This window comes from Ptychodera flava, chromosome 7 (genome assembly GCF_041260155.1).
Source record: "Ptychodera flava strain L36383 chromosome 7, AS_Pfla_20210202, whole genome shotgun sequence".
Classification (NCBI taxonomy): Eukaryota; Metazoa; Hemichordata; class Enteropneusta; family Ptychoderidae; genus Ptychodera; species Ptychodera flava.
The window spans coordinates 25,707,123-25,779,211 of NC_091934.1; the positions used below are offsets into that span (position 1 = coordinate 25,707,123).

The 72,089-nt window shown below is 38.5% G+C and overlaps 4 protein-coding genes across 5 annotated transcripts; 3 read left to right on the forward strand and 1 right to left on the reverse strand.

Moving 5' to 3' along the window:
* Nucleotides 1–8,230: 8,230 nt before the first annotated feature.
* On the forward strand, nucleotides 8,231–9,922 carry LOC139136403 (uncharacterized). The gene has a single exon (XM_070704127.1). It carries the CDS (start codon nucleotides 8,231–8,233, stop codon nucleotides 9,920–9,922), a length of 1,692 nt encoding a protein of 563 aa, XP_070560228.1.
* Nucleotides 9,923–18,561: 8,639 nt separating this feature from the next.
* LOC139137119 (leucine-rich repeat-containing protein 47-like) lies at nucleotides 18,562–24,382 on the reverse strand. 2 transcript variants are annotated; one of them, XM_070705078.1, is made up of 5 exons: nucleotides 23,036–24,051; nucleotides 21,744–21,860; nucleotides 20,953–21,071; nucleotides 20,368–20,470; nucleotides 18,562–19,366 (listed from the first exon to the last, which is right to left on the reverse strand). In XM_070705078.1, exons 1-5 carry the CDS (start codon nucleotides 23,138–23,140, stop codon nucleotides 19,172–19,174), a joined length of 639 nt encoding a protein of 212 aa, XP_070561179.1. In that variant the 5' UTR covers nucleotides 23,141–24,051; the 3' UTR covers nucleotides 18,562–19,171. The 2 variants fall into 2 exon arrangements, with proteins under 2 accessions (XP_070561179.1, XP_070561180.1); XM_070705079.1 differs by lacking the exon at nucleotides 23,036–24,051 and adding an exon at nucleotides 24,245–24,382 and having other exon boundaries at nucleotides 19,018–19,366.
* Nucleotides 24,276–43,285, forward strand: LOC139137116 (28S rRNA (cytosine-C(5))-methyltransferase-like). The gene is made up of 15 exons (XM_070705076.1): nucleotides 24,276–24,465; nucleotides 26,685–26,733; nucleotides 27,998–28,164; nucleotides 29,677–30,047; nucleotides 30,884–31,026; nucleotides 33,233–33,318; nucleotides 34,053–34,146; nucleotides 34,582–34,687; nucleotides 35,660–35,749; nucleotides 36,539–36,626; nucleotides 37,169–37,309; nucleotides 40,480–40,619; nucleotides 41,262–41,350; nucleotides 42,403–42,525; nucleotides 43,190–43,285. Exons 1-14 carry the CDS (start codon nucleotides 24,360–24,362, stop codon nucleotides 42,425–42,427), a joined length of 1,695 nt encoding a protein of 564 aa, XP_070561177.1. The 5' UTR covers nucleotides 24,276–24,359; the 3' UTR covers nucleotides 42,428–42,525; nucleotides 43,190–43,285.
* An 849-nt stretch (nucleotides 43,286–44,134) lies between these two features.
* On the forward strand, nucleotides 44,135–45,337 carry LOC139137120 (uncharacterized). Its single transcript, XM_070705080.1, has 2 exons — nucleotides 44,135–44,266; nucleotides 44,912–45,337. Exons 1-2 carry the CDS (start codon nucleotides 44,206–44,208, stop codon nucleotides 45,139–45,141), a joined length of 291 nt encoding a protein of 96 aa, XP_070561181.1. The 5' UTR covers nucleotides 44,135–44,205; the 3' UTR covers nucleotides 45,142–45,337.
* The last annotated feature ends 26,752 nt before the right edge of the window (nucleotides 45,338–72,089 follow it).

Consider the following 72,089-nt stretch of genomic DNA (forward strand, 5'->3'; position numbering starts at 1 on the left):
ATCGATTGCATCCTGTCGGCTTGAACCCTCGGATCCTGCGTGTGAAATCCTACAGGCGTCTCTGCAGAGACTATCGCTGTCACAATACTTGCATGCCGCGATCGGTCGTTGCCCGTTGTTGTTCTGATAGCAGCGACCGTACCAGTCAGTGCTCTCCTGCATGTCAGTGACAACAGGTCACCTTTATGATGGATGCGGTCCAGACCGGACTGTGTAAACATACAAACCCAAATGAGAGAGAGAGAGAGAGAGAGAGAGAGAGAGAGAGAGAGAGAGAGAGAGAGAGAGAGAGAGAGCATGAAACAAGAAGGCCAGAAAATCCATTGTTATCAGAAAATCGTTCTGCAGTTGAGAAACGCGAGGAAAAACATTCTTGAATGTTGATATCCTGTCTGAAACAAAAAAAATTCCTTATCTGCATCATGAATCGCCCATTTATCACGTGTGTTGTATTTGACACGGACGCGCAACCTCTCCCCCCACTACCGTGTGTATGGCGATCGTTGTAGTTTAGAGATTTATTATCTGCCACATTGCACAAAATGCAACTCCCCTTGAGTTTAATGTTCCGCTTTCTCGCAACATTAAGTACATGTTTTCGAGTACAGACGAGCTGAATACACACAAAGACCTGTGCTTTGTGTTGGTCATTTTTCACGACGCATTTCCGGAGCACAGACCTGGGCAGCAACGGTCACCGGCCCCACGATTGTTCTTCGATTTCAAAACCCGGGGCCTCATTGGGATCGAATATAATGAGTCACTGTTGAAGCTGCAAATATTTGTGGGTATTTCGCGACCTACTTTACTCCACACCCAGTTGAAAGTACGAGTTCAAGGACCTAGTTTGCCATCCTGATGCACCTCCCACCTTCACTGTTTGGCCTCACAGGCGAGGCTTAACGTTGATGGCGCTGTCTTCTTTAAACGGAATGTTTACTATACAACACACACGATGACCGTACTTACTTTTACTCCTTTATTTGCTGAGCAAAATGGCATCTGAACGTAAATATTTCCATGAATACTATCAAATTTGTCAAATGCAAATCGATTGAGGTTGAATTTAAGGTGTACATCAATGATTTGTTGGATGGGTGGCGCGCGGAAACAAAGCGACCTATATATAGTGTACAGTCTTGTTTAAAAAAAGGTGAATCAGTCAAGTTCCATGACGTCACCGTCCTTGACAGTGCCGATTGAACCCTGGCGTGAACCTGAATGTACTATTCAAAAACGAGGCGATACGCATGCCTTTTCACACGTAATCCACATCAAATTTAGGACACAGCGGCCTTGCAGTCGAATCACCAAGTTCATGGACACTAAATTCCTGACCGTTAAAAAAAAAAATAAAAAATTCCTGACCGTTGCTGGCCCTGTCCTGTGAACTTTGTTTCATAACCGTTTGGTTGAAGGTCTCACTGTTCTAGATATTCAAGAAATAGTTTGAGCCAAGATATGCACAACTGCATATTATTGTCAAATCTCTCAATGAGAGAACACAGTAAGACAGCTTCTTCTCTTTTTTGTAGTATTTTTGTAAATATTTTATAAAAGAAAACTAGTAGGCAGTCTGCGATAGAGTGGCTGGTATAACAGTGTGGCTTGCCTATGTTAATGTTTACAGAAGAAATTCATGCAAGTAAAATTGCCGCCTAAATACCGACCAGCCTGTCAGGAAACATTCTTTCAACACCATATACTCACAAGCTTAATATTGACAATGTACAGTGACTAGACTCATATCGTTCTTGTCGAGAAAGTCGGATGCAGATGAATGCAGAATGCGTCTCGAGGCATAGAAATTCGGGCTAGTGTGCTCTAAAAAGTCATAGCAAGGCTACAGTTTGTGAGGACACAAATGAACAATTACATTGGCCCTACACGTTTCAACGTTTGCTATTGAAATGTACCGTTTCGTTTCCCGCTTTGGAAGTCCATCTGCCAGAGAGTGGCCGCCATTTTTAACTTTCAATGACGGTACCAAAACTCTGACGCAAATCACCGTTGAAGTTCACGGACACTAAATTCCTGACGTTGCTGGCCCTGTCCTTTGTTTCATAAGCACTTCGGTTGAAGGTCTCGGTGCTCTAAATGTTCATTTGAAAGTACAGTAGCCTAAGCCCATATCGGCACAGCAGTTTGAAATGTACTATTTTGAAATGTCTGCCTGTGTGCCAAATTATGCCTGACTCCGATCGGTCAGTGAGCTGTCATTTTTGGTATTTAAAAAAACGTTTGTCTACGATAGGTTGCTCACATAACTGTGTGGCTTACCAACATAAATATTTTCAGAACAAAAGTGTATCTTTGCTGCCTAAATCAGATTAAACGTGTGACGACTGACTTGAATCGGAACATTCCCTGACCACAGTCCCAGACGAGATACGAGCTCGATGTTAACAATGAATGTATGATGGGGCTTATCTCGTTCTTGTCGAGAAAGTCAGATGTAGATGAACGGAGAGGAAAGACATTCGGACTGGTACACTCAAAAATGCACTTAAACTACTGCCTGTGAGGACGCAATGGAGAGACGTTTATAGATTTTTTTTTTTAAGTTTCATTTCCCGCTTTGGAATAAGTCAATAACCCTGAGAATAGACGCCACCTTTTCATTTTCAATATCCGTACAAGATTTAATAATTTGCTTCTCCAATCCACGACGCCCTTGTTGCAACTCTTGATTACATAATGGGAGCAAGCAAGGTTTCCCTTCATAAACCATGCGGAAAAGCTTAACCCACGGCGCTATCATCATGATCGGCCAAGCCCCCCATAAAACAAACAATCCAAGACCGACCTTGCACTCTCGTCTTAGGATAGAGCGAGGCAATTTTAGAAAGCAAGGTGGTTCAGCTTTATTCACAAACACTGTATGAATCGATGGGGGTGGGTGAGATAACAACAAAATAAAAAAAAATACACAAACAAAGAAGGGTTGATCACACACAAGGCCAGATTAAACATGCTTCAATCTTAGCACCCTCAGTCACACTGTACATACGTATATAGAATAATGCTTTTATAATATGTTACATACATACATTCATAGATACATAGACATACATACATACATACATACATACATACATACATACATACATACATACATACATACATACATACATACATACATACATACATACATACATACATACATACATACATACATACATACATACATACATACATACATACATACATACATACATACATACACACACACATACATACATACATACATACATACATACATACATACATACATACATACATACATACATACATATATGCACGCACATGCACATATCTATAATGTATGTTTACCGCATCATCTCTCTCTCTCTCTCTCTCTCTCTCTCTCTCTCTCTCTCTCTCTCTCTCTCAGCACTGAACATCTTCACAGAAACTTAGTCTCTTGTAGAGTTAAAGATAAAAAGGAAGACAATATAAAAGAAGGAAGGTCAATGTATGTCAGCAACAACATCTATTTACTCCGTCAGAGCAAAAATTAACTATGAGCAGCGAAACAATCAATAACTGAAATATAGAACCTTAACGTAGCAAATATTTCATAACACACATCTCCTCCAGAATCAACTTCGGAGGAGTCCTAAATTTTCTAAAGACTATCGCATAAAACATGATCTTTGACACAAAATACATAAAGGGCTTTTTGTAGCATTTTACAGCTTTTCCTGGAAGCCATTTTAATCCCAATTGTCTTCATTGCGAACACAGCTGTCTTGGTATCTCTTCGCTTTTTATTGTGTATCATCGAGGTAGTGATATAGAATAAACTGAAATGGGCCAAAGTCGGTCTTTTGTCATCCTCTTTGTTTCAAGAAAAGGCAAAATACCAATGTCTTAACCCGTCTTGAATTCCAGAAACGCAGATGCATAATGTGATTATTTTCAGATGACAGATATAACCTTACTGTACTACCTACGCGTTGAGGTCGCAGTTCTCTGAGTGCAGGGGACGAGTGTAGGAGCGCCCTCACGATACGGACTGTTCACAGCTCAAACACATGCTTTACGGACATATCTTTCAGCTATACTTTGAAGATGCCGTACGATATATAAGTGATTTTTAAATGCGACGAAATTGAAAAAAATATTACTAAAGAGAGGGATTATGTCATTTTGTTAATAAGACTGCCTGACATCGCTGTTCTCTCGAGCGCGCGCGTATATTGCGATATTTGCGAGACGATGCCCCTGGGGGTGGGTGGGGGTAACACAGTAAAGGTTTCCTACTCTACTATCTATCTATACGTCCACGCACAGTGTATGTATTGCTGTTGGGGCTTGCAAGTGAAATTGTACCTTCTTTCCTCGGGGTGTACACAACAGGTCGGCAGCACGACTCGAGATTAATAGCCGTTTATTTCTGATCACCAAACAGCGCCGTCACAGCATAATGATAATAATAATAATTAATTTTTCTAAAGCGATTTCCATCGATAAAATATTAAACCGCTTTACAATAAAATACAAGATGAAAATACAATAATAATAAAAGTACCATAAAAATGCTCTGGTTAAAATACAACAAGTACATTAAAATACTCCGTTAAAAATACAAACCCTACAATGCAACATGATACGAACATCAAAACGATGACTTAATCATAATACTTTCTGAAGAGATATGTTTTCAGAGATGTTTTAAAAGAGGCAACAGATGGTGACAATCTAATTTCTTTTGGTAAGGCATTCCATAAAGTGGGAGCAGCATTAGAAAAAGAACGATAACCAAAGTGTTTCTGTTCCCAGTTCACCGGCTCCAAAATTGGTGTGAACGCTGAGCGTGTAAACCGTTTAGGAACGTAAACCGTGATAAGATCAGAAAGAATAGCAGGTGTTTGATCGTGCAAAATTTTATACACAAAAAGAAGAATTTTGAAATTAATTCTAGCATGGGTAGGCAACCAGTGAAGCTCACGTCTCACTGGTGTGATGTGTTCATGCATTTTTGTGCGTGTAACTAGACGAGCAGCAGAATTTTGAAGTAACCGAAGTTTACAGAGGTATTTGTCTTCGACACCGAACAGCAAGTTGTTGCAGTAATCGAGACGTGATGTTACAAAAGCGTGCACAAGTCTTTCAGTGTTTGTACGATCTAAAACATTTCTAATACGACCAATTCTATGTAGAGCGAACGATGCACACTGACATAATTTCAAAATTTGAGTACTCATATCTGCACAGCAATTTAAATAAACACCAAGATCACGGACAGATTTAGACGTAGTAACATCAGTGGTCCCTACTCGAAGAGATGACAGATCAACTGATTTCTTAAACTTTGAACAGAAGTGGATCACTTCTGTCTTAGCATCATTCAAAACCAAACGATTTTCAATCATCCATCGACGAATATCATCGATACAATGTTCAACTATGAATGATGAGTCGACAGCACGCTCACATGTCAGATACAACTGAGTATCATCTGCAAATAACATCAAAGACACCAAAGAAAGCACGGGAAGAAATACACCAGGCTTACTACTGACATAAGCTTAATATTTCACTTATCCGGAGATTCCCGTTGGCCAATAATTCTGAGAAAAGGCTGTCGACAAAATATCACTAACAAGATCACGTGTAACCATCGAGTACTTCAGAATATGAACGTGATCGTGACAAGGAAAAAGAATTTTTGCGGTCTGAGGGAGCGGTCGACGAAATCCACGCTTACATGCAAAGAATGTTTGCCTTAGCATTTGAAACGCTACAAAGACTGGAATTCTTTGTAAAGTCCGGTGACGCAGGGTGGAGTTCACCGCCCATGCTGACCGGTGAAAATACCATAATAGCGAACACACTGATTGAATTTAGATAATTACTACAGAACGAGTGTGACCTTTTCTGTAGGAAGCCAAGAGAATAAAAATAAAATGGTGGTGACGTTATTTGAATAAAAATAAAACGGCGGTGACGTTATCGCCAGTTCCAATGTCGATTATATATCAGAGATTTCAATGTCTATGGGTGAAACGCTTTCCAGAAATGTGCATCAATTACCAATACTTGACTCTAGAGGGCGAAATTCTCATGCTAGTATATTCGGCCGTTCGACGCTCACGCCTAGCCTGAGCGACAGAACTGTGACTTGAGTTGCCTCATTTCGCGACTCCGCGTACAGTTGATGGCAAGTTTAGTAAAATGTTTACATAGATTTCAGCTTGAGGCGTATCTTCATCCGAAATACCGTAGCTATAGTAATCAGGAGGTTTGGCAAATGTGTGTAAAGGTGCTAGCTGTCGGTAAATTTCAATGTATTTTGTATAACACGGAACAAGGTGAGAACGAATTTCATTTCTCACTTGTGTGTCTTACAAAACGATATAAGAAAGAAATTTCTCCCATCTTACTGTCATGAATTCCCATCAATGATAAACATTTTCATCACTATTAAAGTCTTAAAACTCATGTACTTTATTTTATCTGTCAAAATTTATTTTCTATGGTTTCAAAGTAGGAGAATAATTTAATCGTTAAAAGACAGGTAAATTTTTCTGAATTTTTCTTTTTTGTATAACTTGAGTTGCCTGCTATTTGTACAACCCTACAACCATTCTCATTTATGTTCTGTATGTAACTTTAAATGTATTGGAGGCTGAAGGCCTGGCAATGTATGTGTATATGCATGTATGTATGTATATATATATATATATATATATATATATATATATATATATATATATATATATATATATATATATATATATATATCGAAGTATATAGATGTCCTCGTGGGAAATTACAGTGCTCGGTGCGGAAAGCAGAGCGTTATAAATAATAAGACAAATTACTTCAAGTACAAAGTAATAATATCTGTTACTTAAGTTTCATGCATCCTGCAATCTTCGGACAGAAGTGAAAGGATTCTCAATAACACTCTCATTTATATGTATGGGACGTACCATTGCATTTGTAGGCGGTGTTAAAGTTTGATAAATAATATTTGTATTGGTGGCGACATTTCGAAACCAACTCAAAGCGTTTGTTTAACAGTGTAGATTTGTCAGCATTGATAATGTGCAGCTTTTCTGATATACAAAGATTACATCGCTTGCTTATGTTAGAGTAACTTGATACTTTGTCAAAAATTGACTACGAAATATTAAGACTTGGTCCTTACTTTTTAAGTTCCATACAAACTTTGATAACTCTGTACTGTTTTTGTATTTCTCGTTACCGAACGATTGCATGTGGTTAGTGAAGTGCGTCTTGAAGGTGTTATCAGTGAGGCCAATGTAAAACTTCTCCGTGTTTTCCTCCGTTGATACCTTGGCCTTGTTAACCACGCCTCTGACTTGACAGTTACCTTTCAAGGGAAATTCCGACTTGACCCGGCAATTAAAATCAGCTGGTTGATCCTTACACTGATCTCCGGTGATTACCCTCTTATTATGCGATTTGATTATACTTGCATTATTCTTCATACAACTATAACTCACTTTAATTGTATTCCCATTGAAGATCTTGTGAAGTTTAGACCCCTTTGGAAAGTGTTTGCCAACAAGTTGAAGAAATTTCTTGCCGATATTAGTTTCCAAACAAAAACAGGAAACGTCAAATCACGTGTTTCAACCAATCCCTTTCAGAAAGAACGTGGAAACTATGGGCAAGAAAAAATCGCTTCTCAGCCTTTTGGCTGAGATTATGTGTATAAATGAACACTGTGCTATAAAAGTATGTTCTTTTGAACAAGCTTCAACGAAGGTGCTCGCCGTTCACTAAGAATTCAATATAGACGCCCACGAACGCGAACTTTACCTCACAATGCGAATAAATCAAATGTACACATGCGAATCTATGTGGTTCAGTTCTGAATCTAGATCAATGAAACGTCTAGATGAGCCTGTATTTCTTTTGCATGGTTGACAAACGGGCTTTGCACCACACAAATCGATACAAAAACTCCGTGAATAACGCTTGTCTTTGGTACGACACTGACAATCAACACAGAAAGAATCGAGGCCTCTTTTGTTTTGTCTTGAGAAGACAACTTTAGAAATTTACGTCAATAACATCGATTTTCCATTTTCTAAACAACAGGGATCGTCTAGCTTTGGCGTTGCGTTGCACAAAAATGAGTAGAAATGGCCAGCGAGGCTCCCTTACCATCGTACGGGCTTTGTAAAACAACCTGCGCCCGCTTGAACGCCGTTAGTCTTCGGAAATCATCCCACCCGTAAGGTCCGGCACGATGGGAAACAGTCTGCTGGTGTCGCCATCTCTGCCTAAGGTTGAAGTCCGCGAAAACGGTGGTGAAGACGCGCCGATATTGCAGCCTTGGAGAAGGCCGCGCCTCAAGGCAGACTGGTTGGTCGTGAAAGATGAAATTCTCGCCGAAGAGCTCCTGGAAATGAAGATTAATGAGGTTGAAATTGGGAGATACAGCTATGAAATGCGGGCTGCCAAGGACGGCTTGGACGAAATGACGGACATGCTGAGAGCCGAACAGGAACTGCTTCTCAAAAAACTGCGTCGTCAAGAGCTGAAAGACTTCTTCTTCAAGTTGCACTGGCTGGACAAGCAGGACAAGACGTCAGCCAAATCCAAGAGGAAACGGTGGGTTCGCGCCTTAACGGAGGACGAGAAAGTGGTCCACAACTGGGACCCCGAAAAGTCCGAGACCCTTGAGGACCTTGTCTCGAAGCTGAAGCAAGAGCACAGGCGTTTGAGAGACGAACCACTGCAGGGGGACGACTCCGAGGACAGCGACGAGTCGGACTTCGAATGGCCGACCGAGCAAGAAGATCTGTTGAAGGCGCGAGAGAACATTCGCCGAACGCGAGAAAGAAAACACAGGGATACAGCCAGGCAGTTTCTGGATGGCGACGTGACCTTAGAGGAAGCCTGTCGACGAGAGGTTCGGCTGAAACAGCGAGCGATCTCCAGAGCCGAGGAGGAGAAAGCACTCTCCGATGTTTTGATGAGGAAAAGTATGAATGATCATGTCAAGGACCTGCTGGATTTGGTCGATCCTAATGATTTGTACTCGCCGTCGAGATCTAGAAGCCAAACCGGGTCAGTTTCAGAACAGGACTCACAAAAGGCTTCCTCTCCTGTCGAGGAATCGACCAACCAATCTCGGTCTTCACCAGAATCACGCAAAGCGTCTGGATCTAATGTGAGGGAACTGCCAGACGAGTCTAACGATTCTCTGTCTAGACCTAAAAGCAAAGACGGGTCTGTGTCAGATAGAGGGTCTAACAACGCGTCCCCTCCTGTCGGGGAATCAGCCGACAAACCTGCTTATGGGAAGGGGTCACGGAACAGCCCGGCATCTAGGTCTTCACCAGAATCACGCACAGCCTCTGGATCTAATGTGAGGAAATCGTCGGTCGAATCTACTGAGCAGCGTTCTCCATCAAGACCTAAAAGCAAAGACCGCTCGGTATCAGATAGAGGGTCAAACAATGAGTCCCCTCTTGTCAGGGAATCGGACGACAACCCTATATCTGGGAAGGGGTCACGGAACAGCTCGGCATCTAGGTCTACACCAGAATCACGCAAAGCCTCTGGATCTAATGCGAGGAAATCGTCTATCAAATCTAACGAGCCGCGTTCTCCCTCTAGCCCCAAAAGCAAATCCGGGTCTGTGTCAGATAGAAAATCAAACAACAAGACCCCTCTTGCAAGGGAAGCTGCCGACAAACCTGTATCAGGGAAGGGGTCACGAAACAGCTCGGCATCCACAAAGCAATCGGATAGAGACTCGCGCTCTTCTTCCGTTCGCGAAGCCCGCGAAGCTCGCACTAACTCGGCCAATAAACCCAAGGAGGCCATTTCAACCAAGGGATCTCGCAAAACTCCGCGGCCTCGACCAAGAAATTCGACATCGAACCAATTTCTGGTGCAGAACGGGCAAAGATCTTGCTCTACCGGACAATGAACCTGCCACAAATGAAAATGAAATCGAACTGCATCCTGAACGCGAATCGGACCGGGAATCGGACGGTGACGGGGGCGTAGATTCCGACGCTGATTCGCAGAAGCCCTCCGAAAAATCCACCGACTTCCCGCACAGGGTGGTCCATAGCGCCAGACTCAAAGAGATTCGGAAGAGGTATTTGGAAGGAGATCTTTCCAAAATGGAAGCCGCGATCGTCGAGAACGAAGTCGATAGAGAGTTTGTGAAACAAGAAATCTTATGCAGGATTTGAAGAATACGTAATGTTAACAGTTGGTTTTATTGTGACGTCAAACGATTTAACAGAAGATGTGTAAAATCTTTTTTACATGAGTTTCTGTAATATTATTTTATGTGAAAAACAGACGATCGTTATCTGCAACCAGAGACCCTAGTCTACGATGTGATCCTGAACTGTTGATTCGGCTAGTACATGCCGTAGAAAAGGCGGGCTAGACGATTAGGTATGAAGACATTATATTACGAGGACTGACGAGGAGTCCTGATAAAATTGGCATTAGGCGTAAAGATATTGATTTATTTTGGGGATATAATTTATATAAATATAACTGTTTCAATATATTTGGTGAGTCTATGGTGAGTAGTTTTAACTACATGTAGATGAACGAAGGTTCTTCGTCTCTTGCATGGTGGACCATGGCACGGACGGTACCGAGAGTATCGGAAGACAAAATATGAAGGCACTTTCTCATCGCTTGTGTGGTGCGCCACCAGCGACAAATTATAGAAACGCGAAGCTGGGCACGAGAAATGAGAAAACCGAGAGCAACAAATACACACTTTGTCTTTTGTTGGTAGGGAATGAATGAAAGTCCAGCCAACTCTTTATGAGGTTCACTCAAGATGGAGTGCGAGTCACTTTACCTTTTATTGTCAGTTGGGAGTTGCACACATTAGTCGACAGTCGTGATCAATTACATTTTTAATAGCTGTTCAATATCTAGCATACTGCTCTGGAAGCCATGCTATGAGTGCAGTAAAAGGGTACGGTCGGATGGCGCGTTACATGCGATGCACAGGGTTTACTCTCGACTGCACAAGTGAGTGCGCATATTTCGAGCCATTTTTTGTGCCATTTTCTTTGAAAGTTACTGATAGAGCTAAAATCGCTCATAAATCAGCAAGCAAATACGTCCATGTAAGGTGATCGAAGCGCATAGTTATAATGACCTGTGAATTTACTGTTGTTTCTGCCGTTTTGTCGTCTGAGACTGTCCCCTAATTCTGTACGTGTCGGCGAGAGAGAAAATATCGAAACGAAATTCTGAAACAGTATCTGTTGCATGCAGTTGTTTGCCAGAAATGCTGACAAAAATTCTGACAGGTAGATATTTCCTTAAGGGCAGGTGATGTCTGTCATAATTTGTTGAAATAAAATCAGCATGTACTGACAATTTCGGCGAGTCCCAAAACCCGGACCGAGACGAGTCGAGACGAGACCAAAAGACCTCCTATCTTACTGATAGAAAAGTTACGGTTTTTTTGCACATAGGCAGCATCTGTATCAATGCCACGGGAAAAAAGGACGTTGTTCCACTTCTGTCTTAGTTAGTCAAAGAAGTGATATCCCACTCCTACAATCGACTTATGCTTGTTCATTTTCGTACATTCTAGTCAGTGGTTACATAGCCCTCCGAATCTGAATCTTAATCTGAGGCTGCCTCAAATTCCACACACATAACATACATGAATGTACTATCGGTAATCACAGTCCCTCCATCAAACCGTGCGGTAATGTAGAAAAATGGTGCAGAGCCACTGTAATAAAATTAAACATATGAGCTCTCAGTTTACTTTCCTATAATGTTTATAAATGGTGAATCTAATTTCTAAAACATAGGGCCAAAGTCCCTGAAGCTACTATAGACATGGATACAAAATTAAGTATTTCCTGACTGTATGAAATTATCTCACTAAGGTCATCCTAGGGACATGTAAACCAAATATTAAAGCTGTCTGACCAGCGGTTTTAAAAAAACAAGAGCGACACAGTTACAGTGCAGAGCTCTGCTGTGTTATGTAGAGAATAACCTTTTGTGACACATGTATTGATCAAGAAGGTGGATATCTTTGATAGCTCATTTCAGGATGGCCTGACCAAAAATGGAAAAAATTCCGTAATAATACAGATTTGCATATTTCATCAGACTATATTAGTCTATAATAGCAAATAAACGAGAGTTAATTGCATTCTAATTAGAGTAAACAAGACTTGTTTAAATCAAGATTTACGTCATAAAAAACAGCATATCTGTCAGGTTTTAAAGAATCCTGAGCTGGTTATCTTTTAATATCAGTATTTTAATCCTATTAACAAAGCACATTTTAACTTTCAAATTAACATCGTAAGTTCTGTTGAATAAGTTGAGCCTGTAGGTAATCAGAGAAAGCACACAGAAGAGACAAATGTTTGAAACTTAAGAAGTTCAAGGTCATCAAAAGCATTATAATGGATCATGTTACACCTTCATTGCACTGTTTACACAGATTGCATAATTGCTATAAATAGCACATGAGGAATCTTACAGCCCCGCTTTACCATAAAAACCCTATCACTTTGACCACTCTTTTAATTGACCACTCTATTTTTTCCTCAAAAAATAATCTTATTTTATCCTTTCCAAGTCAACCATAAATGGAAATTAGAACTTTCTCTATCTCTATTTATTTGACCACCCTATCATGACAAACTATTATGAGCAATTTCTTTTAGATAACATAAATGGTGGTTCAGAATGTATCAAAGTTGGGATTCAGGAAAGTTGCCTTTACATGTTTTAATCCTCAATTCACTATGAACTGTCAAAAAAGTTGAACTTTCTGATAATTCCACACCAAAATTATTTTGGCTTTGATGATTTCCTAATTAATTCAATTATTTAAAATCATATTAATTATTTTTTTCTGGGTGAATTGATAGGGTTTATACAGTACAAGAATTACATACAATGTAAGTCAAACTTTGACCAAAAATGACAAAAAAATTCCTTAAAAATACAAATTTGCATATTTCATCACAATTTTAACAAATCTAAGTTGGGTTATCCCTAGGGACCTGTATACCAAATAACAAAGCTGTCTGACCAGCGGTTATGAAGAAGAAGATTTTTAACCAAAAACACCATTTTTGGCATTAATTTGCCTATTTTCAACAATATCAAAAAATTAAAAAAAATAGTTTCTCAAAATCATATTTTTCATCTACACAACAAATATCAAATCAGTAAGTACTGCGGTTCTCAAGATATTTGAGTGGACGGACGCCTCACAAACGGACATACATACATACATACATACATACATACATACATACATACAGACTGACGACGGACGCCGGACGGCTACCCATCCCAATAGCTTCTATAGACTATAGTCTATAGTAGCTAAAAATGATTACTTAAATCTCCTCTATGTATGTTTCTAATACAAGGTTACCTATTTTCAATTCACAGTAGATATATCATAGTAGAATCTGAATCTGGCGCTTATCGCTCAGGCCAAAATGCAGACGCAGTTCGCATGTTTCGAGCTCGCCTTGAACTCAAGTTGAAAAACCTCAACAATCTTTTTCAGTTGTTCCAATCTTTGTGCTATATCTTGCTTTGTGCATCAATCTTTGACAATCTCAATAAACTGCAAGCTTTCTGTAGTGTTGTATATATGATGTATTTACAACGCCTGGCCTGAGGGGTCATTATGGTCTCGATTCGACTCGTCTCGGTCCGGGTTTTGGGACTCGCCGACAATTTCTCCCTGTGTAATCAGTTACTGTACCGTTATACGTATATTTGCCGCTTATGCTTACAGCTACAGCACGCACAACTATCAACAGAAATGCGCAAAAATCAAACGGAGAAGTCTAGTGACATTTACAGTGACGTATGCTCCTGTTTTTACTTGATAGTGACTAGCGATTCTACGGTTTGTAAAATGACGCGGTTATGAATAAAGTAAATGGTGAAATACAGAAGTGGTTGTCAATAGCAAATGCCATCCAGTGCAAGAAAATGAAAAAAATTACGTGTGAGGAGGGTTAAACCTCAATTCATTTAAATTTCTATGCAACAGAGTAGCGGTTGCAATAATATTATTGTGTATCAGAAAGTAATATATGAAAGGAATTACGTTTAGCAAGTGTCATATTTTGTGACTCATCACCCTGAGAAAAGCTTCCTGAAAAAAATAGTTAGTGCCTTTGTACAACATTCATAGATGATATCATTTGACTTATTCATTTCAATAAAGTCACAGAACTACGGAGCTTTTCATAAAAACCGGGCATTTAGTCTGAGTCCTGCATCTTTAAAGATAACATTTCTATCACCTCTCGAATGTGTCTCGATGACAGATTTCCGGACTCTCAAACTTTAACAATACAATTTGGGTCTGCCACTTGAGGAGACCCACTTTGCAGCACATAGAAAAAAGTTAAATTTTCAGCTTTATATTATTTGTGAAAATCGAAAATATATCTTTCCCCATAAAGTTAACGCAGGGATGGCGGCCATTTTGAATTTCAAGTGTTGGTACATATTGGTTAATTTGTTTCTCTGGTACCAAATTTTTGTACGGAGACCTCTAATTCTGTGCCGTTTTTGTTTCGAAAGGGAATGGTTTAAAACTTTCCTTTAGATAAGTTTAGGCAAAAGTTTGAGTGTTTCACGTCCGAGGTGCTTACTGCCTTAATTTTATGCACATATTTGGGACGATTCAGAATTTACTTCCAGGGGGAGGGTGGAGGATTTTCTATTTTCTCGGTGATTTTTTTCCATGGCCCCCCCTAGTAAATTATAGAAAAAATCTATGCCCCCCCTCATCTTTCCTGGGTTTTTTTCCATGGCCCCCCCCTAATATATACATGCATGCTTACACGGTACATTATAGACATATCTAGTCTAACAAGTTGCAGGAACTGTAGGGCCTAGTGGACATTAATCGATGATATAACAATCATTTCAGGGTTATGTGACTATAAAAAGAATGATTTGCAGGGACTGCAAGTGGCACACTTTTGGAAAGGGTAGCAATAAACATATCTGGTTGTAAATTTCTAAAGAAAAGTTAATTACTAAATATGAATACTTTTTTCGTTATGTCTCACTGATACATATGATGCACACAAAGACAAGCAAAGATGTCAGTTAGAAATGGTGAACAGAAAATCAGGGAGCAGATAATTGGCAAAGTGATATATATCTTGAAGTTTAATGGTACATCATTTGCAGATATCCAGATATTTCTGGAAAGTGAGATGTACATGTACATGCACACGTTCAGCATACATTTTCATTTGATGATGCTGAATATTTGCAGACTCACGGTGAAAGTTTTAAACATTAGGAATTAAAATTGGTGAAAGCCAACTTGTTTTTAATTTTCTCTTTTTTTTCTAATTTGGTTATCATAAAACCAAGTAGCTGCCACTGAAAGCAAAAATGCTGAGGAATATTTTAGAACATTTCTTGGACAAAACACCTTATCCAAAACATGAATTCACATGTTATTCTGCTCATTCCATTCACAATCCAATGTTCATATTAAATGCAGACAACCCTGTGCAAGTCAAAATTCACATTTTGTCAGCAGTATTTTTCAAAATTGACAGAGCATGCATATTTCAAATTTTTTTAACAAACTTTAATTTTAAAATAGTCATGATGCGCATGTTTCAGATGACACGAAACAATAAATGTTAATTTGATTTTTTTGCCTTTTCTGCCAGCCGCCACTGTGAAATCTTTGATTATACATATCAGAATGAATGGGACACATAAGTATTAGCATCAATACACAATGTGTAAGCCTATCCATATTTCTCCTAGCCTCATACACATTGAGATCACTTCTTGGACTACAGCAAATTCTTGTGTACACAATATTTCAACAATCCGACACCATAGCATTGGCGCAGTGCCACATGATCTTCTGGATGCGCATACAGGATTATTGGAAAATCAACCCTTGTAAATTTTTCACCATATATTTTTGACAGTAATACATAATATTTTTATTTTCAACATTAAAAAACTATTCGCTGAAAAGCACCTTGAAGATGAGACGGCCATAAATTTATTTTCAAAAAGTTTATAGTAGATGTAAGCACTGTAAAAAGTTATGTAGAACATTTAAAAAATTTAGAAAGGGTAAAATTGATGAGAATGAAACATAGAAAAAAGGAGCAGAAAAGAAGAGTAGCAGTAGCAGTAGTTTACTCAAAGGATGAAGTGGGTGTATATTTGGGGTAAAAAACCTCAATTTTGTATTAATGATAAAAATTTATTTAAGTCAAAATCTAGACAGTATTTTCTGAAATGTAATATTTCACTTGAAAGGAGAGTATTCATGTAGAAAAAACAACTATTTTATTTGGCATTATCCATCCTCATTTTAAAATTGTAGGGGTTTAAAGATTGACACTCTAATAATCATGATCAGCAAAATTAAAATGCCTCTTATTCAAAATGCCTCTTATTAAAAATGTAAGAGCTTTATTGCCAAACAAAACCAATTGATAGTTGTTGTGTTATATAGCATTTAAAAAACATAATGTGAAATTTCAGAAAATTTGACCCAGCCGGAGTGGAGTTAAATTCTTTGGAAATTTTGAAATTGGGAGGCAAAAGAAGCCAAGAAATCGGGTGATTTGCATACATTTGCATAAATTAACACTTCTTTATCATGCAACTTTCAACTGCTTTACAAGCTACAAGGTAAACCCAACCTTAAAAAGACATTTGCTGTAATTTTTAGCATTTGTTCAATGTGCATCTCTGTGTATCAGCATTTGTTTGTTATTCTATCACTACATAGAACACCCAATGCTGTATTTAGTAACATACCAGTGTGAACATAAATGACCATTGTTATTGTTGATAAATGAATTCTAGTCTGGACTTGATCTGAGATCTCTTTTCAACAAAAACAACCCTGACTGTTCACTGTATGGTTTGTATTGACATGCTAAATACTGGACATTTCATAACGCTTCAGGGAGGAGAACAAGATACTGCTATAGATGCATAAAACAAACCACTGTGAATATTACCGAATTTGGCAGCTAAAGGAGTTTAACTAAACATGTTGAGTTATCTGTCACCAAGGTAGCGTCTATGGTTCTCTTTTGTAGAGATCAGAAATTCTGGGCAAATATTGAATTGATGTTTTTTTCCTTGGCCCCCCCCCCCTAAAAGATTGTGGTATTTTTGTCTGGCCCCCCCTAAATTTTCTTGGGAAAAATGGGTGGCCCCCCTGAAAATCCTCCCCCCCCCTGGAAGTAAATTCTGAATCGTCCCTATTGTAGTTTGCAAAATCGATGTCCTGACGCGGAGCTCTGCTACTTGCCGCGTTGGTATCATGATAAGAACGCAGTGTCTATTACTAATGAATGATGTATTCATATAGTGAGGATGGATTTCATAACAGGATATTAAGCGTTTCATAAAACCTCTCCAATTTACAGCAAGGTGGGTGGCCTGTCAGAACCAGCAGTTCAATGATGAGCATATTATATTTATTTCTGGAATATACCAAAAATGATGTTGTCATTCTATTCAATCCACAGTTAAGGTCAAAGTTATCAAACACTCACCAAGAACATTTAACAATGTTATTCACTTCACTTGTCAAGCAGTATCATGTCAACTACACTGTACAGTTATATTTCAAGACATTGAAAATACGGCAACTACTGTGCCCTGGGACACAATAATGTAACAATCACCTGTATTGTGATTGGTCCACGAATTCATCAATTTGGTCATTTTGATGCATTGTGCACGATATTAAGCAAGTAGATATTCTCCATTGATGATTGGTCATTATCATTTTATTTGCATATTCAAATAGTGCTCATTAATAAACATTGCTTCATATATATATATTTATTATTATCGGGTGATTAAGCATTACGTGCATTTGAAAGGAAAATACTGATACTGTCATAATTATCTTATGAGAAAAAAAAGTTTTACACCTTCTTGGTATTTCAGTTTGCAAATTTATTGACTCAGCAGATAAAATGTTTATTAGTCAGTGATGGCAGTGACAGTGAACCAACCCTGACAGATATATTGTGTCTCGCAATAAAAAAATCACCGAATGAAACTTAGGGTGGGAGATTTCCGAAAAATAAAGATTTCCAGCCAACGAAAATGAAATCGGCTAGAGAAGGCTTGACCAAAAAAAGGCGGGAGAGTGGAAAACAATAATGTATAATGGATCAGGTAAAAGAATATAATGCTACCTCATCCATCTCAATCTTCCAGAACCCCCCCAGCCCCCTCCTAGAATACCAAATAGTCAATCCTTTAGTTAGATTTCCTCTTCCTGTACTTGGCATGTAAAACTGTACGCATGGTCAGAAATATGACATTTTAACACTCCTTGGTATCATTGAGGGAGATTGGGTGTATGGGTCAAAGGTCAACCTCCAAATCTTTATTCTCCAACATTGGTTAAAGCTTCCACTCTCCCAAACATTCAGTCTTGTAAAGTGTGTGTCATTCAATTGTTTATCTGGTAAGTATTTGTACTATGACTAGTCTAACTAAAATCTAGGCTCTCACTGGCATATTGAGCTCCTGAGAAGTGAAGCTGCATTTCATAAACTACGATAGAATTCATTGTCAAAGTATTGTACATTAAATGTGAAATATTCAAGATGACTATCACTGTACATACACTACAGTCAGTATTTTTACCAAATTTGGAGAAGACAGGTGAGTGATTTTGACAGCAATGCAACATTTCTTGTGTCTCCTCGACTTACTTGGCCATGTAGGTGCAAGTATAACTAGCAAAATTCTAGTAAAATTACTAGGAACACTCACTGGCTAATCATACTTCACAAAAACACTGACAAGGTGAGTGGACAAACACAAGGTCAGATGATAGGTACAGTTCAATTTCATGACTAATTTACATTTTCAAGCAGCTTGATATAAAAGAAACTCTTCCTTCTCCGCCACTGTCTCTGACCAGCGTGACCTTCTACGCAAAGACACTATGTTCACTATGAGCAAGCCATAGGCATTATATGTATCAGAGCGAACTTCAATTATCTGCAAAGGAAGAAAATTGTACACTCATCGGACTGTACAGCATTTCAAGCATTCCGAATGACGCTGATCGATTCTAAATCAAGGTCAGTTCGGGATGGGTACACCACTTTCAAGTTACCGCCATCATCCAAGACCTTCACTTGCTGTACTGTCAGTTCCCTCTTGGACTTCGCGGAGTCTGCCTCTGTGCCCTCCGACCCCTCATCGCCGGCGACCTCTGACCTTCCACTTCGGACTTGATGATGTCGAGCATCTGCCTGAGCAGGGCGTCAAGCACTTTCTTGCAGACGTCTTGGCTAGTGGAACTTGTCACTTCGATGAAAATGTTCTTCGTGCTCTTAGAGATCTACGAAAGGGAAAAGTTTGAAAATATAGCTTCAAGGTGGTCAACATAGCAGGAAGACTTCCATTTATAATACTTTTGTGCAGGGAAAGTGTTAAAAAGGCTGACTCAGCAGTATTTTTACCTTTGTTTGGCAAACTACACTATCGCAACGAGACACAGAAAGTCTGTCAAGATTTTACCATGGATATTCTGCAAAAGTGGCACCTGTTATGAATGCACTTTTGCATCAAATATAAAATGTTGGAGGCCAGATTACTGAAAAAAAACCCCAGCTTTTCAGAGGGACTATCTCCACTTCTGATATCTTCATGTCTTAAGAGTATCTCTAAAAATGGTTAAAGTTAACAAACAAATAAGACTAAGGAATATAAAAGGCTTGCTTCTCATCCTGGGTATCTTACACAGACAGTGTAGTGACAACATGTTTCTTAAATTTATTTCATTTTGTTTTGTTTTGTTTTGTTTAGTAGTGAATGTGAAAAAAAAGGTTGATGTGGTTTATCTATGTTGATCAGAGAATGAAAAAGCGTGGAGTATTCCTGATTTAAATAGTGGGAGAAAATTACAGTGACACGTATCCTTTTCAGTAACCCTACCCTCCCTTACCCTTTCACCACAATGGTTTGGCCATAACCAATTGTTACAAATGGTGATTGTGGACCTGTTTACAAAGAATCTGGGGTGAACTGGTCAGAAATAATTTTTTTTTATGGATTGCAAGAGAAGATTGCAAATAATCAGATGTTCATCAGTGTTTTTGTTAAGGCCAGTACCCCGGTAAATGTTACCGGGGTTCCCCAGTCATTTTTACCAGGGTTCCCCTAGGTATATCAATGCAATGAGATTAGGGGACAGTAGCAAAGTTACCAGGGTTCCCAAATCATTTACCGATATTCCCAAACCTTAACAAAAACACTGTTCATACTTGACATATCATATGTACAGACAATACTACTGGAAATATCACTCAAGCCCACATGTAAAAAGGTCAGGCCACTTACTTTGGTTGGATCACAGTTGGTGATTGGTGGAAAACTGATCACTTGACCATCTTTGTCCAATAGGCATGGATATTTCGGACAGCCCCTGACAAGCTCCAGGTACCTACACAGCACAAAAATTGTAGCACATTTCTCACAAGATTCTCATTTTAAAATACAGAACATGAAATTTTTTACCCTGGGTGATTGATCCACAAATATATATGAGGAAAAGAAAATATGTAAGATATTACGCTCCTCCGAATTGAAAGACTTAAACATTTGCTTAAACTTTTCCATAGGAAACTTTACACCATTCCATTGTGAAATCAAGGATAAAAATCTGGGATAACTCTGCCAATTTGGTACTGGAGAAACAAATTACCTAATATTTACCAACACTTGATATTCAAAATGGCTGGCAATCCTTTATAAACTCTGTGGGGAAGATAACATTTTCAATTTTCACAAAAATAAGTCGGCGAAAACTTTATTTACGCCATGGGCTCCAAATAAACCCTCCAAGTGGTAGACCATAAAGCAATGTAAACGTTTGAGAGTCTGAATATCTGTCCCCAAGGTGGATAATAACGAATATTCCCTTACTTATGAATGCCACTGACAGTGTTTCTCTTCTTTTCTTTACGGAGTGTTTCAGCTTCCTCCCAGAGTTGTTTGACCAACGACTCAGCTGTGATCTCCTTCTTCTTGCCCAAAGGTGTCAGCTGAGAGGATAAAAGAAAATTTCACATCAGCACGATTTTTATGACAAATGGTGGTACAATTGTTATGAATAGCCAGCCCTCTTTTCTGCCAGTAAGGTGAACATCATTTTAATTCACGGTCTGAAAAAGATGATACTTGTATGTTTGTCATCGTTTTCTCGCAACTTTCATGTTTCTACCTAGTCAAGTTTGTAAAGCATGTTCCGTATCAAATAATGGACATGACTAAGTTTTTGAAGACACTTACAAATATACATAATATGGTATATGTTTTCTCAGTGAATGTTAACCATGGTGATTTCTTTATTGACTAAAATGGCTTTGTAGCATTGGAGTTGTAAGATGCTCCAAAGATGAAAAGATAGTGACAGTCAGAGAAAGAACAGGTCCAGTATTCTGCAGATGCATCGCAGTGTTCTCCCCAGAGCTATTATAGAGTGGTGGCCGCCACTCTATAATTTTTGGTAAACAATAGAAACTCATTACCATAACAATTACATTTATTGTTATGCAAATTAGCCACCACTCTATCAGAAAATCCTGGGGAGATCACTGCATCAAAATGTTAGGTCCTCACAATTCCTAATTCAGCTCTGACTGAAACTCTTGGCAACTTTTTTATGAAATGAAAACAACTACCTGATGAGAGGAAATAGGAATTCATACACTTACTAGAACTTGAGTCGGGGGCAGTGCATCATAATAGAGTGGTCCCTTTACCAAGGACAGATCATGAGTCGCTATGGTTGCCGCTGTCCTCTTCTGACCCAGTGTGTCGTGTAATTTTGTCTGAAAATACACACGCAATAGAAAGATAAGTAATTGATTGAAATGAACAATGATGTATGCATACTTCAGGACAGGTCACCACTTTTAATTTGGTACCTGATATCTTTTCAATCAAAAAGTTAACCTTCAGGAGACTTAGATTATAATTATTAGTTGCTCCCCAAGTCAATCTCATGATAAGCAATATTTCTGGAGGAAAAGGGGTATACGTAGAGTACAGTGATTTCAAAATCATGGGATCAGAGACCTAGCTCATAAATTTTTTTAAAACATATTGATGTGCTATTTCTGAGGCTTGACACACCAGACCTGGCACAGAATTTGTGTAGGGCTGGCATTGTGCCAAAGTCCATAGTCCTGCAGCCTAGTTGGTGGCAATGATACACTGTTTTAACGGTTTATTGCATTGGATCAGCCAACCAGTCTGCAGGATAACTGAATTATTGGATGCAGGTCCCAGCAGCCATCTCATAATGCAAAGTATGAAACTGAAATTTGAATTTCTCATATTCAAACTTGATCTTGGTTCAAAATTGAAATGAATTTATATCAAAAACTGTTGGAGTTAGATAAACACTAACGCTGTTTCCACCAAAATTACACATTCCATAAATAGAGCTGATCGCAAATGACGTAATTTTTTCTCTCATTAATATAAGAAAAAATTTGTCCGCATTTTCAGTATTAACGATGAAAATAAAACATGCTAGTGTTAAAATGGCTACTAAAAGTCACACTAATTCGAGCATATGAATTTATGGCTCTTGGCAAGAAGCTGCAACAACAGCTGCGCATACTTGTAGGATGGTTTGAATCTTAAAGGCCAAGGACTTGATCCCCAGGATCAAGTTTGATCTAATCTTTAAGAGTATTATGGAGGTGTCATAGCCTTTTGTTTTTCATCGACGAAATTGTAATCCAGTGAGTAAATTTCCTTGCAAGACAATCTGACACCGACACAGGCCTTTAAAAAGGCCTGTGCCACCGTGTCTAACAGGGAAAGCTACTTATTAGATTACAATTTCAATGGAAAACAAAAGGCTATGACACTCAATAATCCTCTTATAGACGATAACAAACTTAATCCAATGGATCAAGTTCCTGGCCTTTAACACTAAAGATCTGTTCATTTGTAGACACTTTTGTCATTATTTTCATTATCTAGTGGTCTATACCTGAGCCGTGATGAACTTCTTGAACGTTCCACCTTTTTCTAAATCATAGTCACGGACAATACAACACACGATGTAGGGTCTCACATCTGCTATGTTATCGGTCATGTTAACTTCAACACCCAACCCCTCTGATACATGCAACACTCGTATAACATCCTCAGCCAGGGTTTCAACATCGACCTGGGAAGACCCTCCCTTCTTCCCTTTTTCTTCTTGCCCCCTTGCCGCCCTCCGTCAAGCCCCCTTTGCCCTTTCTCGCCGGGTTCGACCTCTGTACATGAGTTCGAACGTAGTCAAGCACCGATTTGGTGGCGCATTGCTGTACCATCTTGACCAGACGGCGGTCTTTGAAACAGTTCTCGCGGAAATCAGTCTCTCGTAGTTTTTGGCAATCAGCAATTTCTGCCGGCAATGACTCGAGTTTATTGTGCGACAAATCGAGAACCTTCAACGCTGGAAGTTCGCAAATGTCCGAGCTGAGCACTGATATGTTGTTATGGTTAGCTCTAATTTCACTCAAATGCGCCATGCAGGGGTTGAAGAACTCTACCGGGAAGTCAGAAAGTTGGTTTTTGGAGACGTTGATGACGGTCAGTCTCTCCATTTCACCCATCTTTGTCGGCAGCGATGTCAGCTTGTTGATGCTTACATCACACGTATGCAGGGATTTGAGCTGAGTAAACTCTTCCGGTAAACATTCAAGCTCGTTTCTGGACAAGTCCAGAGTTGACAACTGATGCAAATCGCCGATTGACGAAGGCATATGTTTCAGTTTGTTTCCTCGGAGTATCAGACTTGTCAAGTTTTCCAGGACACCGATGCTGTCAGAAATGCGCTCCAGACAAGTTTCAGAAATTTCAAGGAAATTCAACAATTGCAATGTATAGATTGACTCATCTAGACTATTTTCCTTGATTCTTTCGGAAACATTGCCTCCAGATAAGACCAGTTCTCGCCGCTTTTCGCTCTGTGCCTGCCGTACTTCTGGCCATGTTGATTCCGCCATATTGAGCAATCCCTTTAATGATTTACCCATTTACGGCAACACGTCAACGACAACTGAAATACTTTTAAACAAGTATGTCGACGAAAGTAAATGTAACACATTTTGTAAAACTTACAAAATCTATAAAAATTTCAAGTAACTGTTTTTGAATGGAAGTTTGAAGTCTATGAGAATTATAATCCTGAAAAGTCGCAATGTCTTACCCTTTTGCGGCAACACATGGTGAGGCGTAAACGGTCCGGTTCCACGCTCAGCACAGCTGCCTTCATTCGCTAAAGTTTGCTCTTCATTAACGCTGCACATACTCTTTAAGTGACCATGGGTCGTGTGAAAGATCTTAGGGATCTTAAGAAACGCAAAGGTCCGGGAAGAAAGGATAGGAAACAAGGACATCCACAACTTCCAAAAAGTGTGGCAGCAGCAGGTGAGTTAATCGGATCGGTGCTCCAGTGCCGTGTGTGGCACGTGGCCCTTGTTTTGTTGGACCATGAGGTATTAAACCTGACGACACGCACCGTGTTTCCTCCATGGCTGCGGCATTGAGATCCCATTTAGCAGTATCTTAGCACGCGTACACGTGTATATCTCAAAACGTTATACTGTCCAATGATAGGCCGTTATTCTCGTCATGTCACATTACACTGCGGCATTGTTTGGGCAAAGACGGTTATACACAGCTGTAATGCTGCGGGGGTCCAGACACTTCGCACCAAAACCAGTTCGCCCCACACAACTTCGCCCCAAAACCATTTCGCACCAAAACCACCTCGTCCCAAGTACTACCTCGTACAAAGCCACTTCGCCCCAAGTACCACCTCGTACTAAAACCACTTTGCCCAAAGTATTATACCATCAACTCGTCCTAAAACAACGATGCCACGATGTATCATAACGTTGATTTTACATGCAACTTTTTGGCTACCACGGAAACATTTATTGATGCATGAAACCATAAACAGTAGACTAAAGAAGAAACACGCAAAAACTCAATGCTACAACTCGGGTGCCGTGCGCGGAATCGCACGATGTCATTTTCTCGAAATGTGTACAATTTCAAGATTTCACTGTGTCCTGGGATGATAGAAAGGTGATGGAAACTTCGATAGCAGTTGTTGGTTATTTTCAGCTTTACCGGGTGGCGATAAGTTTTAGGCAAAGTGGCATTGTTTTGGGGGCGAAAGGGTTTGGGGCGACGTGACTTTTGGGGCGAAGTGGTTTTGGTACGAGGTTGTTTTGGTGCGAAGTGGTTTTGGTGCGAAATGGTATGGGACGAGATGGTATGGTGCGAAGTGGTTTTGGTGCGAAGTGTCTGGGAACCATGCTGCGAGTGTGACACATTTCTGGTTTGGGGCAGTTAGATATTACATAGGACTGCCCCCTCAGTTTAATCATAGAGAGTGGAGTAGAAGACCACTGCCTATGGTTTAATTTCCAGTCAAAGTTGTATCCTATCCTCTATACTATACTATAGTGACGTTCCTTTGAAATGACCTAACAAAATTAAGTCCTTTCACACACAGAAACACACGTACACACACTTTATTTCAATGACAGTGGATAGAAGGACTGTGTATCAATGTAGATCTGTTCATATCGGGAAAAGGTCACCTTGACCCCTTTCCGTTTCAGCCCCACTGGGGTCCAGACACTCCGCACCAAAACCACTTCGCCCCAAGACCATTTGGTACCAAAACTACCTCGTCCAACGCCACTTCGCCCCAAGTACCATCTCATACTAAAACCACTTCACCCAAAGTATAGTACCAGGAACTCATCCTAAAAGAACGATGTCACGACGTATCATAATGTTGTTTTTACCTGCAACTTGGAAGCATTAATGTGTCAGGACATTTTGGCTACCACGAAACATTTATTCTTGCATGAAACCATGAATGGTAGAATAGATAAAAAGAAACACTCAAACTACTCAATGCTACAAATCAGGTGCCGTTCGCGGAATTGCACAGTGTTGCGGCCAGGAATTTTAGATCAGGGGACACTGTGTCCCACTAGTGACTGCCATTTATTGTGGGGACATTTTGTACATTTGAGGGACAACAAGCAGTTGTCAATCAAATTTTGCATTATTTTGTAACACATTAGTTTCACTGAACAAAATTCAAGCTACCGGGACCGCGTCGCTATGCTTGAATTTCAGGCAATTGAAACAGTATACCATATCTGCCGCAAATCAGAGCTCAGACGGACTACAGTCAAGCAAATTATTATATCAAGTGCAGCGTTTTAATTACTTTTAATCATATAGCTAGCTCCGAAAGTATGTAAGTGTAAGCCTCAAAATAATTTTGCAAAACAAAGATCATTGTCAGCTGATGGTTAGAATATACCCGGGGCATTATTTGGCATTGCAAATTTGTGTCATTCTTCTATAACACTCCGTTGTGCGACATTTTTTTAAACACAAATCAGTATGTTTTCTTTGTTTTGAGTGTATATACAGTGTACAGTGTTTGATATAGCCACAGCAATGCATTGTGGGATAATAGAAATAGTTATTGGTTCAACATAGAAAATGAAATATTTGTTCATTTTATATTTCACAAAGGTGTAGGTTGTGGTACAGTAAGATTCAATTTCATTATGAAATAAGATATTTAGCCACTTCCATTTCAATGTTTCCAGACTCGTCGGTTGGTGTCAAGAAAAAATACAGCCATAGACGACAACAAAGGTAAGACATGTACAGTACTGCAGGGTTACAGAAAATTTTGGTTACAAGTGGCAAAAATACAAGTACAGGCGGTTGTGCATGTTAAATTTGTGCAAAATGTCCTGATTTTTTACTAAAACTAAATTTGCACAGCCGGCAAATTTTAACTGACAGCCAGTGGTTTTTGCCGGCTGCCGGCTATTTTCTACATCCCTGTACTGTACACACACATTACATGTGCTTGATTTCAAAGTAGCATCAAAGTGGAACAGAAATAACCCTTTGAGAGCCAAAGTCAATTTTTGTCACCTATATCAAAATATACACCAGTCCTTTTTTTTCTAAATTTTGCCAAAATTTTGATACAAATCTGAAGCCCATAAAATGTGGTGTTCATTTGATCCAACATTATCCAAAAAATTACAGAAAAATTCATAAAATTGGTAAAATGTTGCACACAATAATTTTAGTGAGAAAAAAGTGCAGTGTGCAAAGGGTCAAGTAAAGAAGAGGCAACCCTCTGGATATGAACTGAAATGACTTTCCTTAGCTCCTCTGGCTGCACACTCTATTCTGTTCCCCAATGGTTTTCCTATAATTCCAGTGATTTATGGCAAATATTCTTTGGGTCCAATAGCCTTCACAAAGTTATACACACCTAGACATTGTCTGTTGTATAAATGTATTGATGGGTGAAAAAGCAGTGATCTGATAAGATAAGACGTTGAAACAACAGTGCTAAATTAGAGACATGGCACAGTTGAAACATGAGTGAGCTTCCAGTTAGAGAAAAATCCCATTTCTAAATTTTCACGCCCGAATTTCGATACACCCGTATAATATAGTAATGGCAGCAAACCTCCCCAGTAATACATGTTGGTGTACCATTTGGTTTTAACCAATTCACTCTATATACACATGCACTCACTATTGCTCATGCATACATTTATATGTCATGAAGTGGTAAAATATCACAGTATACCCATCGCTGGGGGTTGATTTGTTGATCACTTGATAGTCTACGTTTGTTTCTATATAACTGTGGTCACATTTTATCACAAGAAAATATTCCAGTTCATACTGGATGGTTGATGAATTGCTATTAATAATAATAATAAAAAAATATTGTTTAAAGACCTCTACATACGTTGTCTCAACGGTCTGTATGTTACAGTAAGTGACAGTTAGAAATAACAAAAAATTCGAAAATTTTTCATCAGGTGTTCATATTCATACAGTAGTACAGTGCAGAATGGATAAAGCAAACTATAATACTTTACTGCAGATATGCCAAGAGGTTGCTGAAGGAAGCGATGGTCAGAGAGGCCATGGAAAATCTGAAGCAGGAAAAACTGAAGAAGGAGGAAGAGGCGGAGATGAAGAAAAAGAAGGATCTCCTTGACAGCGAAGGAGAGGATGAAGAGGAGGACTTCGTCATGGAGGAAGAGAAAGGTAAGTGCAGTAGTCATGGCAACAACTTGTCGACATCTGTATGTCTCGTAGTCTGCCCATAGCAGCAACAAATTACCCACTTAGGGGCGACGTCAAAAGTTCAATGTAGGATAAAAAACTTAATTCCATTAGTTTCCCCCCAAACCCCCCACCCCCCCTAGAAACTTAATCGACTTATATTGAACCTATTGGCAGGCTCTTTCTATGTAAAGCGAAGCAAAGGACCAGTCAATTACGGGATGAAATAAAAAACGACTTAAATAATGCTTCATCAACACTGAGAACAGATTTTGTGTTTTATCCAATGAAAATACAACAATATTAACAACAAACTTGAAGTTTATCGATGAGTAAACGAGAACAATACAAATAAAGTCAAGGTTTCTCCTTTCAGAGGTAAGACCTTAAATTGATTTGCCAGACAGAAACTTTTTGGGGTCAAAATCCCCCCACCCCCAAACTAAAAGGATTACGTTTTTTATCCGACATCGAACTTTTGACGCCGCCCCTTATCACTTTGATAGGTAGCAATGGATATTTGAATTCCAACAACTCTGAGCACGACAAGCTTGAGCACTTCACGGAAATAGCCTCATTATTTAGGCTTAAAACAAGTGTGGCCGACAACTTTTATGAAGGTTTCTCAAATTTTTTACTCAAATTGTGAAGTTTCTGACATTCCTTTGATGTGCCCTTCCACAATACATGTACAATGCAGACCTTCTCCAAAGCATGTAAAACTCTAGAATCAAAAGAGGACACTTTTGCAAGTTGTCGTCTGCTCACTTCCTGCAGAGTTGGAAGATATTGACAAAAGCATCATTTTATCAATTCATTGTAGATGTGACTGTCAGCAAAAGTGGGAGGCCTTTTAATCTCAGTACTACCGGTATTTACATCAGAGCACATACAGAGTTAATCTAACAAGTCAACCCTAAATCTACCATTCTCTGTACAGAGGTAAAATTTTGCCATCAAAGAATAATTACTTTAGCTAAGGGTAGAATGTGTCGCAGACAGATATTTGGACTCTCAAATGTTTACAATATTCTGCTGGCCTACCCCTTGAGAAGCTTATGGAGTAGACAAAGTTTTCACCGGCTTTGTTTAGTGAACTCCAGAATTTTATTTTCCCCATAGAGATACCACATGAATGGCAGCCATTTTGAATTTCAAAAATCTGTAAATATTGGGTATTTTGTGTCTCTAGTATCAAAATCTGTAAGGTGACCCCGGGTTTTTCTTGATTTTGAAAGAGAATTGTTGAAAGTTTGCTGGAGGAAAGTTTGAGAAATTTTTTAGTCTTTCATTTTTGAGGCTCGAACTACCTTAAGCGCAACATATTGTTCTATCTTATATGCATACAGTGACTATCGCTTAAAACTTTGTATGATATTGCCATCAACAATGGAACAGTAGGTGCTACAGTGGTTTCAAATGGACTGCAGTTGTATATTAAAGACATACTATGGTTATTAGTATCTCAATGTACTTTTGCATTTCCTGTACTAGGAGATGACGGTGAAGAGAGTGATGATGAAAAAGAGACGGAAGTCAGAGATAAAAGCAAGGCATTGACAAAAAGGGCTCAAATTACTGATAAGAAGAGGAAACAGGTGGTTGAAGAGGATGAGGAAGGAGACAGCAGTAGTGATGAGGAGGAGGCGAGTGAAGATTTGGAGTCGGAAGATGAAGATGATGATGAAGATGATGATGATGATGATGATGATGATGATGATGATGATGATGAGAGTGAAGGAGAGAATGTGACAGGTTACACAGATGAGAACAAAGCATGGCTGAAACCAAAGACCAAGACGAAAGACAGCATTGAGGATGCAGATGAGAGTGACGTGGAAGAGAAATCAAGTGATGATGAAATGGTATGAAAGTCTCTTACTTGATAATGGACACATCTTATGTGGTACATTTCCTGTAGCTAGTTGTGCCACGCTCATTCAATGATGATCATATAAAATATATACATGTGGTCTAAACCGAACCCGTTTCCAGTCCCATTCCAATAGAACTCTATTTTAAAAGGACCTCTATAAACCGAACACCTCTCCAAACCGAACAATTTTCTCAGTCCCTGAATGGTTCAGTTTAGACAGGTTTCACTGTATGTATGTGTGTGTGTATGTATATATATATATATATATATATATATATATATATATATATATATATATATATATATATATATATATATATATATATATATATATATATATATATATATATATATATATATATATATATATATATATATGGTAGATAAATATAAAGTGTACAGATGTCCTTGTAGGAAATTACAGTGCTCGATCCTAAAAGTAGAGCATTTAGTCAAATATATAATTACTTTGTACTTAATTTTATTTGTTTTGATAGATAGATATATAGAATAGATAGATAGATAGATAGAGATATATTACCGGTAATACACAAACAAGCTGGCTGTCTACTAATTCCCTAATTTTATTTCTACATTACTAGAGCAACAGATCTTAATTTCTTGTTTTCACATCTGGTTTATTGACATTGACTATATTCACATGATTTTTGTGTTGCTTTGAAAGTTTAGGTGATAAACAACCTTCTCCTGTAAGAGTTTATATTTTTGTTATAAAACAGATGTACTCTTCTCTGATCTTTGAACATAAACTGATCTTTTGATATCCAGTCAATACAGTTTCTTCCGTCATTCATTTCTACACAGCCTGGTGATGATTTTGATGGTCTATCAGACTCTGACTCTGACGATGATGATGACGAGGAAGATGATGATGATGACGATGATAGCGACCTTCTTCCAATCGAGAAAGCTGCAAAGAAGTTAGACAAGAAACAGAAGCGAGATAAGTAAGTTGGTCAGTCAAATAACGGAATAGTCTCACTGAATATGATATCCTGTAAGGAAGATTGTACATGTTACTGTGTTTTCTGTAATCAGTCTTGTAAATCTGAGAGAACCTTATCTAGGAACAGAATCTTGTTTAGAAGTAGTGGTCAATTCCAGCCAGAAATGTATGAAGACAGCATCTTATTTTGTATTGAAATGCAAAGTCAGTTTTTACAAAGATTGCATATCAAAGATTGCTTCAGCGTTTACAACCATGAACTTGGCAATCCACATATCGGTGATTTCACAGTAACACCGGTATTTCTTCATTTGAAGATTCATGAATGAATAGTCATGAATGCTAGTAGTTTCTGGGAGCAATAGGGTTCACTGTCCATGTATAATGTGCCTCGGGAACAGATATTTGGACCCTCATACTTTACCAATACTTTGTGTATCTGTGACTTTGTGTGTATTCGTTTTGAAGCTCTCAGAGCCAGTTAATGTTTCACTATTTTTTCCTGTCAAATTGAAAATTTGATTATTCCCGGTTGAGTTGACTTGCAGGCATAGGGTGTGCAGCCATTTTGAATTTTACATATCAGTAAATTTGGGGTAAATGTTGTTTCTGCTGAGCCAAAATTTGCAAATTTTCATCGCAGCCCTAATTTCTTTTCTTAGTTGTGAAAAATGGTGGTTTAAATTTTCCTTTAGGAAAGTTTGAGCAAAACTTTAAAACTTTCACTTTCAAGGCACAAGGTAGATATACCTCAAGTGATTTACCTACCTATCAGGGCCTGAAAAATATGCTTGCCCGATGCCCAGGACAGACTGATTTTTAATACGGACAAGCGCAAAACTAGCCCTCACATGCCCGCGGGCAGAAAATTCAGAGCCAACTCAGTATTTTACTCAGAGTGCATTCTTTCGTCTTTTGACGCAAATTTGAAACAATGTCCCCCAAAAGTACCAGACACATGGGTCACTGGGACGCACGCAAATCGGGGCTTATTTTTATCGTCTCAACCGAAACACTAAAGGAAAATCAGTTACTCTGTTACAGTTTGCGATTCATGGTATGAGCAATTAAGTCAATGTGCGTCCACTATAGCCACTGGATCCTGGGGCAAATGCCGGGCCACGTACTTCCCCACTCATTTTACATGTAAAATGTAACGAGATAATAACCAGACAATGATGTTTGAAGCGGAAGCCTAGATCATTTTAAAAAGAACAACTAACTTTTCACAGAACAATTTGGACAGTGAAACAGTAAAGCAACCTTTATTGACAACCACGGTCACTCTACCTCATTAACCTGCTAGCTAGTGAACACAGTGTGTACTGAGCATCATACGGAATTGACTGCACTTATGTGATGTGATGGAAGCTCATAACTTTACCTAAAAAATCAGTAACTCCAAATTTTGCACTATATCCCTGTCTTTCAAAGTAATATTTTGCAGTCAGAAATTTCTCCAGAAGGAGTCTTATGCCACTCATCGATCGTACGCAGCAAACTTGTGTAGGTCACCACACTAATTTCCTTATATGGTCAAGACGCCCTATCTTGATTGTTGCGGACTTTAACAAAAGCCACCTAGCTTGTCAAAACCGTGGTATGGCAAGTTGCTATTGCTACTATGGAGTTCCTCTCAGATATTTAGTGTTTTCAACCTAATTATTTTGCAATTTTAATGAAAAAGTATGATTCATTTTGGCAATTATAAAAATGAAGTGAACTTTACAGCATTAGTGAAAAAACCATGTTAAATGTGTGCATTAGACTGTCTTCAATCACTTCTAGTTTCGTAGTCATAAGTGTGATGAAACATCTTATTTATTTCTGTTAAACACATCTTAATGTGGGAACTGGCAAGAATTCCCATAAAAGACTGAAGCATATTAAATTAATTTCATTATGGTAAAGTACTTTTTCTACAATTGAACACTGTAAATACCACAAATTTGTGACAAACCATTGTAGGAGATGTCCCACAATCTGGTTAAGAGAAGAATTATTTTTTTCCGAAAATTTCAGGGCAAGTGAGTTTCTGCTACGGACAAGTAGACAAACAGAGGCTACTTGTCCGAGGACAAATGGATAAAAATTATATTTTTCAGGCCCTGCCTATGTATCGGAGAATATACAAAAGTCAAGCCCATCGGTGTGTACGTTGTCATTATTTCAATATTTCTGACTCAGCCATTGCCTTTCTGTTACAGAATATTAGGTGAAGAAGAACTGAAGACCAACATTGCACAGATGGAGACATATGAACTGCCGAGTGGACAAGAAATTGAAAAAGAAAATATCCTTTCACCTCCCCCCTTCCCCTACCCCTGCCCCCAATTGTTACTCAGTACACGCCCAACCTGTAAGTGCTGAGCAAAAATGCAGTTTTATCACAGCTGGCGCAATGTCATATTTTGAACACAGTCAGAGTTCATCATATTTCTCACTCAGAGCTTTCCATACACAAGGCTGGTGTTGGTTGTTGTTCTTTCTGCTCAACGTGTATTTGTGGTGCACTGAATGGACGCAGAAGAATTGTAAAAATGATAGAGAGAATACGATGAAATCAGTGTGTGTGTGTGGGTTGTGGACTTGATATAAAAGTTAAAATTGCTGTGACTCTGGACTCTTTTTTTGCTATTTTTGAAAATAAGTAAATTTTATTCTCTTCTATGTGAAGTACTGTACACGTATTATGAAATGCAAGTACATGTATTAGTCTTGTCGACACGATGTCTCATGTACAATGTTCAGTGTTGTTGTTGAGTAATGAATTCTGATCTGGACTAAAATTTGGTTGCTAGCAATAACATTGGACACAATCCCTATACACTGCACGCTAGTTGCTGGGATTTTGTGAGTAGAACAAGAAACTGTATTTTACTATCAGAGCAAACACAATGGAAAATAAAGTAATTGACTAGATTTTAGTTCCCAAGGGATAGCATAGAACACATGAGGTTGGAGCTCTCTGTCTGACACAGTTAGTGGTCTGTCTTTTGATTTTTTCTTCCTTAACATTTGGCTCACGCAATCAGCCACCAGACTTGACTCTGATTCACCAAAGGATTAAAGACGTCATGCAAGTCCTCGGTGATTTCAAAAACAGACGCCAGGAGGGCAGGTAATGGAACATTCTGATATTTGGATTGCTTTCTGAGCATGATCAGATATGACATGCCATCTATGATTTGTCCATGCGCGTGCATTTTGTCATGATAAGAAATATGATCTCTGATTGGCTTATGTGTCAAGGCCGTTATGAAACACTGCATGTCATTCGTTAATATGTTTGTACGGTGACCTCATATATGATGCCATGCGTAATTTCTTTCAAAACTGAGAGAGGTCCAATGTAGCATCTGACATTGGTGTCATTGTACCATAACTGAACAATTATAAAACAAAAACACTTCTTTCAAATGGGAGATTGGTATAACATGATGTTATGTATTATGAAAAAGGATGCTTTAAGCTTTGCAGGTGGCAGGTTTTAGCACAAGTTTAAATAATTCACTTTCAAGGCCATTTACTATTGTCAATCTTTCCTCTGTTGCAGACCAAGAAGAGACTATATAGCTCAGCTGAAAAAAGACTTGGGCAACTACTACAGTTACAACGACTACCTCATAGAACAGATTGTACAGTTATTTGAGCTTTCAGAGGTAGGTCAGGAGGTGAAAGGTTGGGAGGTCAAAGTCTGTTTAGTCATCAGGTTACCCACGGTCCCTCTATCACATAGAGGGACCGTGGGTTACCTGGATATGCTTTCTCCACTGCAGAGTTAAAGGGAGCTGGGTCGTTGGAACTGCACCTGTATGACTTTCATGTTTACAAACAATTTTTTCATGTACGATATCTAGACGTAGCATGTCAACATATCTGCAGCATTTAAATTTTACGATGTACATTATGACAGACCTGTTTTAACTTTCATCAATCGCCAACATACCTTGAATACAGTGTTTACATTGGTCGTATGGGTTCCATGCAACCTTTGAGCACAGTTCCGATGACCCCATCCCTTAAACGAAACATGTGAAAGTTTCTCAAAACATTGTTACAGTCACTCAATAGATTTACATGTAGGTCACCTCTGAGTCGGCCCTGGTTTTAAAAAAACATGTGAACATACTATGCCAACCCTGGCCGGCCTAATTTATGTCAGCCAGGTCTGACAAGTTGGTTTACAGTTGACACAAATTTACGACCAGGTCCAAATTGTGTGTGTGAGTGGTTTATGTCAGCCCTAGCTGCAGTTGCACCCACAGTCGGTGTTGGGCCTAGGATGAGGTCGATACATGACAGAGAGGAATTAGATCAAATATAGTGTGAAGGTGGACCAAAATTTATCTTATGTTATCAAAATCTTTGCACTGGCCTAGAGGCGGCCCTACGCCGTAGTGTGAACCCAGTAACATGGAGTGGATTTGAGTAGTTTACCGTGAAACTCAAAGCTTCTTTGATAGTGAAAATATTTTCCGAGCTGCAGCATATATTTATTTGAGCAAGATAGAAGTTTGTCTATTGTAATTCGAAATACTTTGTATGAAAAAAAATGAAAAAGGAAGAAAAATCAAGAATTATATTTATGTTTCCCTGTTCTTCAACTAACCCTTGTTTTGCTTTTGTTTTAGTTAATAGAATTTCTTGAAGCAAATGAGGTTCACAGACCCGTCACAATCAGAACAAACACGCTGAAAACAAGGCGGAGAGATCTGGCACAGGTAATGGGTACTTTTCCAAAAAAAATAACAGGAGAAAACAGCAATGACCAAGTTCTGTATCTGTACACGACAAAACTGGATGACTGATCGCCTTTAATGGAGGAAATGTTTCATTGAATAGGATGCAAGGCAGAAGCTGTATCTTCTGATGATGTTTTTGGTATTTTTGTTTCATGTGTCAAGAACAAGGTCTTATTGTACTCCCAAAATCATGTTCAAATACCTACTAATGTATATTTAGCTCGTCAACACAGCGTTAACACACCTAAAATGCATTGTTGTTGTTTACACTTGAATTCTAGTCCAGAATTCACTTGTCAACAATAACAATGCAGTCTACACATGTACAGGCTGAGTCGATAAGCTGAATACCGTGTATCTCAACATGCCTTGTGGCGTCCAAGGAAAAACTGAAGTTGACATGAGAAACAAAAATAGTGAAAAAATTGCCAAAGTCTAGCTACTGGGCTTGTAAATGCCATTCAAGTATATTTGAGTCACAACTGTGTATGGTACATGTACCTGTATGATATTAATTTTGATTTTTAGTCGACTTCAGATTTCAGTGACTTTCTTGAATATTTTACAAAATATCCTGTGATTTCATGTAATTTCAGGCAAATGGTCCCTCAAATATAGTCAAAACCCATTTAAGATGAGTCTACAAGGGCAGTTGAAATTTGAATATGTAACCTAAGTTTGGCACACACACTTTCACAATTTCTACAAACCACAGTCTGTGTAAAGAGCCATACATCAGAAACTTCATCAGTGTCCTATCTCTTCCAGGCTTTGATAAACAGAGGTGTGAATTTAGATCCCATCGGCAAATGGTCCAAAGTTGGTTTGGTCATTTATAACTCTTCAGTTCCTATTGGTAAGTGGCAAACATTTGACAACTTCATTTGTTCGTCTCTATAAAACCTGTAGATTTGTGAATCTGTATAAAACCTATGTAAAGATAAACGAGTATGAAATCATGAGTCGCTGTTCTGGAAAATATTTTTTCATGGGTATATGGTTGCTGCAAGTATACAATCAATGAAGTTTTCTGTTGGTAAGCTTTCTGATAACTTTCAGTTGACCTTGTCATCGGAAGTGACAGACACCTTCCATGGGAAAGTTTAATCTTTGTATAAATACATAATTGAATATTTATCAGAACATTATTCTCATTCATAAATGTATTATAGCTGCATTTTTTTCTGGCCAACCTACTGAATGCAGAAATTTACAGGTTCAAACTTACTGCACTGATGAAACAATTTCACAAGCAAACCTACATGTACAATCCTAACCAGCGATGTTTCAAGGATCCCATAGCACTTAATTACAGAGAATCTGAACAGTGGGACAGCTTTTCTTGAAATGTGTAAATTTTTTAAAGAAAAGTTTCAAAAAAACTTTTTCCTCTTTCAGGGGCCACACCAGAGTACTTGGCCGGTCATTACATGCTGCAAGGAGCTTCCAGTTTCTTGCCTGTGATGGCGCTAGCACCTCAAGAAAATGAAAGAATACTTGACATGTGTGCTGCGCCGGGTGGCAAGACATCGTATATAGGTATATCTGTTGTAATGCTTTCTTATGTGTTTCAGCATGCTGCCAGCTATAGTGAAGTTTTGATTTTCTGGGAATAATGATTTAGCCCAGCTTTAATTATGTGCACGCCAAACTTCTCAGCCAATAGCTATTACCCCCTTGACTATCATCGCCAGTGTTACCTTTATAGTGCAGATAACGTTCAATACTTATACGACTTGCCAGAATTTTCAGGCATTCAAAGTATGTAGTAATTTAATGTTGTGCCAGAAATTTCTTGCATTCAAGCATAGACAGTATCATTGTATATGATTCAAGATAGCCAAGGGTTTAATACTTGTGATCATCCCCTGCAGAATGTAAATTAGACCAAATAGTTATGAAAGAAATTGCAGGCTTCAAGATATTTCACCAAAAATGCAGCCATCTTTCTGATTGTCATTTTGTTCCCTATGGTATAAACTTCTGTGTTCTGGTAAAATGCAGTAAATATATTAAAACTTTAGAAAAAAGCCTCTAGTGTTCATATGCAGTGATACTCAAGATGTGCATAAAAGAACTTTGGATCTAATAGCACAACAAACCACAGGGTCTTGGAGCACCTGATATTGGATAAATACTTTCAACGGGGTCCGTGATCCTCACCTGTTGACGCTTAGCATTTGTAAAAGAAGACTTCATTGCCACTCTGTGTTGAATCATTCCAACACTTGCACCCATTACACTGTGTGGTTAATTAGTCCCCACGGACACTGTCCAGGGGGACTTATAGGTTTGGTCATGTCCGTGCGTGCGTGCGTGCGTGCGTGCGTGCGTGCGTCCGTTCACGCAGATATCTCAGAGATGCCTGGAGCGATTTCATTCAAACTTGGTACAAGGATTACTTCATATGTCATACATATGCACGTTGATTTGTTTTGTGATACGATCCAATATGGCCGCCATTTTATTACGATTTTTTCATGTACAGAGCCATAACTCAGACATGTTTTACCGATTTTATTCAAAGTTGGTACAAGGACATTGACCAATGTCATAGATATGCACGTCAATTTGTTTTGTGATACGATCCAATATGGCTGCTGTGCGGCCATTTTGTTACGATTTTTTCATATACAAAGCCATAACTTGGGCATATCTCAACCGATTTTATTCAAAGTTGGTACAAGGACATTGACCTATGTCATACATATGCACGTCGATTTGTTTTATGATACGATCCAATATGGCCGCCAGGCGGCCATTTTATTACGATTTTTCATGTACAGAGACCTAACTCAGACATGTTTCAACCGATTTTATTCAAAGTTGGTACAAGGACATTGACCAATGTCATAGATATGCACGTCAATTTGTTTTGTGATACGATCCAATATGGCTGCTGTGCGGCCATTTTGTTACGATTTTTTCATTTACAGAGCCATAACTCAGGCATATCTCAACCGATTTTATTCAAAGTTGGTACAAGGACATTGACCTATGTCATACATATGCACGTTGATTTGTTTTGTGATACGATCCACTAAATTAAATTGATTGCCAATTTGCATTTACATGATGAACTTTTGTTGTTAGGGTGAATGTCCAGAAGCACTGCATCAAACTTTATATAATATGGTACCAGTGATAATCTATCAGTGTTATGATAGGATGCAAAAATGTTTTGCAACATCCTGTTGATTAATTAGTCCCCACGGACACCGTCCGGGGGGACTTATAGGTTTGGTCATGTCCGTGCGTGTGTGCGTCCGTGCGTCCGTCTGTTCACGCAGATATCTCAGAGATGCCTGAAGCGATTTCATTCAAACTTGATACAAGGATTACTTCATATGTCATACAGATGCACGTTGATTTGTTTTGTGATACGATCCAATATGGCTGCCAGGCGGCCATTTTATTACGATTTTTTCATGTACAGAGCCATAATTCAGGCATGTTTCAACTGATTTTATTCAAAGTTTGTACAAGGACATTGACCAATGTCATAGATATGCACGTCAATTCTTTTTGTGATACGATCCAATATGGCCGCCATGCGGCCATTTTGTTACAATTTTTTCATGTACAGAGCCATAACTCAGGCAAATCTCAACCGATTTTATTCAAACTTGGTACAAGGACATTGACCTATATCAGACATATGCACGTCAATTTGTTTTGTGATACGATCCAATATGGCCGCCAGGCAGCCATTTTATTACGATTTTTTTCATGTACAGAGCCATAATTCAGGCATGTTTCAACTGATTTTATTCAAAGTTGGTACAAGGACATTGACCAATGTCATAGCTATGCACATCAATTTGTTTTGTGATACGATCCAATATGGCCGCCGTGCGGCCATTTTGTTACGATTTTTTCATGTACAGAGCCACAACTCAGGCATATCTCAACCAATTTTATTCAGACTTGGTACAAGGACATCGACCTATGTCATACACATGCACATTGACTTGTTTTGTGATACGATCCAATATGGCCGCCGTGTGGCCATTTTATTACGTTTTTTCATGTCCATGCAGAACCATAACTCAGACATGTATCAAGCAAATTTATTCAAAGTTGGTACAAGGAGATTGACCAATGTCATACATATGCATGTTAATTTGTTTTGTGATACGATCCAATATGGCTGCTGTGCGGCCGTTTTGTTATGATTTTTTCATGTACAAAGCCATAAGTCAGGCATATTTCAACCGATTTTAATCAAAGTTGGTACAAGGACTTTGACCTATGTCATACATATGCACATTGATTTGTTTTGTGATTCGATCCAATATGGCCACCATGTGGCCATTTTATTACGATTTTTTCATGTCCTGAACTACAGCTCAGACATGTATCAAGCGAATTTATTCAAAAGTATTTTTATCACAGACCTAATGAAGAGGACTCTATCCTCTCTGAGGACCTGTAATCAAAGCACCCATTAACAAGTGGGGACTGTGTCATCAACGATGACTTGTTCCTAGTTGACTCATTTAATGACCTTTAGGATGGTGGCCTACATTGGTTTTATGTTTTCATCACCATGGAACTCATTCTTGGCCACTGAGCTCCATCTGTATCAAAGTATTTTTATCACAGACCTAATTAATGAAAAGGACTCTATCCTCTCTGAGGACTTGTAATCAAAGTACCCATTAACAAGTGGGGACTGTGTCATCGACGATGATTTGTTTTCTTCCCAGCATCACTCATGAAAAACACCGGCATGCTCTTCGCCAATGACGCCAACAAAGAGAGGGTGAAAAGCATTGTGGGTAATATACACCGAATGGGAATCTCCAATACAGTCATATGCAATGAGGACGGCCGGTCGTTTCCAAAGGTGAGTGTTTATTGTCAGTTGGATTTAGTGTAAGTCACAAACAGTGTAACATTGAGTCTGACAAAAAAAAATTGGGTGGTGATGATTAAATTTGCTGTTTTGCGTGTGGGATATGTAGTTGAGAATAAGTCACCTTGAACTGACAACACGGGTAGGACAGGATGCCTAGAGAGGGGCATTGGTGTTAACTAAGCAACCACTGTATGCATGAATCTCCTGTACAACTTCTGATTTCATAAAGTTACATAAAACTGAATTCACTGTACTTTGGTATTATGTTGATGTTAGGATCGGTGAAATTCAGTTGTAAGCTTGTCTTCCAATATGGGAAAGTTAACCTGCCCACCCCCGATTCCCTGTAAAAAAGTCCACAATCACCATTGATAACAATGGGCTTGGGACAAACCATGGTGGTTAGAGGGTTAATTGTAAAACTGATGACACTGTGTGGTGGATATCTCTCTGGCAATGCCCTTAGTGAATCACACAGTGTTACCGGTACCAACATCCATCTATTCAAGAAAAAACACAAGGTCTATCTATTTGAATGTCTTGTCAGTTGAAAGTGAAAGTCATTTGATCAATGCTCAGTCTGTTAACATTTTAATACATCCCTTCTTTCTGCACCATTACTGCTTGCAGCTTATTGGTAACTTGACCGTGTTCTGTTGGATGCACCATGCAGTGGTACTGGAGTCATATCAAAGGATCCGGCCGTCAAAACCACCAAAGTGAGTTAGATACAGAAACTGCCGTATGCATGCATCAGAACACTGATCATCCGGACACTAATTTGCCAAATTCTCAGATACATGTAACTATCCAAATGCAGTGGTCTTGACAATCGGTGTTCAGTTGCAGCTTTAACAAGTGTGTGTTGAGAATACCATAGTTTGTGTTTTTGTGTAGCACATTGCACACCTATAGGTGTAGATGTTATGGTCTTCTGACGGTGGTCCGCAGTTGTCATGTGCTAATTGCACTGGAATAAAAGGGGACAGAATGCAAGGTTTGCAACGATTGCCACTGTTTATATCAATCCATTGATATTTGCTGGCAGTAGTGTGTATGCCAGTCAATGCCCACACTAACTTGATATCATTTAAGCCAACTGAAATTTACATAGGAAGTAAGTGTATACACCAATAGGGATGTTTGCAAATGACCTCATTGTCCCCTCGTTAATTTGCAAAAACAAATCTTTGTCTGTTAATGTAGATTACACTTTTGGAAATTATGCATGCAAGAACAACGAAAATAGAACTTGGTTGGCGACTGCTTATGTTACAATGAATACCAGGAGAGACGTATGAACAGCTCAGACTACTAGGTGCAACAACAGCCATACAAACAACACCAACAAAATTTGTCTGTGCCTTCCAAGCACCAGTGTCCATCGTTGCATACATGCAGTTATATTTAGCAACAAACCTGCAACTACAAACAGTGCATTGCATATTATCAGATGTACAGTAAAACCTGTCTAAACAAAACCCTTCAAGGACTGAGAAAATTGTTTTGTTCGGAGAGGTGTTTGGTTTATAGAGGTCCTTAAACATTGGAATGGGACTGGGAAAAGGGTTCAGTTTAGACAGGATTCGGTTCAGACAGGTTTGACTGTCAAATATTAACATTGAAATATACACACACATGTATATGTATCAATGAAAGTATTGATTGCAGGAAGTCTTTTTCCATATTTGGACACTTTTTGTGAAATACCACTTCATCCAACAAATCAACCCAGATGAAAACCAGTAATGGTTGTGATTTTTTTTCTAAGGATGCAACTGACACCCAGAGAATAGTGACTCTGCAGAAGGAGCTCATTTTGGCAGCGATAGACTCCGTCGAAGCTAAATCTAAAAGTGGCGGTTACGTTGTATACTCCACGTGTTCAATATTGGTAAGTGTGTCGTTGCGTGTCAAAACGGAATAGTGTAGGATCAGATTGCCTCAGAGACTGCTACAACAGTTAGGGTTTAGTTGTACTGTAAAACAAATATCAGTTTCAGAATAAGTAGCTAGTGAATTCATCATCTATTTCCAAAAATATGTTGACATGCCCACTTTCCAGCTTGTCAACGCTGAGTACAAGTGCAATGTGCTGTGTTTGTAGACGTTTGTATTTCAGTCCAGACCAGAATTCACTTGTCAGCAATATAAATGAAGTCTAAACATGCACAGGCTGAGCTGACAAGCTGAATACTGTGTATCTAGAATTGCCTTTTGGGGTGTAAGAAGAAACTGGTTAAGATCAAAAATCAAAACTAGTGAAATTTTCATGGAAAGTTACGACAACTGTCCCTTTGAAAAGAGAGCGGCATAGTGTCAATTCCAATCAAAGTTCATTTAAGGGTGAGTGGTTCAATTAATGCTCACACTCTTTATGATTTTGTAAATGTGAAATACATTAGTAATTACAGGGATGATGTAACGCGGAATAAACATGATTGTTTGCTTTACAGACAGAATTCATAGAATAGTAATAGTAGCATCTACTCTGTGTTAACGTTGCCTCCTGACTGCTTCCTAAGAGCAATAACAGAATTACGTATTTCTCTGAAAAGGTCGACGAGAAGAATGGGTTGTCGATTTTGCTCTGAAGAAACGAAACGTCAAACTGGTTCCGACTGGTTTAGACTTTGGCAGACCAGGGTTAAGAGGTAAGGCTTCATCCAATGACTGCCCACCTGAAGAGACCTACACCCAATATTCATTATGAAAACAATGGCGTTTTTCCTAGGGGGGACCTCCCATTGCTTTTTGAAGCAACTGAACTCCCTAGGATTATGTTGATTTATAATATGTTCAGCCTTGCCCCATTTTCATCACCCAAAAGCAAGCCGTCCCTTATTAGGTCATTTTTAGCAGCATCCTAACCTAGGCAGAAGCTAGCACGTGACCTAATGATTTGTGTACTCACAGGAGAATATTTTCTCGTCATAACACAAGGCAACACACTCTGTCTAAATTTTAATGTTACCATTGATGTGAAAACTGTCTTCTCACCTTGAATGAAGATTCTTCTATCGACTGATGACACAGACTACAAAGACAAATTCATCATCAGCTTTGTTGTGATTTGGAGGCCACAATGTCACAGATTAATTCTTAAACTAAGAGAATACTTCAGTATGTTTTCTTTCCATTCATTTACTTTCTAATTTTTTCCCATATCAAAACTAAATATGTAAATTTGCTGTGAATGCTAATAAATGCACTTCAGTCAATAAGCACGATAAACACGAGGCAAATAAGTATTACAGAGAATTTTGTACATCTAGAATATTACTGTATGTGATATGATACTGTCTACGGCCACAACTTTGTGTACGGGACACTACTTTTGGTATGTTTAACCTTTCACCACCATGGTTTGTCCCAAATCCATTGTTTTCTATGGTAAAGTTGGACCTGTATACAGGGAACTGGGGGTGAAAGGGTTAAATTTGTGTACCGAACACTACTTTTGGTATGTTCAAAGTTGAGTACTAAACACTATTTTTGGTTTGTTAGGTATCGAGAGAGAAGATTTCATCCCAGCTTGGAGTTAACCAGGAGGTTTTATCCCCACACTCACAATATGGACGGCTTCTTTGTTGCCAAGTTCAAGAAGCTTGACAACAAAATACCAGATGGTAAAAGTGAGTATTGTTTATCAGTTTTGCAGTCTGTCAGTGTCTAGTGGTGAAAAAAGTTATATTTATCAACAATCCAGCACAGCAAAGCGTATTGACATATGTCATTGAAGTGAAGTGAGATGTAAACAACCCCTTTTACCATCATGGTTTGGCCCAAAGCCAGTGTTATCAATAGTGATTGTGGACCTGTTTACATGGAATTCAGGTTGAGCAGGTTAAAGCAAATAGCCTTGGACATCACAACCACAGTTTTCTGTTTTGGATACATCATCTATCAATCGTTTCATCTTTGAACCCTGACCCTGTAGTGACCCATGAGATGGTGTCAGGATTGACCCTTCAACAGGGTTCAAAGGGTTTACAATAACATACATAAGGCAAAACGATGAAGAATTTTTGGATGAAATACACAAGAAAGTAAACATTCACTGGTGGTAAAAACACCTGCTACATGTTCACTCTAGTAGTGGGGTTAGTGTGAGAGTCAGGGTCGATGACCTCTGGGGAAACCATTTCTACAATAAAGTGAATATACAGTTTTTGATTACATAAAATCAAAAGGTTGCAGCTGTTACAGAGGTAGTGGCATCTTCAAAATTTTGTCAACCATGAAACATTTTTATATCAATAATAATGTCTTGTTTACAGACAAAAAAGAGGAAGAAGATGAAGAGGAGTCCAACCAGATTCCAAGACAGGAGGACACAGCGCCCTCAATAGGTACATCACAGCCCAAGCAAATGAAAGGCAAAGGAAAGCAGGGCTCACCCAACGTACCAAAACCCAAGACTTTTGGAAACAGGCAACAAAAAGGAAGCGGGAGAAAACCCTTTCAGAAACAGAAACCGCATGGGAAGAAAAAGCAAAGAACAAAATAACGTTGCCACATCCATGAATTACCACATGACACACATTTCCCAACAGCGCCCTCAATGCAAGATAAGGCATCTTGATAGCTGTGCTACGAATGTTTGAGTACAACAGCGCCCTCAGTGTGAGATAAGACATTTTGATAGTTGTGTTCTTTATGATTGAGGACAATATTCTGGTATCAATTCTCCGAGAAGGAGCAATATGTTCTGATGTCTCTCGCTATCAACAGAAGGTCACGTAGTCTTTACCAGCAGATGTGCCTAGCAGATGGGTTACATTAGTGATTTTCCTGCTGATGTGCAGCGTGCTCGGAAGGTTATATCTGATTGGTCGATTGTCAATGTTCACCGCAACTTAGATTATTCAATTTTCATTATTATTCAATTATGATTATTCAACTGGTATTATTCAATTATAACGGTAAGATTCTGCCACCTTATTGGATAACAACTTCCGAGATGCTGCACATTAGCCTTGATCCTGTTTTTTTCCTCAGAATCCCTAATGGTGACCAGTACTTCCTGTACATTTTACAACAAACACCATGAAATCAAATAATGTACCAATTTATACCATAAGGTAGTACCTAATAAACTATTGAAAGTATAGTAAAAATATCATACTTTTCATGATTTTCGTCACAATTTGCATGAGAGAATGATATTTTGTGTGGCCGGGGATTGTGCATGCTCATGTGTTGTAGTGGTTTCTGTTGGCTGACTTTTCTCGTTAAGTTTCTGTACCATGACGGAATCCTTGTCACATCAGCATTTTGTGAACAGTGATCACTCACCCATTTCACTACCTGGATAATTTCTGACGTCTTCCAACATCTTCAACGTGTAACTGTGTAATAGTCAAAAAGACTTTGGAATGTCATGATTGAAGTTGACCAAAGTTGAAGGATATAGATGATCTACATTTCATAAATGGGCCTTTTTCACAGTCCCTTCCCCAGAGCATTCCAGGGAACGACCTTGAAATTATTGGAGGGAGAATGTCAGTAAGGAAGAAAACAAGAAACTGAATGGATTAGAAACTAGAGTTAGAAAAAATGTGGAATTCTGGGCGAAAAGTCTGCGAGTTGCATTTGTCAAAATGCCAAGGATATTAAAGCTATACTGTCACCTGTTCCAGTTTTGCCACAGTTACCATCTAAAATCTAACCAATCACAGATTTTAAGCAGGTGGCCACTTTTTAAAAACAGCGCCCTCACATGGGCATTTTGAATACCAAGGAACGCCCCTTTGACCATATATGGGCATAATTAGATTACAGGTGACTGTATACCTTTAATGGTCCCAAGCTAACTACTATATGAGTCATATGGAGAGCAAACGCAATGTCACATGACTTCCTGGTATGCAGTTTTAGTTCAGTACCGTAACCCATAGTGAGCGCCAGGATCCAGTAAGCCATGGTACTGGTCCAACCGTTGCTGCAGCTTGTTCCTTATTGTTCAGTATGGTGAATTGGTCAACAAAACATCTGATGAAAAGGAGACCTTTTTTCTGGTCTGAAAGAACTTGAGACTGAAGTCAACACTAAACAATAGCAAAAATCTTTAATGACACTTACAAGTATTGAAGTCATGTTATATCGAGGATGAAGAAAAAAGTTATATATATATAAGGTAGATATTAACCCTTTGAGCGCCAAAGTCAATTTTTGTCACCTTTATAAAATGTACCCCAGTCAATTTTTTTCAGATTTTTGACAAAATTTTGATGAAAAAACTGTATCCAATGAAATGTGGTATTTATTTGGTCCAAAATTATCAAAAAAATTACAGAAAAATGCATAACTATTGGTAAATTGTTGCACTAAAATTTTGATGGGAAAAATTACAGCCCTCAAAGAGTTAAAGAAAGTACATACTTTTTAAACATGAAACTAAAAAATACAAACAAAAAGAGTAAGTTCACAGTGCATGCAACTGTGCTGAGTTAGAAGAATATTTTTGAACCAGTATTTGGAGATTATACGGACTAAGTAAACATCTAAATATATATTTTAGTCAGTTTGGTTCATACAGCAAACTTGTAATTTAAAAAATTCATAAGAATTTCACAAGAAAACTTGAACAAAACTATGTCATTATAAATGCAAATAAGCAGTCCTTGTTATAGCCAATCACTGAACAGGCTGTCAAGAATTGGTCATGGTTGCTAGCGGCAACCACAAGACTCAACAACCATTTCTGAGTAAACAGCCAATGTGAGGTCTCCTTCCTCGTCCCAGATGATCAGAGGGATGGGTGACATGGCATCATGTACACAAGGCCGTGGAACTCTAGCGCCCTCTACCGGGACATCGCGTGCATTCATAAAGCCCTGGATGGTGGAGTGGACAGTGGCGTTGAGGTATGAATCCAGTGGAAACAGACAGACACCTATACACAGACTGGTTTCGAAACCTGCAGTAAGAATCACAGTAATTTCTGCTTTTAAAAGAATAGATCAAGCCATTCATTCAATGTTTTATGGCCTTTTCTCACTCAGACGAGCTGACAAGTTTGTTATCCCAATTCAAATAACTTCTATTCTGTAGCAATTAGACGGCAAAACATTTTTCCAAAAGTCAGTTTTGATAAGAGCATTAATTGGCACTTATATGTTACTAAAACCAATACTGTTTGTTCATCTGATCACACAGCTCTGTGTGTTCAATGCTTCGACTGTGATTTATTGTATTGAGATGCGACGAACTTACTTTAACATCCGGGACACTCACCGTGAGGAGAGATTATCCAATCATACCCTAACTCTCTGAAGTCAACTCTCACTTTGTGCTTCCTGCATATGCGTCGGCTGGTAACCTTGGAAACAAGCCTTCTTGAGCGACTGCCATGGTGCTGATGTACATTATCTGCTATGCGACTCACGTTTTTCGGTGGCCAAAGCAAATCGAACACTAGAGGGCGCCCTGACAAGATCCGCTCTAACTTCAGGATTAGGAAGGCTGACAGATCAAGATGGTGTCCAGCCACGTCGGCGGTGAAATTGAACCTGTCAGAGATTCCGGCTTCGAGGAACAGTATTGTCTCATCTGTGACATCAAGTTCAATCTTGAAGTTGTTCTCGGACCTGTTTTCAGAGCCGCTGGAAAGTCTCAGATTTGCTTTGTGTCGTAGTTGAGGGTCATCCGGTCAAAAGACGTCGTGACATCCGACAGGTTACAGTCCTGGTTGCTTGTAACGACGTTTAGATACAACTCGGCGGATAGTAAAATATAGTTGGCAGATACTTCGTCTTTCATATCAAATGATAAGACATCGTTGTCTTCATCGGCTGAAAAACCAAACATCAACGGAGAGAATATAACTTTATCTCGTCAATGAGGATTCAATCTGTACGAAGAGAAATGTTGACACCATGAAAGGGGAGACAAATGATCGAGTAGAACGGTATCAATATAGATTTATAACCAAATATATATGAAAAAATAGACAATGAATTTGCTGTATAAATCCAAGTTAATGGACTTAAAATACTAAAATCACCTTATTCACAGTAATCAGTGTGCGTTAAGATCGACGACGAAATATTGTTTTCAGAGGGGAGGGCGCATTTTGTACTATTCTTTGATTTCAACGCCTGCACTTCAAACACGATTGGAACTAATTTGGGATAATTGAATGCTGAAGTATATCGTCGGTTTAATCTGCAAATGTAAGCTCATCTGCTTTTCTTTTTAAGTTACATACACACTTGTTTTTATGAGTAATTTGTATTGCAACATTCAGCTCTATGGCACCTAACACTTTTGAGAAATTTGAAAAATATGAAGATCCAATTATTCCAAATTAGTTCCAACCGTGTTTTCAGTAAAAAGACGCTCGGAAAATTGCTTTCTGTGGCGCACAGGGAGAGGAATTTTGCTATCGAGGAAAAATATGAAAAACGCTGGATATTTTGCTCAACTGTACAAAAGGATGGTCTCCAACGAAAAATCGCTGCATATGGGATTAAATTGGCTGAGTAAAATATGACATCCTCTAACGAAATTTTGCGCTGCTAATTTCTCTTTGTGTGCGGCAGGTTATAAATCTACACATTTCGCAAAATGAATCTGAACAACTCCTTTCGGCCACAGGGAGTTCTCCCCTCTTGAAATGACATGCCGGTCCTCAGGGGGCTCAGTCTGGGACGTTTTCTAGCTGTTTGTTTACAAATACATAGGTAGCTGAAACATGATTTACGTTTATTTTTGTTTGAAATAATCAATAAGACAAAATGTGAACTGAAAACCCGAATCGGATGCATACTCTGCCCCAAACTATCACTCTGCACGGACAAATATTATAGGTATAAACAGATATATATTATATATATATATATATATTTATATATATATATATATATATATATATATATATATATATATATATATATATATATATAATCAATTGGAACAAATTTGGGATATTTGGATGACGAAATACGGCCGTTTTAACCTGCAAATGTAAGCTCCTCTGCTTTTCTTTTTAAGTTACACACTTGTTTTTTGTAATATTGCAACATACAGCTATATGGCACCAAACACTTGAGAAATTAATATGAAGATCCAATTATCCCAAATTTGTTCCAATTGTGCTTTATATATTATATATATATATATATATATATATATATATATATATATATATATATATATATATATATATATAATATTATATATTATATATACACACACACACACACACAAAATGTATACAATGTGCCCTTATGGTTATCACCATAATGGCTTTATGGCAATGGCAATCTCTGAACTTGGGCACAGAGAGTACGGTTATAATATATATATATATATATATATATATATATATATATATATATATATATATATATATATATTATATATATATATATATATATATGAATTATTGCCAGTTATGAGATATTCCGGTGCCTGAATTTGATTGTGACAAAGAATTCACTTGCTGCCTATAAATATTAATATATACAGGCTGTAACTAGCTTAACACTGGACACTGCAACACTATATACTTTTACACTTTCACAATCATGGTGGACCTTGAGGAAAACATGGTAAAAAAACTTAAGACTGTATATAAAACTATACTTTATTATATAGAATGAAAATAACAAAGAAGTTGTCATAAATTGCAGCTACTCTCCCTTGCGAGGAGAACAGAGATGAGACTGATTTCGTTATCCGTCCTTCCATGATAATTTCGGTGTAAAGGCTCATTTTCAGTGACCCTGCACTATTTACTTTACAAGTTCCCCTTATGCTAGCTTCAAAAGTATCGAATGTGAATTTTTCTATCTTGGTTTTCACTGTTGCCTTTTAATGACTTAATCAGAAACATTTTCAACAAAACTATTACTAGGATCGCAAATTGGAATCGCTCCCTAACCAAAAACCATTGACAGAAGCAAAGAAAATGTTTTTTTTTCGCTAGACTCAAATTACATCTCCTGACAAGCCTTAGGGAGCTAGTTTTAGAAGATTTTATAAGAAAGGACTTTTTTCTCTTTGAGACCGTGAAAGACGCTATGACAAAATCCACCTTTGGTTAGTTATCGTTTTACTCGAGTACTCATGAAATACACTCTATACTTTGTGGGCCGGTATCTTACAATCCAAAACACGCCGACACCCTCTACATTGAGCATTTCCATAACACGATGACTCCATATTAAATCAAAATAACGGTGACCCCCCCACAAATCCATCCCAGGCCAAAGAAACTGACAAGTCCCTAACAGCATGCTGAACATGATCGTCAACTGTGTTTGGTGCACAAACAAATATCACATGCTATGCTATGACCTGTGATTACATAGGAATGTTTTTAGGGATCGTGTAGAGACGGGTTTTAATCTGGTTTGCTCATATTACAACCATCAATTTTCTCTCGACCTTTGCACTGACCCCAGTGACTACTGCATGAGAAACTTCATATTGATGTCGAAATGGCAAGTTTCCATACTACAAGACACAGACACATGAAATCACGTTTTGTGTATAATTTAACATATAAAGCTTCTGCTCATATACAAAGGGAAAAAATGGGGTTTTTTTTATTTTGCCTGTTTTTGGAGGTTTTTTGCAAAACAACATGTTGGCCTTGGATACTCTCTTGCTGACCTTGAAGATAAACGATCGTAAAAGAATGCAGATAACATATACAGACTAATTACAACTATTACTACGCTAATCAACGTCTTGAAAAAGACTTCAATGCAATTTTAAGGTTTTCAAAGCATTCATGATCCGGAAATCGAGCTTGGAAAACCTCAGTCTGACGAAGCTCGAGTAAACACGTCCATCTAAACTTTTGTCACGTGATTATGGTTAAGGGAATAGGGTTACGTCAACGTTGCGTGTGTATCGACTGAACTCGGGAGATAGTTGTAGCTGTAACTGTCAGCTAAGCAGCAATAGCCATCCATCACGAAGAAATGAACTGTGCAAAAGTTGAAACATTGTCTTGAAGGAGGTCAGACGTACTATTTACTGAAAACAACACCACCCTATCCGCACACACCGCGCTTGCTCACAAGGTACTCGACTCAAATGCAAACATACCGTCACTGATGCAAGCAGTCATAGTAAGTGACGTTTTCTTTGCATTGAGTCGAATGGCTGTGGTTTCTCTACCTCGAACTCACTCACTTGTTGCCTAGATTAAAGAGGCAAGGCCGCTCTTTTTTATCTTTTTGTCATATCAAGAAAACATGGAATATATATACTTGTATAAGTCATTCAGTGTACAATTTTTCGACGAAGACTTTTCGCTTTACAGATTCACATGTAGGCCTATACCTAGTGCCGCGTATCTGTAGATATAGTTGATAACGGTCAATACCTTGACGTGCTCACATCAGTTAGGAACCTTAAAGTATGCCGCAGAGCGCAAGTATTGTAGGGACTGGTCAGTTTCTTCGGTCGGGGAAGGGGGTTGGTGGATAATTTTTTGTGGACATCAAAAAGTGCTGACCCCCCCCCCCCCGTTCCAACTTTCGAAAACAGGATGACGTCCCCCGAGACAAAGTTAAAACAAAACGTGACAATAAAAGCAATCATGCATACAAACGTTTAACATACATTCATGCATCTCTCTCTCTCTCTCTCTCTCTCTCTCTCTCTCTCTCTCTCTCTCTCTCATTTGGGTTTGCATGTTTACACAGTCCGGTCTGGACCGCATCCATCATAAAGGTGACCTGTTGTCACTGACATGCAGGAGAGCACTGACTGGTACGGTCGCTGCTATCAGAACAACAACGGGCAACGACCGACCGCGGCATGCAAGTATTGTGACAGCGATAGTCTCTGCAGAGACGCCTGTAGGATTTCACACGCAGGATCGATATCCGAGGGTTCAAGCCGACAGGATGCAATCGATTGGAAAGTCTGAATCAGCTCTCCGAGAAAACACGGAAGAACGCTGTCGTTCAACGATGTCCAATATTTGTACATCAGCGAGCACTTTCCTTGGGGCATTATTTTCTCTCTGTTATATTTTAAACATCATTTTGAAAGTGTGAGTACAGTATTTTGAATGAGCTGTGAATGCATGTATTTCACACTTTCTATGCAAAGCATGATGTCCAGAACTGCTATACATAAATTGATGTCAATCACTAACATAAAAGAGAGAGAATTAGCAGTAAATCAAAAACTTCAGTAGGTAGTTAGACTGTTGCAAGCCATCATGTTTAGTGTTTACGAACCCTTGCTTGGCTCACTGAAAGTCTGTTTTTCCTCATTTTGTGAGTAAAGCTTAACATATTGAAGGGACAACTAGCTGAATCTTTTGACAATTTTCCATGATTTTTATTCTGTATATTAACGACAGAAATGCCCAGACTACAGTTTGTCAACATAGAATGCATGTGTATAAAAATAGACATATAGGTCCAATAATTAGTATCAGTCAATGTAAATAAACTGTCAATACATGAATTTTGGTCTAGACTGAAAATTCTCGTCTTTACATGTGCAGGCTAGCTATTTCAACAAGCTTAACCGTCACTGGGCACTGCAATGTACCTGTTATCCTTTCACCATCTCGGTCGACATCTACAGAGGAAAATGGGAGTGAAAAGGTTCAGAGACATGACATTGTGGTTGATATTACAGAATAAAAAATAACGAAGAAGTTGTATTGTCATAAATTATAGCTACTCTCCCTTAAAGGAGAACTAAGTTTAACTCTGTTGTTTTCATGATAATTTAGATATAAAATTTTATTTTCAGTGACAATGCATTATTTCAGTTCTCTGAAACCGTCCTTTAATAGTTGTCCTTGTACTAGCTTCCAAGGTATTGAATATGAATTTTAGTTTTCCTGTTACCTTTTAATGACAGGTTCAGAAACTTTATGAAGGAAACTATCACTACCAGTAGTATTAACAAAGTGCAATCACGCCTATACCAAAACAATGGACAGGAAGAAAAATGGCTCTCTTGCTTGGTACCAATTACATCTCCTAAGAAGTCCTGGAAAGCTAAGTTTGGTAAGTTGAAGCCAGATTTGATGTGCACAGTGTCTGAGAGGACCTCTACTTTTACCGTTGAAACCATAATAGCACAGTTAATGACGGCAAAAAACTGCCTTTTGTTATCTATCATTTTACTCATGAAAAATCACCCTTTATTTTGAAATATGTCACAAGAAAGAAAATAGTTGCATGAATATACCCCCAAGGCCGAAGCTAACTGACCAGTCCCTTAGACAGGTGTGGGGAAATTCTGCCCACGAAAGGAAAATTGCCAGACGTTTAACAAAACTCTGGAACACTTTTGTGATTGATTCAATATCCCTCTGTGTTAACAGCGTTGACTTAAGTGACGACCATCCATCATGTTGCCACCAATTATTTTGTTGGAAAGAGAACTCCTATTTGACGACCGTAAAATACCCAAGTTCAATACAATGAAGGATCTCTTTGGAAAAGCATTGCTAACGCAATTGATATATTTTTTAAATTATGTGATAATATCAATCGCAGTCCTTGTCACTTTACATTCAATCGTATAGGCCGTTTGAAAGTGTCCGTAATGTACGTCATGGAATGACGGGAAGGCCCTTATTAGACCACGCCCAAAGTCCAATAGAAAAGAGGATTTCGGATCGAATTATACTTTGCTTCTCAATGTGGTGTAAGACATGCTGACATTGGTACATTGCAATGCGATTTGAGGAAAATCTGTTGACATTTAAAAAAAGAAAAATAGGAACTAGCTAAGCAGAATTTTGAAAAAGGATTTTTGTATTTTCAGTTAAGCTTGCCGAGCAAAGCTCTGATCGACCGCACCTTGCTATCCTTACTTGAGAGTTTTTTGTCAATTTTTAACTCTTCGTTACAGTAGTGGTGAAAATTCGTTCATTTCTAAAAGGACAAAAGGCGCTTCATGAATACTGCAAAAATGTTTAAAAAGTCGACTATTTGCCTAGTTCTAATCGGACGCATAAATTGGAATGTTTAATGGCCGCACGGGTTGTATTCAAGTTCGCCAATTTTGACATTTGCAGTTTTGAGAAGCAAACATTACAGTGCAAGAAGTTTTTAAATGGCGAGGAAGATAGATATGTTTCCTAAGATATAACCAGCATTGACTATAATGTTTGGAAATATAATACTGATCAGTCGCAAAGTATCATCCTCGCAAGAGTATTTATCATAGTACGAATTAAAAAGAAAACCGAAAACAATCGTGCGCTATACAACAATGTATATTATAAAACAACAATATCAATAAAGATTAATTAATGAAATCATAGGGGAAAATAATGTTTTGGTGGGGACTTACCCTCCGGAGAGAGAGAGAGAGGGATGCCATAGGAAAGGTGTACGTAGCGCGTTTATGTGGCTTTCTCTTCACGTACACAATGGACCGAAGACACGTGATGAAATGTAGGCTTTTGACCACTATTTTGACTAAAGCATGTCAACCACCTGACATCTTTGACCAACCATTTTGTAGAATATGTTGAGTTTTGATGACAGTATTTGAAAAAGAACTTAAATTTTTCAACACCCCCCTCATCCGAGGGAAAATTTGAAGAGTTTATGTCGTGGTTTGAACTGTTTTGCAGGTGTACTCAATTCAAAACTGAGAGCTTCAATGCCCAGATCATCCTGCATTCCGAACCCATAGCGTGTCTCATAGTACGAGATGATGGATGCTTTGGAACCAGCCCCGATACATTTTTTCAGAGATAAATCACCTCTTACTCGTCTCAAATTGTCATCTAAGACAGTATGCGCCTCTAAAGTGACGGACTTAAACTTTTGCTCGAAAATGTCCTCAAGGAAACGATCAACCATGCTCTTACAAAATCAAGGATAAAAATCAGGGCCACCGTAGAAAGTTCAGTACTAGAGAAACAAATTACCTAACATTACCGATTCTTGAAATTCAAAATACCCCATCGTTGTGTTAGTCAATTTTCGAAAAACTAAAATTGTAAAAATTGTTCTTACTCCCAGAGCAAGAGTTTTAAATGAGTTCCCATGGGTGATATATCAGAAAAGAACAGTGAAAATTTGAGAGCCAGAATATCTGTCCCCGAGGGGAATTCTACCTTGCAGAGCTGCTACAATAACACAGGATTGTGGTATAAATCTGTGTTTCTACCCCCTGTTACTTCTCACGTCAAGAATACCCATTTTCAGGCTACAGGTTTCCGAACTATTGAGTATTCAGAAGTTTGCTGAAAGTTGCAAAAATTCATAAATTTTCTTACCCAGATTTGGCAGGTACTTCGTTCGCCCCGGTCCACATAGCTTGTCGTTCGGATAGGTTTTGCATTTTTCCATTTTTTCCTTGATCAGGTCAATCACGGGCATGTACTTGGAGTGCGGCTTGAAGCTTTCGGTCCATCCGTCCCCGTGATGGCGATGGCTCTTCCCGACGTCTTCGAGATGCGCCCGGTGCGAATCGCTGTCTCTTTGCTTTAGCGGCTTGGAATCAACCCCGAGATTCAGTACCAAAATGCAAAGCAACAAACAAAGTGAAATTTGTTTTCTTTTGGAACCCATTTTAAGTGCGGAGGGCATACCACGTACATACGACTTACCAAGGTCACCGATATTAATTACTGATGTTTTGCACGTATCTGACACTCCAAACGAATGCTTCACGTGAAATGAACAAAGTTGGCAGACGTACAACAATTATTTATTGTAAGGGGCAAACCATTTTATATCTGATGGGGAGCTGTAGGAAATGGCTTTAAAAGCAAACTTTTCACGCCCATGAAATCAACTTTTTCCCCAGAGTGTTACTTTTGAAGTAAATTTTTGTCAGGTACAGGCAAAGCATTTTGCGCCAAATACGTCGGACAAAATAATCTCTGCACAAGTGACTTTTTCGCTATTTGATTTACAGAAATTTCTACCCCTTCATACAGGCATATGAATAAAGTAAAAAAAGTAAAATGAAAAATGCTCGCAGACGAAGTCATCTGATTGGTTGGTACTGCATGCTACTTAGTCTCACAGACTGCGCATGACTTGGGGGCCACCATCCAATTCTCATTATAATATGCTTAGAATCCGGCAATCTGATTAATTGGCTGGCGCTGGGGTTTACATTCTCAACAAGAAGACCTGCGCGCTGCGTAACATTTTGAGCTCGCTTATTTCAAACTCCAGCTTGAGAGCTCAACACGCCACACTGTCAAACAATTCTAAGATTTGAGATTGATTTTGATTGTTATATTTTAGTCTGGTGCAGCTCGATGAACCCACAAATGAAGAGTTTGAATAAGCAGCGACGATTATGTAACAACTGCACCATATTTTAAAAAGTTCTTTTTTCAGTAAAATTCTGCAAGTTTGATGTGTAATCGCGATATCGATGCTTGCGTCACCGTATTGTATGGAATCAACGGTGCACGCGCGCGTTCAGATACGTTCTTTTTTGAGTTTAAGTTGAGGCTGGGCTCCTGAACCCTCGTTCCAGCTTCGGTCCTAAATAACAACATTGTCCACCTGTATCACAGGCGGCCCATACGTACTGAGTTTTTCTCACTGTTTTCTCAATCAGTTCCTCTCCCTTTCTTCATGCTCTAACTGATCGGAGTAAATAAAAAAAATGATTATATAACCTAACCTAGCCTCTTGACTCTTTATTTATTTTACAGCCTATTACAAGGACGTTTATCTCTCATATACACATCTTGTAATTAATTAGTCAGCACAACTAATTATGCTAATCCGTGGACTTATCAGAGATTTTATGGGTTTGTCAACATTGCGAAAGATAGGAAAAGTACCTTTTTCATTTATACTTCGTTCATACAGGCAAAAATTGAAACGTTTCAGCGACTTTATTTGTGATTTGTAAACACAGGGGATTAATAGTTTGGGTCCGCTCGTGTCCATACTCACAAAATTAAGCCATTGTTTTGATATTTAAGACGTCTTAATGCGCCCTCTCGAGTTCCAAAGGTGTGTATGGCCAAGCATACTGCATAACAAGATGGCTGAAACGAACGACGTCGTACTGGCTGTAAAGAATGAGAAAGAGGCTCCCCACCGAACTATCCAAAATGTTTTTGTGTCGAGTTTGTGTTTATTCGTTTCTAAATGTGTTCCTACATTCTTATCCGATGTTTGTGTTAATAAAAATGTTTGTTTCGCCTCGCCATAAGCTTTCCTCACACATACAAAACATTACGGTCCACACTAATCCAAACTTCCCTACAAATATTCGAGGCGAAACAAACATTTTTATTAACACAAACAATCGGATAAGAATGTAGGAACACATTTTAAAACGAATCAAACACAAACTTAATGACTCATTCGAATATTTTTGTTCCCAATTAATAAATCATATAGACAATCTCAATTCTCGGTTTATGGCAATTTTTGTCGACTGATAAAAGTCTTTTCATCTTCAACATTCCATTCTAATTGCACCTACGGTATATAATATCCTAACCTCCTGTGACTTTCCTTCTAAACGTTGATTGCCTTGTGCACCAAAGAGATGCTGTATTTTATGCCAAACGATGAAAAAATATGTGAAGAAATAACCATGTATCAGTCAGTACGGCAGGCGAAACCCGGACGGCCATACCGATTGGAGACAGAGCAGAGTAGATCGAAACGCAAACGGGGTGTTATTATAGGAAAGGCGGTGACTTATTTTACAGCTGAATAAAATGCTGTCTCTGGTTGTGTAAGTCTGTTTATCGAAATATATATTTTGTTCCCAGTTGATTAATCATGGGGGATGGCAGTCTCGATCTCCCTTTATGGTTCGATATTTACTGACTCGTTCCCTCTCATTTTTGTCAATCAATGAAAGCATTTTCGTCTTCCATATTCAATATTACTTTGACCGATGTTACATCCTGACCTATACTGTCATTAGTTTTGACCAACGTACAAAGATATTGCCCATGCGTCCGGCTGATGAGATGTTTTGCAAAACGGTGAAGAAATGGGGGCCCGGGAGACATCGATGTCAGTCTTTCCGGACTGTTTACATGTAGCTAATAGGGGATATCAAAGGAGATGAATCAGTTAGTTGAATAAAACATAACTTTTCGGACTTATTTTATGTCAATTTTGTCAATGTCGGACTTTTGATTCAAGAGAAACCAGAATCACCTACAGAGATGTCTGTATTAAACACGACGAACAATTGGGAATAGTTTGTTATGCTACTGTCGGTCTCAGTCGTGGTGTCTCTCCCATAAAATTTCGAAGCTATAGGTCTACACTTGTCGTTTCGATTCAAGGTAGCGGTACACCGATGACCAGATATTGTACTGTTCTTAAAACTAGTCTAAGCAATTTTACGACACTGCACTATTTGCCATCGTGTCTCCCGTGAACGTCCTTGAATCTATGGACGTGACCATTGTTTTACTGCGCCCATTAGAGTGTAAACCCCTGTTCGTTACCAGCAGAATAGTTTTTAAAGTTCTGTACATCAGTGTACACTGTGTGTATAAGCCCTAAACCTAGTTTAATTCAATTATGGAAAGGTATTAAAGAATAAAGGGTCGTTACAGTTGCTAAAATTGCGAGAAAAACGGCACTTTTTACTCAAATAGTCCTATTCACAAGCTCTATTGTTTTAAATCACGTCCATGGTGTGCTGTTGATTTTCATTCTTTCGTGCAATTTCATTCGCTTGAAGCAATTATCCTTTCATTTGACTGCTCTGTGGGACTCTTCTGAATATGTGTTTTGGATAAAAAGAACTCTACAGTGAAAGACATAAACTTCGACGGTGATAGGTATACAATATCGGTTCTCGACGGTGATAGGTATACAATATCGGTTCGATGTGTGAAGATATACAGATTACAAGTTATTTTAGAAGTTCTCAAACCAGTAAAAATAATTCTGCGCGCCACTTATTGATAATTTCTTCTTGTGAACGTCCTTGAATCCGTGACCGCGACCATTGTTTTCGAAGTGTTCGACGGTGGATGATCGGTAGATTAATGAAGATATATGTTACTGAACTATCGTGTGATTGTTTAATAGCATGGTTAGGTAATAGACGGTGTAGTCTGTAGAGGCGATACGGCGAAATTCCACGGCCCAAGGGAGCGTACATCGCATGGTTTCTTACAACGAACCATAGACAGAGCCGTCGGTTTCCATAGCTACTACGTGAAATCCGGCCTCACCGATGTCCGGGCCGATGTCCCTGTCCTGATTCGGAGAACAACTTTCAAGCTGCGTGTTGCAATTGAGGTTCAGATGTCCGATTTTTCATATTCAAAAGGTTATTGATTTACAGAGAACGCCCGTCTTGTTTTTAGCTTTAACTTAGCGCAAGATGGCAATTGAAAATTCAAAGCCAAATAGCCAGTGGGAAAAAAATAGACGACTCGCTCTCACCAGCGGTCGAGGTCGCAATGAAAAAAAAATCGAAGTCTCTGAAATCGGTATCATTGCTTCGCCATGTTTATTGTTGGTTGTACGGCTTCAAGGTAAAGTTCATATAATTGCCATACCGCGAAGTTCCCTGTGCATTTCAATATGTCTATTTGGAAGCAAAAGCGCCACGGACATTCGATCGATGGTGATGAACTTTCTCCAGGGCGTGACATGTCACCAGTTACGAACTTTACCGGTTTTCGATACGAAATATGCAATATATTATCAGCGTTGTTCACGTTGTGTTTTGAGTTTGATATGGAATATAACAGGAAAACACTAACAATTAGAGTGACGATAGAGACCATGCCCGATACGGAAAAATTGACATCAGCTACTTGCAATGAGCAGTGACCTGAAACTTCAGACTGATATATAAATGTCGACAATATAAAACATTGAAATGCCGGAGAGAGAGAGGAGAGAGAGGTTTACGCGGTCGCAAACTGATTATACTCTTTCGGATATGACTTCGGTGTAGACGATACACAGACATCGAAAATGTACACCTACTTTCCAGAAATTCGACTAATCTTATAATAAAGAGTGGAACAAATCCAAAAGTGTTGGTGGAAGTAAATCTTCAGATGTTGGTTTTCTAAAGTTAGATAATACTTACAGAAATATGGTCGTCATAGTCTTCTTTTAAAAACTATTATCTTCAACACCACGTTTCTTATGATCGGTGATGTCATTTTTTATTATTTTTACAAACTTTCAATGCATCAAACGCTATAAGACTATCTCATCTGCCTGTCAAGGAGTTACAATATATTTCCAAGGGCTGGCACACGATGTCAACTTACGTGTCGTCCGTCGAGCGGCCGGTGGCAGTCTCACAGATTGTTCCGTTTGTAATCGCGGCCACTTTGATTTTGATGTGACACCAACGTGCGTTGAGGTTTTTTTGTTACGAAATTTGTCGACCTCACAAAATTTCACAGTCCATGCTTTGAAGCAGTCTCACATGGCAAAAATGTCTCGCTTAAATTTCATCCTCGTCGTTCCAAATTAAATTCGACCACTAAATTATTTCGGCAGTTTTAATTTCCTATTAATTCGACGTTTTTCAAATCGTAATGAATTTTTTCTGGTCGAATTGATAGGGTTTTTTGGTAGCAAGCTTATCTCTTCGTCGGACCAGTATACCGCGAGATGTAGTACTGTGTTCGGCAGCCATGGCGAAAGTGAATATTGTATATTGGTTGTTGTTTGTTTTATGTTACAAATACCTGTCGCGTGAGGGCGTTTGAAACGCTTCTGAAGCGGCTCAGTCTGTCCACACAGCGATTTGCGGATAGAGTTAATCCCTACAACGGCTCTGGTCGGGCCGACTAAACCGTCTCAAATCTGAAACGCTTCAGAACCATTTCGGAGTGTCCACACATAACTTTCTGTGTCAGTATTGGCCCAGAACCGTTTCAGAGACGTTTCAATGGCCTGTGTATGAACGGCATAATTACATCTCTATCTTTGAACATATTTGTGTGAAATAATAACCTCGCGAAGCGAGGTGATTATTTCACACAAATATGCTAATTTTCACCACCAGAGGACTTATATCTGCGACCAAATACCTTCGCTTGCCGTTTATATCCTCTAAGTAATGAGTGGGAAATATGACTTTCGTGTGTCTATCAGTTTACGGACAAGAACGATACAACTGATCCAAAACAAAGAGTCTGTTTATTGTCATTACTTAGTAGACTTCGAAAGCCATTTCTGTAAACGTTGAAGCTATATTTTTCAAGACTTTGTCTCAAAACATAAAAATACATCATAGACCAGATGCTCCCAGGATTCGCCGATCTTGTCCTCATCACGCGAAATTGCTCGGAGATTTTACAGTCAATAGGGGCTTGCCATTCCGCTCATCTCCCAGGTGTATAGTGAATGTCATGCAAATATCAGTAGCACACTGTCACAACAGGGCAGATGACCGGGTCATAGCAGCCATGAATGCCACAATAGCACGGGAGGAATCTTACAGTAGGAAATCGTATGGCAACATTGAAGCTGCTGCCATAGCAACAGATGCTGTTAATACAGCAACAGGTAGTAAGTGGGACCATGCGAAGGAAAACATCAAACAAATCGTTACAACAAAATATCAGTGTCGTCGGATGGATAAAATAAAATCTCTGGTTGTTCAGGGAAAATTTCCGGCGCTTCTTGCTGAAGAAAAGTCTGACATTACATATGGAGAAGCATTATCTATAACATGCCAACAAAAAGGCTTCGCAGTCAGAGCGGCCATTGACTGTCTTCCAACGTTCAATTATTTACTTAGATGGGGTAAGAAACTCTCCTCAAAGTGTAAACTTTGTGGTATTACCCAAACCCTTCATCATGTTCTTAATGGCTGCAAAATCATGCTTGAACAGAATAGATACACTTGGCGACATAATAATATTCTGCATTATATTTTTCAAACTTGTGCTTCGTCATCAGTTATGGACACATTATCTATTTATGCCGATTTACCAGGTCATACAAAGGGTACCATCCCGCGCAATGTTTTATGTACACCTGACCGTCCTGATCTTGTTATTCTGTTCAGTAATGTAAAAAGAATTATCATTCTTGAACTGACAGTACCGTTTGAATTTAATATTGAGAGACATCACGAGGAGAAACGCATTAAATACTCACATCTTGTTAACTCTTTACAAGCTCAAGGATATTCGATTGAACTCATTTGTTTTGTAGTCGGATCGAGAGGACACATGACGACAGACAATAAACTCAGACTTCTACAACTACTGAAATTAAGTAAACAGCATAAAACCGTGATACATGATGTCAGTAAACTATGCCTTATCTCGAGCTATTGTCTATTTCATGTCAAAGATGAACCATCATGGTGTAAGGCTTCAATTTTGTCTTCCTCCAAAAATGTTATTTCTTAACACGTTAAGTACAACTACTTAATAGAACTGTATAATGTAAATTTACCAACCCAAACACATGTACATCTGTACTATACAGAATTGCTTTTGTTTTGCGCAGTTTCTTTCTTTGCTTTTAATTTTGATTACTAGCGAATGTGTTTTTGTCTTTGTGTGTTTTGTCTCCTTGTTGATTATGAAATAAAAAGTTATTTTTATGTGAACATCTGGATAACTGGTATAGTGACCGGGAGTCGAATCCCAAATGTTCTCTTTTTGTCTTTTTTTTTAGTTTGTTTAGGCTGCATTCACAAACACCTTTGGAGGGGAGAATCGTACCGTATGTGTTTGTGTGTTTCTCTTTTGCACGGAAGGAGGGTGCTGTTTTGTCATTTTTTCTCTCACAGGAAAACACCCAGTAAAAAAGAAAAAAGGCGATCGCATTGAAATAGTTTGGAAACATGATGACTTCCCTCACCTGTCAAGAAAATTAACATAATTACATAAGAGGGACATTAACTGCACCTTTTGGCCAATTCAGTACTTGTTTCTGTATATGAATTGCAGTTTCTCGTTCTACTCCCACAGCATTGTAGAATAACAAATATTCTGTTTGGCAAAATATTCTGTAAATGAGATCGTAATCACTGTTGTTGATGACAAATCAATTTTAGTCCGGACTTGAATTCAATTTTAAACAATAACAATGCTGACTGTACATATAGGGCTGTGTTAAAATTAAAAACTTGACTTAAATCACGCTTCAGAGAGTAAAAGAAGAAAAACTGTAGTAGATACACAAAACAAAACCACAAAAAATTCCATCTGTTAGGTACTGATACTGGTAAATGTTGAATAGAATGAAACAAAACCCTTGACAGTATCGTTAACGTTATGACATTATTAGATCGATTTTTTCTGGTCTGGGAACATTAAATATGCCCAGGACAGTATTGTAAATGTACCTGTATAGAACGTATTTTCTGTTTTGGTATGGTGTAAATTTTGGAGTATTTTACCAAAACTGCGGAGAGATTGTAGACCATAAATTTACAGGACAACATGCTAAGTGCATAAGACAACAATATCAAATACCCACGCCGGCAAGGAAGAGGCTCAAGACAACATTTCATACACACCACAACACGTCAATAGACGGGACAACACGTTGAATGCACAAACAGAGGTAAATGCACTCAAGACAGCATGTTAAATGACAAGACAACAATGCTCAGCATGCGATACCATCATCTATACACAAGACAACATCGTATCTATTAGGGAGCATTCAGTAATTAAAAGCGGGGTGGGCCGGGGAATGGGGGGGGGGAGGGTCACTTTTTAGAAAACTGTTCAAGGGGGATGTTCACTTTTTAAAAACCTATCTTTGGGGAGGGTCACTTTTGACAGAAGCTGATTTTATGGCCACACCTTTAATTTCCTGAATAAGAAATCACCAACGAAATACGCCGATTATTTTAAATACGTACATATTGTCCACAAGTTTCACAAGCAAAGAAGATGCAGTGGTATCCTACATTAAACACCTTGAACAGTTAAAACTGATAAAAGACAAGCGACAAAAACATATGCAACAGGTGGAAAAGTGTATATCAATAATTATTATCAAATGTACATAAATGCAAAGATTTTGTTAGTTTTATATTGGCAAAAATTGTGCATAGCTCTCTCATAGACAGTGAATTAACATTTCAGTGAAATTCCAAAATCAAATTTCTTGCACAACCATGGACTTATAACCACTCTAGTCTAATCAACACCATTAATACCAATAATCAAACGCACATCCAATAATCAAACGTACAGATTTACCTAGTTTTGTATTGGAAAAAAATTATTCATAGTTTCATCATAGACTGCAATGTATAGTGAACCAACGTTTTAGATGAAATTCCAAAATCAATTTCTTGTACACAAATGCACATTTTACTTCCCTTTTCAAGCAAAGTACATTTAAATACATTATCAAACATATATAATATACAGATATAGCATGTTTGTGGGGGGAAATTGTCAATAATTTACCTGATAGACTCCATGTATAATGATTTGATATTTTTGGATGAAGCACTAAATCAGCCACATCTTGCCTTCTTATCGTTGCACAAAATATGGTGACCCTCTCTCAAATGTATGAAATACCATATCTCTTCAAAAATTCTTGCGTGATATATTGCGACTGTCCCTCCAAAAACACCAGCCCTCCCCTCCGTAAAACTTACATAACAATTGAACCGACTGTTATGTAAATTAGCTGATACTGTTTCAGTTATTCCTGGGGAGAATACTGCAGTGGTTGGGAGGGGATGTCAAGTTTTAGAATGTCGGACTAGGGGGAGGGTCACATTTTAGACAGGAGAATAGGGGAGGGTCACATTTTACGGTACAGGTGTGCGCGGAATTCCCCAGGCCCACCCCCTGTATTTACTGAAGGCTCCCTTAAGGCCAACATTGTAAATGCACATGTCAACATGTTTTATGCACAAGATGCCATGGTAACACTCAAGCGAACATAACTTTGTTTGTCCTGGGGAGGTCGTGGATATCCATAATTCGGCCTTGACAAGTTTTTCGCTCCCTGTCAGTCGGGGGTTTAAGACAGTGAATATATCTAGCCGGTCCCACTTCGTCGACAGATGAGGTTACAAAAAATAATAAACCATGTTGACTGGGTGACAGTTTCAATGTAGTTAAGGATAGAATTCCCCCAAAACACATAACTTCATTGACCTTACTGATGCACTCAGGCACTGAGCATTGGTGCGTGGATACGATCACAGGCAGCAGAAGACGCAATAGGTTAACTCGGCCTTGAAAACTCAATGCGTTCTTGACAAACTCATCAGTACAGGCTGCTTAAAGTTGTACGGAAGCACACTGATGGTCAGCCTAAATTGCATTGGGTTTGGCGCTGACCATTTGTCTTAGGTTATTCCACAGAGACAGAGAAGCAGTCTATATCTGTGGATTGGGGTTTAAGCTTATTTAAACTATATTTACATCTACAGCCATAAAAAAAACCCACGTAGGTCAGTATATATCCGAGCTTTTGTCGAGACACGCAGCTGTGATATTCAAAGTTTTCATATGTTCCTGGCAATGATGTGTTATTGATATCCTTTAAAATCGAAATCCTTGAAATTGTTGGGACATTTGCATATTTTTGAGCGCTTTAGGTTTGTTCTAGGTACAAATCATACTGACATAATACTGGCCATGGAGAGTAATCAGCTTGTCCCTATATGACTTCCATGCCGAGCATTTTTTGTTTTACCTAAGTGCTAATTCAAGGTCTACACAGCCAAGGGGAGAAATGCTGGCATGGAGGAAATCAGAAATGTTATTTTTGTAACTTTCTTCGCTAATTATTTGAACTTATTCTTGTTAGACTTATTATCTATGTCAATATTTGTATACATCGAAATTAAGTTGAAGAAAAATTCAGTCTAATGTGATGTGATTGGGGTTATTTTCGATCACTTGGTAGCCTGTCGGGGCCGTAAAGGCTGGTATTCCGATATTGAGCGGATGGACAGAAGGCTGGAGGTAGCGAGCGAGTATCATTAATCTACGATGCAACTTTACACCTATAAGCCAAGAGACTAGAAAGTTGAAGACATGCAAGAAAGCTGAATGTTTACTCATGCACGAGGTAGCAGATCAAATCTCGATAGAATTCGAGCCTACAATGTAACAAATATGCTTGCCTCATGAATAATAATGAACAGCTCATGAATAGTAAACACAGCATCGTGTCACATCCTTCATGTTCTTCCTTTCTTATTGTTGATCTAGACCGGAAGTCTGCATCACCAGTACTGAAACAAAGTCATTAAGAAACTCGGTAGAAATTAATTACAAAACAAAAGATATGACGCTAATACTATTGAAAATAACTATTATTGAAGACGGTAAGACAAAGTGGATAAGCATCGTTGCCATAGGATCAAAATTTGAGAAAATGTTCATTACTGATAGCAATGTACATCGGGTCACTCCACTGTATCTTTCATGAGTAAACCACGTCAATGAGTGTGAACATATCAGATTTTTGGATAACAAAGAGGGCTAGACATATTGTTTTTTGGATAGGGATAGTGAGGAACGGAAAATTATGCAAAGATTTTTAAGTCGCAATAAACGATATAGATATCTGATTCCATGCCAAATGTTTCCAAGGAAAAATATCATGTTATCCCAAATCCATGAAATCCAGGCTGTCTTACTGAACTAATCGCTCTCTTGTGATATCATCTTTGTATGGAGATGCTCTTCTTATCCTTTTTGATGGCCGATGACTGTGGACCGCCTAAGATTACTCAGCTCTTTTCTCTAACCTGTGTTGAGGGCGTCCTCTATCTCTTGATCAAGATATTTACTGATCTCTTTCGGGCGGGATTTTGTTCTTCATTAGAGAGAGGGGGCTGCCTTCGCTGTTATTGGACGGGAGATATTAATCGCAGAGTATTTTTAGTTTTTATCGATATACTGCTCTAAATTATTGACCATCGCCTTTCCGCGAGTTGATTGGTTGGTTTGTGACTTGTCGAATTCTTATTGGTTGTTGAAGTCTCAATATGGAAGTCCTTCTTGCATTCTGTTTGATTCATTATTTTTTTTGAGTCCCGTTCATGCACTTAGCTCAGATGAGTTACATGTGATAGACCATGATGGCCTGACTGTATTTGCTCTGGATGTCTTTTCACTTATTACTGCTCATTAGCACAGGGACAGCTTGTAAGTGGTACACCTATATATGATGCCAAAAGGTTTCCTCGGGTAAGTCTTTTACTATCATTGTTTTAAATTTACAAACTTCAAAAAGAGGCACAGAAAAAGAACGATAACACACTAAAGAAAAATACTGTGAACAAATGCTGAGGAAAAAGGATATCGTTTACAGAAAAATCTCCATCAATGATTCAAAGTAAGGCAAGAGCGTGTTTTATGGCCGATATTTCTCTGTGTTTTGTATTTTTGTTTCAATTCCATGACGAACAAATAAAATGGACGATTTTCCTTTCGCAAATACATTCGTACAGGGCTATTTGCCTAAGATAATACAATAATTTAAAACTTAGCTGAATTCAAGGTTTCCAAGACTGCTGTGCTTCTTGCTTAAAGTGATTGACTTTAAAGTAATTCTCTCTCATCATTCTTAACATTCGCGCAGGATCATTTCTGCATTGTTACAATATTTTCATCACAAAAGAAAATGAGACTATATTCCTTATTCTGCTCCAAAAAGTAAACGAATCATAGTGGAAGCTTCTGCCATTACACAAACTCGTAATTCTTGGTAATACCATTATGTCACTCCCTACTTGTTACATCCGTCGAAACTTTGTGTGGAAGATTAAAATTCCTGGAACAATCGTTGACGAGTTGCTGTCCAATGACAGTGACTTACGGAATTAAATCATTAAACTGTACTCTGTTCAGAGAGACAGCGAGGTCATTACTGTGAGCACGAATTACCAAACAATACGCCAATTATGGACCCTATCTCCGAGAGTTTGTGTTACAACCGCGCAAATGTGGCATAATTCTGAAAATCATTCAGGACTCCAGTATAGTTGGATAATATGTACGTATACAATGATAGCACAAATACTATACTTTTAAACAACAACGTTAATATTTATAAAGTTATCATAAACATTTTTAATCGAGAATCCCATAGAAAATTTACTGAATGACTTAAACCTTTGTTCTGACCAACGATGTCTTAAAACCCCGTTGTCCTGTGTTGTATGTTGTGTAGTATGGCGGGTCGACGATTGATTTGTGTAATCATCCGTTTACGGAGCTGCCATGCCCTTCATGCAGATAGTGTGTCTTGAACTTCCTCAGACACCCCAAGGAAACTTTAAACCATTCGCTTTCGGAAGGAAAATTAAAAATCAGAGGTCACTTTTCATTTCTTTACTTGAATGTGAAAACCAATAACCCAATATTTCACTTGGAATTCAAAATGGTCGTAATGTCTATGTTTACGCTATGAGAAAAATTAGATTTTCGATTTTCACAAAACTCACTCGGTAAAATTTTATTTAATCCATAACGTTCGAAATTAGCCCCTACAAATGGTAGACCCAAAAAAAAACAACATTGTCGCACTTTGAGAGTCCGAATATCTTTCTCGGAGCGCATTCTACCCTAAGGGTAATATTTGAATTTGGATATGTGTGTGTTTTATTTATGACTAACAGTGTACAGATTTGAAGTCCCATTGATGTATTTCGTTGGATTCCGTTAGGAGGCATAAGTGCCTTATTGAATTCAGGTCATTTTTCTCAGCACACTGATTTCAATTATTGTGTACTTTCAGGTTTGGACCTGAGATTGCTTTTGGTATCAAATTATGTTTTTTACATTTTTTATGTATTGCCACGTTTTGTTGTTTACTTTGTTTTCTTTCTCTGTGTCATTTCAATTCATCCTTTTTAAATTTATCATAGCTTATTTTTTGTTGTGTTTTTAATTGTGTTGTTTTAAATTGTTATTGAGGTTTCAAAAGTTTGTTCACATTTAATTTTAAAATGGCCATTTGAATTGTTTACCTTTGTTAGCCGAACATCATCAATATATTTACGTCGCTCAGAACATTTGCTGTTTCTTAAATGGACAAAGTCGGCCATTTTTCATGAATTTGTTTGATGCAAGATACTACTTATATTGTTTGACATGTTGAAAGATACTGAATTAATGGGTGATCATGCGTGTATTGAGACACGGTTTTAGACACGATAAATAACAGGGGTCGAATATATGCATGGTCAACCATTTATTCAGTATCTTTCAACATGTCAAACAATATAAGTAGTATTTCGCATCAAACAAAATTCATGAAAAATGGCCGACTTTGTCCCTTTAAGAAAAAATGGTGACCATGTAATCGTCAAACCGTCAGTTATATGACGGGAACGATAGTTCCATACATAGTTTATACAGAAGGGCGTGTCACAATAGATCGTCGACCAGCAATTGTGCACAAGGTTAGCGACAGACGACACAAAACAAAGAGCGGTGATACAGTACAGTGTAAGTCATGTCTACGATCACTAAACAAAAAAGCAATACCAAATTGGACACACAAGAAAAAAATTCTGATAACGTGGCCAAACACGATTATAATCAACACAAACGGAGATTTTCTAGGTTCCCTACTCTCGAAGAGCAAACTTCACTGAAACAATATGGAAATACAAAGTATATTCATCTTACAATCTACCAACAGTGGCTGTGGTTTCGATACCAAGCGTCAAACGGCAATATTGTCACAGACCATAGCATCGTTTCGCCATCGGTATTCAGTTCTGTATGCTAACCGCCAAATGGAATGCTCCCACTCTTAAAATTACACACTTTAATACAGGGAAAATGCAAATAAGCGAAACATGAACGATATGTGGGTGTCCTTCCCCAAACAACGATGAACACTGCAAACTGAATAATGTAGGCAGCATGTTTATGATAAAAAAATACGTAAATACACAAACTGAGTTCATCATGACTATACAACAAATGCTTGAACTTCAGGTAGTATGCACCTCGAAAGTGAAAGACTTAAACTTTTGCTCAAACTTTCCTTAAGGAATCTTTCAGCCATTCTCTTTCAAAATCAAGAATAAAAATCGGGGGTCATCGTGCAAATTTTGGTACTGGAGAAACAAATAAAACAAGATTTACCGATATTTTAAATTCAAATGGCCGCCATCCCTGTGTTAACTCTATGGAGAAAAATAAAATTTTCGAATTTCGAAAATCTAAGCTGATGAAAAGTTTTCCTACACCAAGAGCTTTAAAATGAACCCCCACAAGTGGTAGATCAGAAGAGAATTGTAAAAGTTTGAGAGTCCGAATATCTGTCCCCGAGGCGGGTTCTACCTTAAAAGAAGCCTTTCGTCGGACCGGAAGAGAAGTGTTGTGCACCTGTAAGGGTAAACTTACCATACAACAGCTTCGGGAATATGACCAAAGAGGGAAGCAAGGAAATATCACTGCAAATAACACTTAGGGTAAAGAGCACAGGTGCAAAAGACTTCAGTGTAGAATTTTTCACAAAAAGTGGAGTTTTTCTGCCTCTAGGCGGCCATACTCGTGCTTGATGGCGACGGAAAGGTCAAGTTACTGTAGTTATTTGAGGTTACAGGTATCATTGAGGTAGAAAGAGATTTAGGAACAGTGAAATGTATTGGTACTTTCAGTGCAATGTAATACTGCGAACAGTATGAAAGCTCGCAGGCCAATACAGCTGGCGCAATCTCGAGCTCCGAATCACAGCGGGACTCACAACATGCGAAATGTTTGGTTTTCCTTATTCAACGGATTACTGTAAGACTTTTAAGACTTTAAGACATTTTAATGGTTCCTAATCAGAGCCAATTACGACACAACCGTATTGGTCTGAAACCTTGTCACAAAATTTACCACGGTAACCGCACTGTAGCATGTTAAAATAGAACAGATCGTATCAACTTATAGGTAATAAAATAAAGACAGGGAAGTTATGCTATGTGTGTACACTCATATACAGAATCATGACTGAGAGTCAATGGTAACTCGAATAATCCTACATTGCTGGCTTCAAACTGCATCCTCCTCGTCGCTTTGCCATTTATCAGAGTAATTAACCGGAACAAATGGCATGATTCGTGAAAGCAATTTGTGCCTACGCCACACGCAACCCGATATTATATCATTCCGACATATAATCTTGCCTCAGACAGATATCTCTGTCATGGCCACCTAAACAGTTTCTCTAACTGTTATCTGCAGACGTACATTGTCTCTTTCGACTTAGTGCAATGGAGACTTAAGTATAGGAAAAGAAATCAGAAACCTTTTCCGTATGTTAGGTACTAATACAAATAATAAATTTTGGAAACATCCTAAAAGTATTGTTATGACATTTAGATTGATTTTTTTCCGGTCTGGGAATACCAAATGAGCTCGGGACAATATTGTAAATGCACCTGTCTAGAACGTCTTTGCTGTTTTGGTAAGGTGTAAATTTTGGGGTATTTTACGGAAACTGCGGAATTTCTAGACTATGAATGTACAGAACAGCATGCTAAACGCATTAGACAACAGTATCAAATGCTTATGATAACATTGCGTGTACAGCACAACATGCTGAATGCACAATTAGA

What these genes read in the sequence shown, in the direction of transcription:
- LOC139136403 (XM_070704127.1), top strand. Translation starts at nt 8,231, where the DNA reads ATGGGAAACAGTCTGCTGGTGTCGCCATCTCTGCCTAAGGTTGAAGTC.
- LOC139137119 (XM_070705078.1), bottom strand. Translation starts at nt 23,140, where the DNA reads ATGACCGATAACATAGCAGATGTGAGACCCTACATCGTGTGTTGTATT. An exon ending in AGAAGTTCATCACGGCTCAG is followed by an intron (nt 21,861 to 23,035) that starts GTATAGACCACT and finishes GTGTATTTTCAG; the next exon opens with ACAAAATTACACGACACACT. An exon ending in CCAACTGTGATCCAACCAAA is followed by an intron (nt 19,367 to 20,367) that starts GTAAGTGGCCTG and finishes TCCCTTTCGTAG; the next exon opens with ATCTCTAAGAGCACGAAGAA.
- LOC139137116 (XM_070705076.1), top strand. Translation starts at nt 24,360, where the DNA reads ATGGGTCGTGTGAAAGATCTTAGGGATCTTAAGAAACGCAAAGGTCCG. An exon ending in CGTCATGGAGGAAGAGAAAG is followed by an intron (nt 28,165 to 29,676) that starts GTAAGTGCAGTA and finishes TTCCTGTACTAG; the next exon opens with GAGATGACGGTGAAGAGAGT. An exon ending in TGGCAAGACATCGTATATAG is followed by an intron (nt 37,310 to 40,479) that starts GTATATCTGTTG and finishes TTTTCTTCCCAG; the next exon opens with CATCACTCATGAAAAACACC.
- LOC139137120 (XM_070705080.1), top strand. Translation starts at nt 44,206, where the DNA reads ATGGACGGCTTCTTTGTTGCCAAGTTCAAGAAGCTTGACAACAAAATA. An exon ending in CAAAATACCAGATGGTAAAA is followed by an intron (nt 44,267 to 44,911) that starts GTGAGTATTGTT and finishes TCTTGTTTACAG; the next exon opens with ACAAAAAAGAGGAAGAAGAT.